Source organism: Xiphophorus hellerii, chromosome 23 (assembly GCF_003331165.1).
Source record: "Xiphophorus hellerii strain 12219 chromosome 23, Xiphophorus_hellerii-4.1, whole genome shotgun sequence".
NCBI lineage: Eukaryota > Metazoa > Chordata > Actinopteri > Cyprinodontiformes > Poeciliidae > Xiphophorus > Xiphophorus hellerii.
In genome coordinates, this window is record NC_045694.1 from 29,222,554 (window position 1) to 29,294,642 (window position 72,089).

At 38.9% G+C, this 72,089-nt stretch overlaps 2 long non-coding RNA genes across 2 annotated transcripts; one reads left to right on the forward strand and one right to left on the reverse strand.

Moving 5' to 3' along the window:
- Positions 1 to 38,838: 38,838 nt before the first annotated feature.
- LOC116714726 (uncharacterized) lies at positions 38,839 to 40,006 on the reverse strand. The gene is made up of 2 exons (XR_004338114.1): positions 39,593 to 40,006; positions 38,839 to 39,386 (listed from the first exon to the last, which is right to left on the reverse strand). It is a non-coding gene; the product is annotated as an uncharacterized LOC116714726 (long non-coding RNA).
- Positions 40,007 to 42,685: 2,679 nt separating this feature from the next.
- On the forward strand, positions 42,686 to 43,646 carry LOC116714732 (uncharacterized). The gene is made up of 2 exons (XR_004338116.1): positions 42,686 to 42,892; positions 43,099 to 43,646. It is a non-coding gene; the product is annotated as an uncharacterized LOC116714732 (long non-coding RNA).
- Positions 43,647 to 72,089: the final 28,443 nt, after the last annotated feature.

Sequence of the window (72,089 nt, forward strand, 5' to 3'; positions counted from 1 at the left end):
CCATCTCTCACCTGGTCTGCCCGTAACTCTGGAGGAGCTGGAAAGACCAACTGCTCAGGTGGGAGAATCTGTAGACAGAATCCTTTGTCGCAGACTCCTCAAATCTGGGCTTTATGGAACAGTGTCCAAAACAATTAAATTGAAAAGTACTTTATTCATCCCAAAGGGAAGCTAAATGTTGATGTAACTCATATCCGTGTATCTTCAGAGTCGTTTTGGATGCTAATGTGGGCAGGAAGGGCATTCTTTAGAAGTCAGTCTCGCAACAAAGAGGCCTCTGACTGAAGACAGTAGTTACGTTTCCATTCACCATAAAATTGCACAAAATGAAATTAGAAAAGTACCGTATTTTCCGGACCGTAGTGCACACCTGACCATAAGCCCCACCTACAATTTTTTTTTTTTTTTAACTGGAAACGTACATATACCAGGCTATAAGCCACTGGTATTAGAGCCGCTCTCGGTTTTCCACAAGGACACAACAGAGGACTACATCCTTAATAAATCTGCTACTAAGGATAGTAAGGCGTCTCCAACGCTGAACCATGGTTTCGTTCACGCCGAGCTTACGTACAGCGGCTCTATTTCCCTCCTGTATTAGCAGATCGATAGCCTTCAACTTAAAAGCGGCATCTTTTTCTTCGTGTTGTTTCCATGATGAGCGGGTATGAGTTTGAAGAAATTTCTCCGTCATAACTGCTGCTAGCATGTCCTTGTTCTAAATGAAAATAAGTTATTTTCTAATTTTATTTCCAATGATTCACTTCCTTCTGAAGAGCCCCCTGGTGGTTGAAGAAAAATTCACAGAAAAGCCGCACCGGGCTCTAAGCCGCATGGTTCAAAGCGTGGAGAAAAAAGTAGCGGCTTATAGTCCGAAAAATATGGTAAATGTACTTAATGGAATCACCACTCTTGGGGGGGGGGGGAAAAATCAAAAAAATCTGGTTCGTTGATAAAAAGTTGTGATGGGATGAGGTGGTTTTTCAAAATCGTATCAAAATCAGCAAAATTGAAATGCAAAAATTTTTTTCATGCCAGCGTTATTTGGAGGTACTGACCTCTATGGACTGCAACAGACTGGCGACCTGTCCAGGGTGTACCCCGCCTCTCGCCCGGAACGTAGCTGGAGATAGACACCGGCAACCCTCCCGACCCCATTAGGGACAAAGGGTGAACAGAAAATGGATGGATGGATGGATGGATGGATGGATGGATGGATGGATGGATGGATGACCTCTAGGGACAAGGTGCCTCTGGCTCCTCCAGAGCTCTCACAGCATCACAATTCATAAAACGTTGTGTGTCATTCCAACATGTTGAATCCATAACTCTTCCGTAAAATCACCGACTACAATTTCCCCAAAACGCTGTATACGTAGCCGCTCCCAAGTAGGCGGGGCTTGTCGCTCCAACACCTGAATAAGATGCCGTCGTCTCCTCTGATTGGCTGATGGATGATGATGGTATATCATTGTCGCTTCCATGATTTTTAATGACTTATTGCTTTGAACAAACTTCTTCACATGTGATTTTAATTGCATTTCCCATTTAATGAAAACTCCACAATTGCAAAATTGTTTGTTTGGCATTAGCAGAACGTCAACAAAAGTTTTGTGTCCGTTTGAAATGAAAGCACAGCTACTGTCATGACATGCTGTGCTGAAACCATACGTTGAAACTGACGTATGGTTTCAAAGTCGGGCAGAGAGACGTTGGATTGTTGCTCATTATGATCCATGCAAGAACTGGTTTGGAGCAAGAGCAACTATTGGGGGAGACATGTGTGGAATAAGATACTCTGGTCAAATAAGAGCAAAATCAACTTTTCTGTGTGTGGTAGTCGCTTCATGCCAGTGGGATGCTTCTTGTGGTCTTTTCAGAAGATGCAGGAAAGCTGATTTAAGATGATGGGAATGCTGTCATGCTACATCTACAACGACACCACCTTTCACTGTTTCTGCAAATAAAACCTGAGGAACAGATTCAGTAACTAGTCAGACCCCAACAGACCTGCAGATGAATATGGTGCAAAAATTGTCAAACTATCAATTCAGTGGAGCTGAAAACACACGTTGACTTGAAACCAAACACCCTGTTGTGTTCACTCCACAATAATGTTCCATTTTGTGTTGGTCTGTCACATTGAATCAATTAAAACATATTACAGTTTGTGCTTCAGTGGGTACGGAAGGGAGCTACAGTCCTTCAGTGTGTGTTTTAGTTGTGTTTCTGCTTCAATTACACCTATGTGTGTAATTATCTCCTCGTCGTTTTCGAAGTTTTGCAGGAGCCTGCTTTATGAGCCAGTCACTTAAATCAGGTGAGCCGGAGCAGTGAAACACTGAATGCAAACAGCAATCTGTCCCTCAGGGGCTGAAATGGCTCCTTCTAGGGTAGAACCTGTCCCAGCTGCCGCATGGTGGGTTACAGACTATTACAGGAAAACACTGAGACCAACATGCAGATATAGATTTTTATTTGTAACACAGAGCAATTAGGATCCCTGAATGAGGAGGAAAAGTGGAGGAATCAGAGAGGAGATGAGGATAACAACTAAACAATTGAGTTTGGTGATGATATCAAAGTGCTAATCGATGCAGTATTGATCCACGCAGCCATGCCGTTTAAAGCTCAAACTGGGCTGTTTGTATCTGTCTGACCAGACGGTCATCTGAATATGAGTGTTGGTGTGATCAGTCTTCTTCAGCTGGAGACTTCCACGTGACTTTCATGTTTTTTTCTGTATTTTTGTTGAAAAGACCGGATCTTCACTTGCCTGGCCATTTCAGAAAATAAACAACATCGTCCACAATTCCTCCTTCTGTTCGCCGATTGACCCGGCTGAAATTCAACAAAAGAAATCCAGCTCACTAGAAGAAATCCCAAACAGAGCATCGGCGAGAGATGAGAATTAAGAGGAATTGCGTAAAAGGCAATGACCAGGCGGGAAACCTCCAGTCTTTGAAACTGCTGAACTTCAATTGTTGGTCAACGGAAACACAGCTGTTGTCCAAGGCCAAGACAGGGAATTATGTCTGGAAATAACTTATTTTTATTCACTTGTTATCTTTTTCCACACATATCCTGAACTAGATAACATCTGAATCACATTACAAACTTTTCCAGAGGATATAGGAGCCTTGTGGGTGGACCAGGGCTTCTTCATCTATTAACCATTGAACCCCCTTTAGCCCTGGAAGGCTTGAGCAGGTAAAACAATGGATGGATGGTTAAACGTCAGAAAAGCACAAGCTCTGTTTTTGAAGGCCATGCAGGTTGCGATGCTCCACAGCTTCCGTCGAAAGAAAACACCCATCAAGGACCATTAAGGCACTAATTGAGATGTGGTTATATCACCGGCTACCGCCCCATACTGTACTGCAGAAGACCACTTCAGCTGGGTTTGCTTTGTTCATCTGCATTATTCATTAGTTGTACTGAAGCTGGCTTTGTCATGTTGGTGTTAGAACGAGCTCTGATTGCAGAGTGCGACGCGGGTCGAGGACATCATCATCCAACTCCAAGAGCTGCTGATCGCTGGGTCGGCTTCGCGTTTAGAACCAGGTCGGTCTTCTGATCCGAGTGCTGTAAGCAGCAAAAACAACTTGAAAACACATTTGCTGCAACAGCTTCTTTACACAAGAGGAAAAGGTTAACTTCTGTCTCTAGTACTGTACAGGTAAAGGTTGAGCTGACAGGAATCATAAGTAATGGATGTATTTTTGGTAAGAGGACCGTAGACAAGAGTTCATATCTTTGGGAAAGGCCTTAAAGTCAATGAGACTCAAAATACTCTGAAATATTCTCTGGTCTTAAAATCTTAGGAGGACTTTGATGTTTCAGATTATCATTTAAATCTGTATTTTGGTCAGTTTTGCTTCTCAAAGTGATGACTTCCACAAAGAGCTTTAAACCTCACTGCGCCTTAGGGATGTAAACAGAAAGCTGAAGTTTAACCCCTGAAAACTGTCAGGTCACACTGAACATTTGAGTTTTTCTGTCCAATGTCTTATTTTTGTTGTTTCTTTATTTGTTTCTGGACAAGAGATGCAGTGCAGAGAAGCAGCACTCAAATCCCCTCCAACTATTCTGCAGGTCAGTAAGTTGTGAAGATATCAAAAAACAGGCTTGTTTTTCTTGACAACAACTTCAGCTTTCAACAACTTTCTGTATTTGACATTTATTCTGGTATTACTGTGAGCTTTCATCTGTACTCTAACAAAAAGAAAACAACTGATAAATCCTGTTTGTCTTAACGGTAATAATGGGTTAAAAGTGATCAAACTTTCAAACGTAGTCTAAATGGATCAGCTTTTGGTCAAACTTTTCTGTTGATAAAATTATTAAAATATGTAAATAAGAGCACCTGGTTTGAATATTTATCCATTATAAAATACAGTTTATGAGAAAAAACACCAGAAGACAATAATATAAAAGAGAATCTACGCACTAATATGTGAATGATTTCATTCTCTCTCTCCCTCTATGTATATATAAGACATATACAGTATATGCTTTGTATTGGACCTGTGATTTCAAAATGTTGGTGAAGTATGAACATGACTCGATTCATTTTACCTGAGTTAAGGATAAACTACAATCAATCAATCAATCAATCAATCAATCAATCAATCAATCAATCAATCAGTTTATCCGTATAGCACATTTCAACAACAAGGCCATTCAAAGTCCATTACATCATAAAAACACAAAAAATACAAAGTCATAGAAACAGTGTTGTTATACATCAGAAAGTTGATTGATATTTCATTTATAATCTTTCATTTTATTATAAATGAAAGATTATAAATCTTTTATTTATTATAAGCAGCTATGAACAGGTGGGTTTTAGTCTAGATTTAAAGGCACTCAGTGTTTCGGCAGTTTAGCAGTTTTCTGGAAGTTTATTCCAGATCTTTGGTGCATCATGCCTTCAGTCATTTTACTTTAGTTTTTATTATAGTAGAACATTTTCATCCAGCTGCTAGATTGTGTAACAGTTTACCATCAAAGTTGTGACTTTGCATTTTTTATGCTTTTCTTGCACCAAACAGCCCAGAAGCTGCACTGACTCCAATTCAAAACCTGCTAATATGGAAGAAAGATGGAAAGTGGAATCAGTTTATCAGATGTTTTATTAGAAGTTCTTCAGTTCAAAAAAATAAATAAAATGAACATTTGGAAACTGTAACTTTAAAGTGCCAAAACTGGACTAGAAACATGAGCAGTTATAAGGAGTAACTGAACCTCTAAGGCTCAGGAAATAGAGGTAATTGCCTTCTTAGTGAATATATATCAAAATAAACAGTCTAAATATTCAATGTAAATTGAATAGTTAAATGTGTGAGTTTCTCTCTTTGGTTAAGGCGTTCCTCAGGCCTCTCCAGGCAGAGTCCAAATTGAATTCAAAGACTTATTAACTGTGAGCAGCTTCTCCATTTCCATTCTGCAGTAAATGTGTACTAATCAAATCAATCATCACGTAGCTGGAGAATTAATGCATATTAAATGCTTGTGTCAGCTCATTCTCAAAACTCATTACTAACAATTATCATTATGGGTTATGAAAATTGGGACACAGTTTAGGCTTAATTGATCCTAAAAGCATTCCATCATTGTTGAGCTTCTCCATGTTTGTACACGTCTCTGCCTATAAAATAAAATATGATATATCAGCAAACATGGCACTGATGTTGAAACATATTTGATGTGAAATGTTCAGAAGTCATTTCTTCTAACCAAAGTCTCAAGCCTTTAATGTCTAAAATAAACAAGTTGTCATCACATCTATGACAGCTAGTTCACCTCTAACCCTGTATGTTGGGACATCCCATGATCTACTGACACAACTAGCTAATAATAAAGCTCATCCTTTCGCAGTAAAACATGTGCAGCAGTTTCAGTCTTTAGTTCACATAAAGACTTCCTTTCAGTCTTCATTCCACGATGAAAACGGTCACTTGAAATCCCAGTGAAGTAAGTTCTGAAAATGGTCTAGAATCACGTGACCGTTACTAATGGAAACCATTAATGACACGTAGAGCCGAGTCGAGCTGAGTCGAGCCATGCTGAGTTGGTCCTAGTGGGAAGGAGGCCACATGACTCGAGTCTCAGACCACAAGTCCAAGTCAAAGTCTCAAGTCTTTAGGGTATAAGTCTTAACTGAGGCTTAAGATTTAAATTTTTGCAACTTAAGTTGCAACTCTAGTCAGAGTTTAAAACCCAAATAGCCATGTCTGGATTTAAATAGAAACGACAACTGATTACTTTGAGACCTTCTTCATAATTGTGAAAATAAATAGACTAAAACAACTCAAAGGAAACATTTTATTAGTTTAAAGGACTGTTTTGACTGGAGATTGACTTCATGGTTGATTGTATCTACCTTGCTACTACAGTGTTAACATGAGTATTCCTCATGTTAAACCATCTGTTTCTGTCAAATGATAAACACAAACTTTGACAAATTTTAGAGAAGTTATAAATGATAGACCAGCACAAAGTGGAGCAAACTCCCCAAAAAGAGGCATCAAAAACCTTTGTCACGTGAGACATGCACATGTGGAAACTTACATGTGCTGAATCCACAGCTCTTCTGTAAAATGGCTTACTGCCATTTTCCCAAAAGCTGCATACAAAGCCTCTCCCAAGTAGGCGGGGCTTATCGCTCCAAGGCCTGAATAAGACGCAGACGTCTCTAAAGATAAGCGCTAGCGCCGTATCTGAAATATGTTTACAGCCATTGCCTCAACGATTTTTAACGTCTTTTTGCGTGAACAAGCTTATTCATATGTGATTTTAAATGCATTTCCTATTTAATGGAAATGCCACAATTTCAAAATTGTGTTGTTTTTTTTAAGCTAGTTCATGATGCACAGTAGAAACTGAGTATTTAGTTTGTAACGTTAAATTTTCACCATGTCTAGCACATTGGTATCATCTTCTAAAAACTCCAAATGGACTTAATGGCTAGCTTTGTGTAGCGCACAACTAATTTTGTAAAAGGGCTAAGTACAAATGACTTTGAGCATTTATAACTGTACAAATATTGAGAAATATCTCCTTGTCTTTCTAATTAATTACTATACAGATTATCATGTTTGTCTGTCAGATCAAACCTCTATAGGATACATTGAGGTTATGTGTGATGTGACAAATGAGTGTGAATACTTTTGCAACGTGTCGCCTCTAATATTTGGAGTCCAGATCTGAAAAAATAAAAAAGACAATAAAAGTTCTAAACAGAGATCAAATACAAATTACAACACTGATTCTTTACTCTAACATCATATGTACTTTGGACATTTCATTGCAGTCTTAACCACCAGGTGGTGTGGAACCTCTACAGAATCACCCCAACTAAACATCCTCAGCTTGAGATGCAGCCACCTTGTTTTGTTTGGACTCTTCATCACCACAGAGACAGAAATCCCACCAGACCTCTGCTTCTACTAATGCAGAATTGAAAATAGTGTTTTCCCCCCCCACCTTCCCTCTGTATTTGTCACCGTTTGTAAGATTTCTGCTCACGTTTCTGTGACTGCGCTCTGCTTTGGCACGGACCAGCGAGGAGGAAGGGAGGGAGAGAATTTATTTTTCTGAATGCAGAAGGCAGCAGCTGATCTCCCTCTCTCTGCACGATGCAGCTACCGGCTGCAGTAAGGGTCACCAGAGCTGCTAACGTTTGTTCGTACAGCAGCCGCACAAATGTCACGTTTCTTTCAAAGAAAACAGGTTGTACACCACAAAGAACTCCAAGGCAACGTCCATTTGGAGGAAAGGACAGCTCTTATTGAGGAGAATAATTGCAGGCAAAAAGCCCCGGCTCCCAATGAGGTCCTCAACAATCTCTTAGGAATCAGAGTCATCAGACCAAATGACAAATATCATCTGGATCCCTCTGGATCTACTGTCATATATATTGCTTTTTTTCAACAACTGAAGGTTGTTACTTAGCTATAGATAGTTGCAAATTTCAAATGAATTGAACTTGATTGTGCTATTAAATGGAGTTATGTGCCTGGAAAATACATCATATCTTGGAATCAGAAGGTTGCAGGGTTGATTTCAGCTTCCTCTTGTCAAATGTTGGCGTGCAAGGCACTTACCTCCGGGTTGCCTGCTGCTCTGTGGCGGTGTACCGATGTGTGCCTGTTTGAGAACAGGAAAGTGGCTCTAGTGTAAAGTGGTTGAGTGGTCAGTATGACTGGAAAAGTGCTAGATAGGTTCAGTGCTTTCACCTTTTGTCCAGATTAAAAAGTGAAACCTCCAACCATCCGTCTCCATCCTAAAGGCTGGACTCTGAAAATCAAAAGTCTCTATCTCAACTCTCAGCTCATTCCATCACAAGGAACTAAAAGTACAAGATTCCAAACTACAACTGGGTCATGGTGGCCACCAGGTGTGAGTGACATCACTAGCCTCTGACTGGGCCCTGGCCCTCTGGAGCGCCACCCAGTGGGGGTCTACGCTTGCTTTTGGATGTTTTTGTTTGTGCCTCAGAGGCATCAAAATGTCAAAATGGTACGTCAGTGTTCAAAGTTTCCCTTTCAAGCAGCTCTTTAGGGTTTGGATGAACAATTACAACTTCATGTGCATAACTGTTTTAATTTCCCTAGGTAGACATAGAAAAGTGGAATATAATTATGTAATGTAATTAGAGAGCAGAGGCACAGGAAATGAGCCTGCTCCTTTCAAATCTTGGGGGCAAAGCTACAGTACATTACCACTTATAGAACCTATAGTGTAGCTTTTTAAGTCCTTATTAGATACAAAATATGAAACCTTTAAAGTTTCAATTTCCTTTTGTAACAACTTTCTAGTTAAAGCTGCAGTGTGTAACTTTTATAATAAATATGTTTCTTACATATTTGTTAAAACTGTCACAATTTCATGACAGTAATAGATAGCAATAAGAGTTACAGATGGACCTCCTCCCTGAGCTACTATTGCTATGTGAAGAAGTGCACATAGCAACATTATGTGCTATGTGCTGTCAATCAGGCTTGTGTACTCTCTCCTAAATGTGCTAACAGCAAAGAAACATCTAGTTGTTATTCGTTGTCATCGGTGGTCATTAGCATTCAGGGCATGATTGACAGCGCTAAGACCCGCCTCCTGGGTCTGATTGGTTGTTTCTTGTTCGCACTGGGAGAAGGCCGAGGCGCTCGATCTTTTTTTCTCGCAAATTGTCAGTCTCATAAAATACTGTCATGACATAGTGACAGTTTCAACAAATATCTGAAAAAATACATATAAAAAGGTAAATATTGCGACTTTAAAGCAAGATAAAATTCAAATAAAAGCTAAATGAAAACACAGAGAAGCTCAGAAATACAAATATACAAACAAAGATGTTGACCAAACTCCAGCAGTCTGTGGAACAAACTCCCTCCGTGCCATCAGAGCTCAGGAGCGGGTCGATACACCGAGGCGGGCTCTCCGGAGCGGACGTGGCATTTTTGGTGTCTGAGAGCCTCCAGACTCACGGCTCCCCTGTCTGCTTCCTTATTGACGAGAGATCAGCATTAACTCAGAGACGATCAGCTCGGCACAAATGTCAGAAGTATCACAGGGTGATCAATTCAAATAATCAGGTCCTGACTTCATAAAAAGCCCTGCTTAGACTCGTAAAAGAAGATATGAGGCGGACGTCGATAATGGGCTGAGGTAGGAAAGTTCAGGAGTAAATCCTGTCTAAACTCAACATTATCTGAGAAAGGAACCGCTGATATAACCTATTGTTTATTTTATTTGTAGTAAACAGTGGCCTGCAAAAAATATTTACACCCATGGAACTGGTTCATATGGTCACATTATGGCCACTCGCTTCAACGTATTTTAGTGTTTCATGTAAAAGACCAAGAAAAAGGAAAATAATTCTTTGGTTTTCAATTGTTTTAGAAATACAAAGAGTAAAAGGAGTGATTTGCTTTTGAATTCAGCCACCTGACTAGAACCACCATTCACTCTAATGACAGCAGGAAGTCTTTGTGGCAAACTATTAGCAGGGCAATGACTTTCTCCTTGATATTCCTCTGTAAAGGCCAGCATAGCAGACTGCACAGCTAGCAACTGTTGCCGTGGATTGATTGATTGGCGATAATGCACTAACTTGAAAACAGTCTGATTGAAGGTATAATATGTCAAGAAAATCCGAGCTCATCCCACTTCCCCATGCTGGAGATTTAAGTTTAACAGTAATAATAAATAAAGTTATCTTTAAAATGAATCACTCAAGTGACATCTAGGCCCAACAGTAGACTTAGGTGTCAATAAAATAAATCTGGTTGTGTGTGTTGTTTTTGTCTAAAGCAAACTTTGCTTTAATTCTACTTTTTTCTATCTAATCATAAGAAATCATAGTCAGTCAGAGAGAGTCATTAAACAGGAAAAGCAGGTTTCCTGGAAAAAGAGGAAGTTTCCAGCCTGCAGATTTATAAAAATAGCTGAGACTATTCCTTATTTTAAAGGTTAAAGTTTTAAAGAATGAAATTTAAACATTTTGAGTAATTGGATAAGATTCAAAGTAAAATACTTATATTAATATTGGTTTACTTGTAATAATACTTACTCTTACATTTGTGGGAACACTTACAAGAAAAACAAGTAACTGTAACTTTAGTATTAAATAATTAGAATCATGTATTATTCTTGGTTTCTTTTCAGAAAACATCTGTAATAACTCACATTAAGATTATAATAAGTATAATTAATAAGTTATGGTTATAAAATCATAAATGAATGATAAATCAGAGAAGCTGAAGAAAATAAATGTGATATAAGTTATGGTTATAAAATCATAAATGAATGCTAAATCAGAGAAGCTGAAAAAAATAAATGTGATATAAGTTATGGTTATAAAATCATAAATGAATGCTAAATCAGAGAAGCTAAAGAAAATAAATGTGATATAAATGTGATTTTGACATTAAACTTGAAATGGTGTAAAAAAGGTGTAACTGCAATTAAACATCACTGATATGTTGGAGGTAGAGAGTAGGTGAAAGGTTGTGCAGGCAAGGGACACAGGAGGTTGAGCAACCCTGAGACATTAGCACAGACATCAGGAAATGTCTGTAAGACAGTGATGGATATGAGATCATCTGTCTAAGCAGACAGCAAACGCACCAGGGGGGTGGATAAACCCTATAAAAGGTGGGTGCAAAAGAGGAACCTTTGGTTGGATCCTCCGGGCAGCTTCGAGCCAAGATCGAGATGGACAAAGAACTCTGCAGCTGAAGAAGAGCCGGGGCCACAGAGCCGGAGACTGTCCTGGTCATGGGGACCAACCCGTCTGGCCCACAACATGTGGCTTCGAATCGCACTTCTCTCATCGGCTGGGTTCAGACCCCAAAGACAAAGATGAAGACAAAGGCAAAGACAAAGAAGAAGAACTGGTGCCTTTTTTCCTGCCAGCACCAAATTCTGTGTGACCTCACCATCCATGCGGAGAAGAAGCTCATCAGACCTACAGAGATTCCTGCCTTCGCCGATCAACATCTTCCTCCTGCTGCAGCACCTTCTTTATCATCAAGCCAGGTCTGGGGTTCGAAACGTCAAACTCCGTCCGTCTCTCTCAAAGGTTCCCTTTTTTAGTTCTCAGTGTCAGCAGTAGGGAAAGATAGACTAGATGATTGATTTTACTTATTTGATTATTTCTGCTACTGAATTAAGCTGTACTGACCCTTGCAAAACTGCCTTACTAATAAAATATTTAGCATAAAGAAAATCTAAAAGATGTTGTGGACATTCAGTTAATGAGTCACCTTAAAGTTCTTTGATGGTTGTAAAATAGCTGTGATGTTTGATTCTGGAGAGGAAGAAGTGGAAAATGTTTTATAGGTTGCTGGTAGCCCAAATGTAAAACAACATCCTTGGGACTCGCCCGAGTTACTAAAACCTACCTGGTTCAATAACAAATGCAAGTTGTAAAATAGAGAACGAGCGACCGTTAACAGGTGTGCTCTGTGAAACTAGTTGGCTGTAGGCTGCTCAGTCTGGCTAATTCACAGGGGGAAGAAGGGTGGGACACCTGGATGTAGGCCGTCAGATAACCAGGCGAATCGTTTCTCGAAACCAGCTTAAACAGAGTTTACTTCAGTTCTGGACAGGGTAAATCCCAGCAGATTTAGGAAACTCAATTAACCCGTTAGAAGGAGAGCTGGTAGCACATCTCCCCTCTCAGAAGAGGAAGTAGAGAGTGAGAGAGTAGAGAAAGAAGGGGGAGGGGGGGGTGTTGCGCAACAACAAATAGAATATCATACCAGGAAATAAGTAGTCTGAGAAGTAAATGATGCAAATGGGAGAAAGGTAACTCTCCTCACACATTGTTTATCTTTTTTTTTCTTTTGCTACTGATCTGATTTATGATGTTCTTTATTCATTGTTTAACTGAAGGTTGCATTGTCGCTGTCAGTGGATCCCCGCTAATTAGGTGACATTGTTTGGACTGGAATTTATTAAGAATATTGTTTGGTTTGTTGTTTGGTATGATGAATACATATTATTAAGTAGCAAACAAATATTAGCAAAGTTAGTCATTTCAATCAAAGTGATCAAAACTGGGGCATCAGCTGCTTAACAGGGATGAATTGCCGAAAACGTTTTAAATCTCTGTCAGTTATTTCTTTATGAAAAGCTGCCTGCTGAGGTGTGGTGCTGCCCCATGTTCGATTTTCTGCCATTTACTGCATGTCCTCCCCTTCTTTCTCTGTCGTTCTTAGTTGATCTACTAATAAGTAAGGACCAGTAATGGCAAAAAAAACAAAAAACCCAAAAACTTAAAAACCCCAGAATAAATCTCCAGTTAAAATACTTCAGTCAAGAAACTTTAAAACAAGGCTAGTGACATTCCACTAAACTACTAAGTGAAACTGAAAATCCAATCTAGTACAAACAAATAGTAAAAATGGAACAAATAAAAATCAGCTGGAACCAATAACTAATAAAACAATGCAGTGACATCACGGCACAGTGTGAGTATGTATGTGTACTCATGTTAAACTAAAGCTTGTTTTGAGGAACTACGTTTGAGGTCAAATTAGCTTAAAAAGCTTTATAAGCACTAGGGCTTCGAACAATCAGTTCACAGCGCTAAGCTGAAAGGAAAATAAAACCTAATTTGAATAAAATAGTGTTCCAAAGATCATTCTTTTAAAATCATAAATAAATAGCGTTTTGGACCATTGAGCCGTAATGTTGTGGTGAAAATAGTTTATGTGCTCAGAAGATGGCTAACAGACAGCAGGTGTGATGATAACACATACAGGATTAGCGGTTCAGCTAACCACGACGAAAATAGTGCCAACTGCGTAATTTATTAACCTCTCTACGTCCCACACAGCCAATAAATACCACTATTACAAATATTAACATGTTTCTGAGTGCTAGTGACATGCTACGGTTAAGCACCGCATGAACAAAACAAGCTATGGTGGCTACCGTCTTAGCATTAGCACAGCTTTAGTATTAGCAATATGGAATTTAGCAAATATATATATATATATACAATGTGAGCATTTTTTATGTCAGTTAGTGTGAGAAGATGTGAAATGGGACAAACTCCAGCTACTGGACCATCGGTGTGTGAACCATTAACTGAAATCAAGTTTATTGTAGCTTTAACACACAACGCAAAATCAATGTGGTAGCATTACTGAATTAAGTATCAGTAGCTTAATTCACTTGAAAAGTTAACCACCAGAAGAATGAAATAAGCAATAGTTAAAGTGTTTCATCCCAGATCAGTTTCCTCTGCCCAAACACACACTCTTACTGGAACTGTTCTGATGCACAGGAGAGCACGTTGAGTTCAGCAGCTCCGACGAATGGAGACGAAGCGGCGTTGGTCTCGGCCTAGCTTCTGCTGGGACCGGCATGTTGGAGGTCCTCGTTGCAGCTTACAGAGGTCACCTAGCGGCACTTGGACTATTTGCCGGAACATCTTCCCCATCTTTGCTCCTTTACCTGCTCAAATTAATCCACTACAGCGCCACAGACATCAATTTTCAGGTTCTGTTGTCGTGTTTTGTACTCTTTGCAAAAACGATTATTGAGTAAACATGATTAAAAAGTTGCGCGTTTGTCAACACTTGATTTCCCCCACTAATTAACAGGACAAATTCTTGTTTTACGTTTAGATTTTTATGCTTAATTATTAGGAAATCCAAAAGCCCTTCTTGCCCAAGGCCCTATCCGACATCGCTCGAAACGCCGAGGGAGATTTATGTCCCCGAGAGCAACATTGATTTGTTCTCTTGGTCCTGACATCATTAGAAACTAAAGGATAAAGCTGTTGCTAGGACGGTTCAGGTTGACAGACCGCCATTAATAGCTCACTAATGACTCATTTGGACTGCTGCAAAGCTAAAGACGTTTGAAGAATGATTGTATTGTAAGAGTGGAACACAGCAAACACACGAGAATGTTCACTGAGAATAATGTTCATGGGTTAAGAGGGTAAAGCGGAGTTGGTACGACTAATCGGGGAGGCATTTACAAATGTTCTCATGTAGTGAGGACAATGTCTGCAGCTGCATAGCGTTATTAATAATAAAACATTTTGGTGAATTCAAACTGAAAAAGAGAGCCTGATCTCCTCCATGCCACGCCACATTGATGCAGAAATTTATGCAAAAGGAGCTCCAACCCAGTATTGAGTGCACTGTTCTTCAAAAGCCTTACATTTCTGTTTGAAATTTCATTTTCATTTCACTTTATTCACTCAATAATAAATATAAGTAGTTCATGTATCAACTAAAAGAAATCATGAATGAAACAGCAGAAAGGAGCTTCTACTCCTTATATTATGTACCGCGCATTCACATAAAAAGAAAATGAGCCATTCAGCTCTGAAGACTATTACAAACATACAGTATTTCAGCTACACAAAAAAATACACAACAAAACATTCAATGCTGTATCATTTCAATTTTAGACCGTCATTTTGCAAAATAGATGATAAGTGTGTATGATTCTCTTTAAGTTTCATAACTATAGAATAATTGGTGTTTTCTATCACCATCTTTGATTTAGATCCTGTTAGCATAATGTGACACTGTGAGATTTCTCACTAGCAAGTTTGTTTTAGGGTGAGTTATTTTTCTGTCTCTAAAAGGCAATTTGTTTATCAGCCAGCAAAGAACAATTGCAGAAAAAAAGTACAAAACACATTAAAATAAGTTTTTGTTTTTATAATCTGCTGTTCAGAATGTAAAAATTTCTATTTGGATTCTGATCAGAACTACGTTTTCAGGAGCAGGATGTATGTTTGCTGTTAGACCGTTTGCCCTTTGGTTCAGGAAGAAGCTGTAGCTGCATCTCCACTGACTGCAAAGTAGTAAAATTTGACCTTTCGAAAATAAATACGCTTAGCGCAAACACTCTGATTTCTAAAACACTCCCATTTTTTGGTAAAAAGCTTTAGAATGAGGTGTTTTTTGGGTTTTTTTGCCGTATCAAAATTCACAAAACTGCAATGAAAACACTTTCCACATCACACAAGTCACATGATCAACAACCAAATGTTGCCGCTGGCGCAAACCACGAAGAAGAATACGACAGGAAGTGGTGTCCGGCTTTTTTAATGGCTTGATTCGTAAACAAACTTACTCACGAATAATTTTAATTGTGTTTCTTATTGAACAGAAACTGCACAATTGTGAAATTATGTTTGTTGGACACATTTCTAATGGAAATGCAGTTGATGATCTATTAACTCTTCCTGACCGAAAGGAGCGCCGACGATCCAGCCAAATTCTCAGTACCGTAATTCCCCCAGCTTTGCGTGTCTGCAAAATTCCAACAGTTTCTGAAAGGGGAGACGTTGCGCTTTCCAGCCAAAATCAGGTTATTACGGTAATGTTACTGCTGCCGTAGCAGCGAGTTTAATCTAAGGGGTTCTCTTTTAATGGATATTGAAAGTTCATGTTGTTATGGGCAAATATATTTACTCACAGGACAGTTAAAAAACTTTGTCCAATTAAAATAAGCAAAAATATCCGGGTGGAGATTCAAAACTTAGCTCATAAAGAGTTTAGGTCACAAAGGTAACATACAACTGAAACTATATACTAGCTATTAATCAGTTAATAGTTTCTGAAAAGAAAAGTTTTGTCTTAAGTCAGCATGTATGGAGTATAGGTGGCGGAAAAGGTGCAAAGGGACTGACGGGACACTGGGTGTTTCTCAAGGACTCCAGAATAATGCCGCTCTCCTGCCTGAACCTCTCCAGACTCGTTTGACACTAACTCCTGATGAGAGCTGATTATTGAGTCTATGAATAGGTCTCATCGCTACAAGGATCAAAACATATGACTCCCCTCTGTCTGCTTTAGCAAATGCCCCAGAAGCACCAAGTAATTTCAGCAAATGAGTCCTTGGCAAATGAGCTCTTTGATCAAGTTACTGTTGGGCGATGAGAATTACAGCAATGACACCTCAGGCGGATTGTGATTTAGTGTACGTTGGTGCTTTCGACTCGATGCGGCACGCACTTGTTGAGTAATGCGATGAGGCCTCTAATGAAACTGTGACCAATCTTCTGATTAAACTACTGTAATTCATCAAAGGGTTTGTGCTTTAGGACACGCGATCCACACAGGTTTAGGGAGGCAGACAGGAGAGCTGTTGTTGCTCCTTTTGTTTCATTTCTCTTTATCTGCGGAGGCAGGTAAAGGCTGGAATCATGCTTTAAACTTAACGCTACTGTCTAAAGGTAAAGGAGGTACAGGTCGCCATGAAACAGAAATGTTTCATAGCTTGAGTTAATTTTTCTGCACCTCATACAGGCACCTGTGGGTTACAGAGAGTAAGCCTTGAGAATTATTAAGTAAGGTGACATAATAATCCATCCATCCATCTTTTACAGTCACTTATGAGGATCATAGAGTTTGTGGCTCTTGATCTCCAGCAGTCAATGGGTTAGAGGTCGGGTACACTCTAAAAAGGCAACACAGATACATGCAAGGCGACCCTTAAAGGAGCGGCATTATATATTTTATAGCCACATAGTGGCATTTTACAGCACAATCAAGAAACTACGTCTCTAGAAAAAATTAGGAGACCACCGCAAAATGTTCAGTCTCTCTGATTTTACTCTTTATAGTTATATGTTTGAGTAAAATGATCATTGCTCTTTTATTCTATAAACTGCTGACAACACGTCTCCGAAACTCCAAGCAAAAAATTGGTATTTATGTGCAGAAAATGAGAAATGGTCAAAATAATGAAAAAGATTCACTGCTTTCAAATAATGCAGAGTAAGGTGCATTATTTGCACCTTACTCTGCTTGGGAGCAACAATACTAATGAAGAAGAGTTGAGAAATCAATATTTGTTTTAATAATCATGAGGTTTTTAATGGGATTCAATGCAGTGGTCTCTTCATTTTTTCCAGAGCTGGACATTAACTCCAGTTGTTATATAAATAATGTACATATCAAACGTCACTTAAAACAAATTTGACTTTGTAATTTTACATCTTAAAATCGGGCGACAACACAACAACAAAAACCCCAACAGAACTTACACAGAACAGAAGCTGTTTTGTTATCACTTGAACATCTTCTTGACCTGTCTGGGCCACCGTACCAGCTTTGTCACTTGTGAGTGACTTTGACTCTCATCTGTTGTTAAAATGATTTTTTTTATTGTTGTTGTTTGAGGTCCTACAGTCTACGTCCTTTTGTCAGTTTCTATTTACCCCCCTGCCTGCTCTTAAGAGACTGGGTCATTTAGAACCTTTTACATTTTTACTGTTTGCGTGGTCCAGGGGCGTTGCACTGACACCGTGTGCGCTTTAACAAGTTTTATCTTTAAGGTCTGGTGGCACATTTTCCGCGCTCCTGCTGAGCATTGTGATAAGACCACAGGATGATTAAGTGCTTTGTGTTGATTTTATGAATCTGGCAGTAATTAAGATCGGATGTTTGGGTGTTTACTTCATCTCAAACAACAAGGGTGGCTAAAATGGCCTTTTTCTTCTGCTTTATACACAAAGTCATCATTTCAAAACTTCATTTTGTACCTACTGACATTATTTCATTTAAAATTTAAGTTTGCCAAAAGGCAAAAACAGTAAAAAATCTCTCCAGACATAATCCTTGTCAACTCCACTGAATAATTTGGGATTTTGGCTGCAACATGCCAAAATGTGAAGACGCTTGAGGCGAATGAATATATTTGCCAGGCACTGTGGCTATGCAGATAAACACTGAGACATTTCCCCAACTGAATGTTACTCTCTTTGCTTTGACTAGTCAGGGTTTTTTTTTTCTATGTAGCCAATAAAGGTCGGCTTAATGAAAAACACAAGACTGACGTGTGGCTGACTCTGAGCCACGAGTTCAGCAGTTTGCCGCTGAAATGAAGCCGTTTTCACTCAAGAGGTAAAGAAACACCTCACTTCACCAGTTCCAGATCTGAAGCATTTTACAGAGTATTACCTGCTGACCTTATTGTTCAGTTGATGTTGACCTTCCCCATAAAACTCCCAATTAACGTCTGTCATTTGGAGGCTGTGAATTCACTGAAGCCTCTGTGGAAATCAAGCATCACTATAGACATATTAGACATATTGAGCTGCATAGTCTAAAACGTTCATCCAATACATTGTATTTGTGTCATATTGACAAAACCCATTAACAAATATTAATAAACAGCTGTGTCTGCAATCCGCACATACTTTTTCAAAGTACTTATCTTAACATCATTTCTGTCTCTACAGGATTTTAAGATTGGTTGTAATTTTTGTTGCAACGGAAATCATGTAAGCAAACTCTGGTCCGCCTAAAAATCCATATCTGGGTTTGGTTGAAGTGAACTCTGGCCTGGTTCGAATGCATTCTTTAACAAGCCACCTGACCAGAGACCGCTCCCAGAGCAGGAAGTGGACTATAGAGCAGGGCATTCTGGGTAAATGCAACCAAAACAAACACACAAGTCTAGCGCTAGTGGGAGAAATGTCTTTTGCCAAAGACAAAACAGAAATCCTACACCGCTAAAATCTGATGCTGCTCCATTTTTGTTTACATCTTGTGGAGGAAGTTGTGCTCAGTGTCTTCTTCAGAGGTTTCTGTGTCGTTTCCTTCAGTGGTTCTTGGTGCAGCGCCCCCACAGGCGAGGAGGTGAGCAGGATTCACAATGCAGTGTGGAAGTGAACCACAGCAGATGAAAATATAACAAATGTTTCAGCTTTGGCCCCCAGTAGAACAGAATCTACCAAACTACCAGGTGTGAAAGCGCCCTAAAAGTAACCATCACAACAGAGTCTTTCAGGCTGTTTTTGTTACTGTTCCCCTTTGTTAATATTACCTCTGATTGAACTTGGAATCAATTTTCTCCAGTACAGCAAATAGCTGAGGCTGGTTTCACCCAAGACAACTCAGAAGTGGTGTGCAGTTGCTCTCATCCGAGTGAGCACAGCGACCGCTGGCTTTAGTTTTAATGAAAAAGAGAGAAAGAACCGGAGATGATCCTGAGTCAAAGTAAGAGTTCGCCTGAGGTAGAGAAACAGACGCACACAAATAGAGAAAGGAGAGCAGTGACAGGAAAGGAGGTGGGAGACGGGCAAAGGCCTGGGGAGGGGCTCAGACACACACACACACACAGGGAGGGGGTTTGATGGATGGACAGATTGCTCGGAGGTGAGGATGGAAGAAGGGCGGGAGCTTTTGGCTGCGAGAGCAGCAGCACAGGAGGTCTGCAATCAGCTGTCAGCCAGAGAGGGATTACATCAGGCCGGGTCAAGGAGAGCATGCACTCCTTTAAACAAGGTGTCACTTAAAACTGCACAACAGCAAGAGCCACAACAAGGAAGGAAGAGCTGCAGGAACTAATTAAACCACGCAATTAGGTGCAACTCAACTGCACCTAATATTATTAATTCTATTATCTTGCATTATAAACTACATCATTTTATCAATGTAATTGACCTAATTTGTCTACTGAATACCTTTAACTCTAAATCAGGGGTCTCAAACTCCAGTCCTCGAGGGCCGCAATCCTGCAACTTGTAGATGTGCCTCTGCTGCACCACAGCTGAATAAAATAATTAGGTCATTAAGGCTCTGGAAAACTGATCTACACAAGGAGGAAATTAAGCCATTTCATTCCAGTGGTTTGTACCTGTGGCACATCTAAAAACTGTAGGTCTGCGGCCCTCGAGGCCTGGAGTTTGAGACCCCTGCTCTAAATGAACTTCTTTTTTTGACAATCTTCTTTTTTTAATAGGATTTTCATACCTTAGTTTGCTCCAGTTTCTATCAAATGTTTTTTTTTAATGTAGACTTTGAAGCGTCTTTTAGAAAAGTTTGATGCAAGCAGCAAAATTCCTAATAATTTTCTCACTTTTGCCCAAATAGTTTTCACACCCGCCGGAGGCCGTTTTCGGTTTTTCCTGAAGAGTTAATGCACATTCACCAGATGAGTTGTGACGTAACCAACATTTGCCTCGCTTGACTGATCAACTGTTTCCACTGTTAGAGCAGAATTTTATTTCTTGTTCTACATTTCCAGACAGCGCTAACAGCTTTTTACTACGAATTGCAACCTGTAGCCAGCAACACGTTCCTGAAAAACTCTCTCCGTTTCCCTGAGATGTGTGTCCCATGCCAGGTCACCACCTCCACTTCCTGTATGTTAAAGCCATACGTAGCATTAACATCAGGAGAAGTGATGCTTTGTGTATTCTGGTTGATTTATTCCAAGCCAGTAGATGGAAACACTACTGGCCTAATTCACATTTTCTTTTTTGTTTAAAAGTTTAAAAGTTTGCTTAAAATTCGCATGGCAATAGAATGGGGAAATAGCATTTGCATAAGTTAATACATTAACTTATTCAAATTATTTATGCTGCACTTCATTTTAAAGCCAACGCGATGCTGTCTGGAGCGATACTGTGGCATTTAAACAGCAGCAGGGCCTCTGAGGTGGATGTGAATCTATCACTTACATTTTTTAATTTGAGCTTTTTACACAGCAGCCGTCTCTCCGTCTGGACTTGGACCACCATCAATAGCTCCCACCCTGAATCTGAGTCCTTCACCTCCATTTAGGGTTTTGTTTTTATCACCTGCAAGTGAAAATAGAATCGTTATTAGTATTTTGTTCAATCAAATAAAGTCACTCACTTTTTTTTGTTGTTGAGGTTTTTGAAGTGTAGTATCAAGAACAAAACTTTTAATTCTTTGTCAAATGACACTCATTTGCTAACTAAAGGAGGGCTTCTGATTGAATCATGTTCAGCTAATTTAGTTGGCCAGTTCTGACACTAGAACTCCTGAGCTGAGCTTATTCAGAGTATTTGCCTTCTATTCAGAATTTGCTGAGCCCACTTTCTATAAAACAGGATGCCGTCGTTTGCTGCATAAAAGCAAAGTTAAGGTGAAAAGTTGAGTACAGGAACATTGAGAAAACCTTGAATACTTCAGTAGGATCGGAGAGGGTCAGTAGCAGCAAGGTGCTGCTTATTGAATACTCTTCAATAATTAATATCAATGTGACAGACATTACAAAAGCAGGAGATTTATCATTTTGCTACTCTGGAGCATAAACGTCTGTGGCAACACAGGATAGACATTGGCAATGACCTGAAAGAAGCAACGTTTGCTGCTCTGAGACCTCAGAGGCCTTGAAGCCGTTTCCGCACACCATCGTCATTCTAACAAGAGAGAGATTATTCACAAGCGGAAAACATTTGAGACATTTGCCAACCAGCTGAGAAGGGAACCTGTCTGGGTATTCACCCATGAGCTAGAGCCAGAGTATGTAATGCAAAAAAAAAAAACCCTGAAGAACATCAGCTCTGACTGGACAGACTTTAATTGGCATGGTAAATGTTAAAGTTCACCATGTACAACGAGAGAAGGACTGAACAGGAGGAAGGGTTTGGAAGGGATGTCAGAGGAAATCTTCTTTTCTTAAACCAGGACACATCAGCTCAAAAAGCTTCTGGAGAAATCTCAAAGGCCATGAAAGGAAGCAAAAACCAAAACAAAAAAAACACCAAACACCTTAACTCTGGTGGAGGTCGGCCAATTTGGGAATATTCCCTACAGGCTGTGAGGAATTTATATGTAAAATATATAAACTTCTCTGTATATGAAATACAGACATAGATGATATGAGGTGACCAGTCCCACGTCTGGAAGGACAATGATCCCATCACAATGACTGAACAAAAACAATTCAATGTTATAAATTATCAGCCTTTTCAAGTATTTTACCATTCTGGGTGCATGGAATTTGACAGGAAGTATTATTTATTTTAATTTGATTGGTTTTCTTTTTGATCTTTATTAACAACTAATAAATCATCTTTAGCTTCTGAGCATTTTTGTTTCTGCACGATTCACATGAAGTAAGCACCCCTCACCTTCTAGTTTATGACTTTGAGTCTTTTGCTGTTTTAATTACAGGATGCTGATGATACATTTGAACTGCTGAGGGGGTCATCTTCATTCCCATGGGAACAATGAAAAAGGTTGCACCTTTCAGCCATCACTTTACCGCCGAGGCTTCACCATGGCAACCAGGTTGTAGTGTGAACATCTGGGGAAATTGACTAACTCTCACACTCTGGCAGAAAATTGTTCGGCGCTGCAGGTCAGTTGGGACGACTCAAAACTGTTTCTATTTGCTCAGTGTCAGAAAAATGAGATTGTTTTTGAATTAATCTCACAATTTTACAAACCGTAAGGCTGCTGTGCCTTTAAGCAGTCTGGGAGAGCCCACCTGATGAAGCCATGGCTTTGGAAACTTCTGATAATGAATTAAGTTTAGTTAAGTTTAAGAATTAATTAAGTTTAGGCAAAGCTGCGGACGCATGCTAACACTGTGCTTCCTCATGTGACATTATGGAAAAACCAAGACAAATGAACGATATCTGGGGAAAACATGCGGTTCCTCCTTGAATAAAATTCATAGTTGCCTGAAAGTGCCACTTACATCTGTCACCATAACGACACACGGGCATGCCTGGAGAACGATTCATTCAGGGAGCAGACAGGTTCAGAGATGGTTTGATGGGAAATAGAAAAAAGTCTTTCTCTGATCGAAGTTTACAGCCATAATAATAATTTTTTGTGTATTGTTACATTTGGAGGACATGCTGCAGCTTTCAAGACTGAACTTCATCCTGACTGTACGGCGGTGGGAGCGTCGTGTGAGTGGCTCTTTTCCTAAAGTAATCTCTGGCCTCATGAGGGACATCAACACATCAGCTAGGATGTTAAAGTTTGGGACTGAATGTGTTTGGATCCAAGCACAAAACCAATGCCAGAGGCTTTTACAAGCTTCACCAGCAAAGTTTAACGTGAATCCACCAACCCCTCGGTGAAAACATGGTGAAGTCAGTATGATGCTCTGGAGATATTTTCCTCAGAGGGGAACTGAGCAGAGTGGCTGGGAGGACATGTGGAGCTGAATGCAGGACAAATAAAACTCATTTTGTTTCAAAAGACTGGAGACTGTGGTGGGGGTTCACCCAGACCCTCAACAGAGCTGAAGTTTATATCAAAGCACACTCATGTGTATGAATGGCCTAGTCAAAGTCTTGAATTGTGTTCTTAACATGACAAAGTAGAGAGAAAAGTGAAACTCTGGACACTTTTTCAAAGCTCGGCTCAATTTCAAGTTCAGTTTTATAAATGACATTTATAAAACTGCAAATGTCTTTTACATTATGAAGTAACTGTATAAAAAGAAGTAATTTACAGAGACTGAATGTTCTACCAAGTCTTTTGTTGGGTTTTTTTTCAACTTTGAAATAAAACGTCTTTCATTGTAATCTTGATAGCCAACAGGAAGGGATAATGAACATTTCTGTGCATTCATAAGGCGTTTTAAAATGTTCGTCAGTCTGACGTCAGCAAACGTCTAATTTAACTAAATCCCAACAAATTACCTACAGCTTCTGTTGGAGACACATCCCCGCTTCCTGCCTTTAACAAAGTCATTAATTAATAACGTCAAACAGTAGCAGCTCTGCCTTGTGAAATTAGCTGGCAGTGATCAAAGGAAGCTTTGCTACTCAAGGCCAAAAAAAAATGTAAAAAAATCTTTCATACAAAACAGCCCCAAGTCTTCACCGCTCTGTGACTGCTATGATTGATGAAGTCACTCTGACCCTCTGTTGGTTCCTCAAAGACCTACTTCCCCTCTAACTGTAGGCAACTTCCCCTCTGCCTTTCTGTGTTTTTGTGAGTCACTCTGTTTCAGCCCTCTCTCTCTCTTCCTGGAACTGTGGTCTGCCTTTCTTTTCCTGCGTGTCGCTTTAGTTTTCTCTCTTACTGCTCCGACTGGGGCGATGCCTCCCCCTAACCCCCCAGTTCTTCTAATCTCCTATCAAATGAATTGAGGTTGCCCCTCTCTCTCCCCTCCAGTGCGACTACGCCGGATGTCTTTTTGTTATTCCGCCATCACTGAGACAGGTCTGCCACATGGTCCGTCAACACCGAGCTCCAACCGATCACAACCTGGAGGATGAAGGAGGGCAGAGGACAAAGCCGTAACCAGGGAACTAATTTTGTTACAGAGTGCAACAAAAGTTTCTGTCAAGATTTGAAATTTACACCCTAATTTAACACTGCAAGAACAAAAACGTGGGTGATGGGTTGTAAAACTTTCTAAGGTTGGCAGAGTAGATGTCTGACTTAAAAGGACTTTTTTTCCTCAGACTTTTTGGGATATTTTGCTCATTAAATCTCACACTAAGAACTATGTGGTTGGTGTGGTTCTGTTGGCTTTATCGGCACTTTGCAGTTGAGTGAAAATCAGCACCTCCAACTCTGAGACTATGGCTTTGACCTGGAAAAGGGTAGAGTGCCCTCTGGATGGGGGAGAAGGTCCTGGCCCAAGTAGAGGAGTTAAAGTATCTCAAAGTCTTTTTCATGAATTAGGGAAAAAGATGGAGCAGTAGATCAACAGATGAATTGGTTTGGCATTTGTAGTGATGTGAGCGCTGTACTGGTCTGTCATGGCGAAGGAAGAAAGAACTGAGCCGGAAAGCAAAGTTCTCTGTTTGTGGGTTGATCCACATTCTTTCCTCCGTCTATGGCGACCAGGTCTGGGTAGCGGCCGAAAGAACAAGATCGCGGATACAAACAGCCAGAGTGAGATTTGTCAGCAGGGTGAGAAGGTCAGTCATCTGGAAGGAGCTGAGAGTCGAGCGAGTTGAGTTAGCTTTGTAATCTGGTTCTGATGCCTCCTAGAGCCTCCCTGGTGAGGTGTTCTGGGCATGACCGACCTGGAGGAGACTCAGAGGAAGACCTAGGATACGCTGGAGGGACTGTGCTTCTTGGCTGTCACAGGAATGCTTTATTAGGCTGTTGCTTCAACGACCTGATGCTGGATTAAGCAAAAGCAACTATGCAGGAATTCACGTTTAATTGTGAGAAGGCACTTGAGGTTAGCTTTCCATTGTGCAGTATCTAGACAGGGTGTCTGTCTTCTGGGGTTTGTTTCACCCACAGGACCACATAGAGAACTCTGTACGCTGGAAACCGAGTACAATACACAGGGGTAGTTGCTTTTTATATGAGAAATGTCTGGCAAAGATTAATCCTACTAGATAAGGATGAGTTTATCCTCAATCCAGTAATTGCTAATCAGCGAAATGGTGCAGTCAAGAGAGGCAAAACAAATCCAAAATTCATGAAGCTGAAGTCATGGTATGGATCCACAAGAGAAGGTACAAAGACAATATCAAGTCACTCATGAAGCAGACAGAGGGAATGGTCAAGAGGCTGAAGACAGCACAGGGACAACGATAAGCAAGGAGCAGGGGTTTTAAATAGGATGAGGCGCAGGTGAGAGCAAAACAATTAGCATGAAAGTGATAAGCAGCAAACATAGGAGCTACATGAATCATTTCAGGAAATGCAAACTCCCCCCCCCCCCCCCCCCCCCAGATGAATCATGGACTTTGCTATTCTAAGTGTTACCCAGATTCCTAATGAAAGAATTAAAAGCCTCTTGCTTGTGATGATACAAGTGGCAACTTCTCGAGTTAGATTATCTATAGGTTAATAAAAAAAACACAAGTTTACCTGTAACCAAGAAAAATTGAAAAATGAGAGAAAATTTGATGAACATCAGGCTGTCTATTTAGTTAGATGTTAAACATATGTCTCTATATCTGTGGAAGATAAACAGCCTGTTATGGTGTTAAACAGCCACAGAAACACAACATAGTGTTAGCTAAAATGATAATGTGCTTCAATCTTTAATAAAAACTCCTTTGTGCTCACTTTATGGCCGTTATGGTCCAACGAGTAACGCTAATGTAGTTAGCATTCAGCAAAACCCAAGAGGAAACAAAGTGTTTACCCTTTTTACTTTCTTCTGTCGGTTTTCAGAACTCCTGAAGTGCCGCGCTGCAGCCTTGTCACTCACAGAGTGTACACAGTCGCTCAGCAGCCTTCGCTGCTCCCTGTTTTGCCTTGGCAAGTCCATAACTGCATTTATAATATGTCGATTTGACTGCCTCAAAACATTTATAATAAATTAGACGGTTCTCGTTTTCAAATCTACTCGCTTTACGTCGTAAAGTTTTAGGGCTTCTAGTCACAGTTCGCCAGGTTCTTGATGGATGCATCATGGCCATTTACATCTTGCAAATTGTTGTTTGATGTAAAACACAAATCATCAGAAGCGTATGCAAAACATCAAGCAGTTGAGATTTGGCACAGCAGGAATATTTGCAGCAATTTGACAAAAATAAAAAGCATTGCTTTAAACAATTAAACATTGTGATAAATATAACTTCAGCAGACTTGATTAAGGCTGAATACAGTTTTGTACTAATACACTTTTATTAGAAGTTATCCTTATACCTTGGTCACTCATAGTAGAAGCAGTAGTACAGTAGATGTAATTTTTCACACTAAAACTTGGATTTCAGCTTCAACGTCCCAAAAAAAGAAGATGAACAAAACTTCTTATATCCATAAATCTATTATCTTATAACTTGGTGGGCGGGACTGTCCATCAGAACCTCTCTCATGGCAGAACAAAAGTGGACAGTCGATGTTTGTGACTTTGTAGGTAGGTAAGGTTGGTGGATGGGATCGGTTCCACGCGCCAACCGATCCGATCTATAGATATATATAGATATTTATGTGCATGTTAATGTGCACCTGTATAACCATGATTAAGTAGGGCCCACGCCCTCCTAAGCTACAGCGACTCACTAAGTTCACAAAGAAACTTCTCAAAGCTGGAAAAATTAAATCTGTCATGACGGCGATGTAGAGATTCTCATGAGAATCCTCCTGCCTGGTTAAGTTAACAGTATGCTCTCACATCACTTTCAGCACAGTGAAGGTTTTAAATGGCTTTAAATCTGCTCCTCATTTTTCTGCGCTCAGGTCGTTAAGAGTCACCGATGTGGGAATCCAACTCATTCAGTCTATATTTCCACGATATCGTCTCTGTCTGCGTGATATTTGTCTCCTCCACGCTTATGGGGGAATTTTTCTGCCATAATCCAAAATCACACATTTTCAGTCTGAAAGCAGGACTTTATGTCTTTCTTCTCAAAACTTGTAATGATTGAACTCAAAACCTTTCCTCGTGCTCATAACTTGTCTCTGCTTGGAGCAAATCGCCACTTGAAAACTCTCTGCTCACTTAAGAAACATTCTCTGCTTGTTTATGGAACAAAAATGCACTGTCGCCTGGCAACCTCTCAACCAATACAGTAGAATGAAAGTGTTGTACTGGGTGAGTTTGTTTCCTTCTTACTGGCCGTGAATAAACAAAGACCAGAAGAGAAAAGTTGTGAATTCGGACAGGTCTGGCCCCCAGCCAGTATCCCCTCCCCCACCTTAGCGTAACTTATGTTCCCTAGCAACCTTGACAGTGTAAAGCAGAGAGAAAAAAACAGCGGAGCCAGTTTGTTTTTTTAGCTGTTCCATAGTAAAGAAAAAAAAGAAAGGAAATCTGTTAGTTTGATTCTAAAATGTTCAAACGTGTGTAACCCCCATAAACTATGGGGGTTACACCATAGCTTTAAACAATTAAAGCTATGGGGTTTGTTCTGTCCCGGTATACCGAACCTGGAGCGCCTGGCCAGCTGACAGCTGGTGAAGGGAGCTGGCTGTTAATGCAGCGGGAGCAGAAATGTCCAAAACCGTTGGAGCAATATTGCAATTAGGTGATGTATTGATGAACCGAGCAGATATCGGAGACTTTCACCACTACATTATCGCCTAAAAACATTGTAATCATGTTGTGTCACTTAAAGTGTAATAATTTGGCGCTCTTCTCCGCCATTAAAGCTTTGCCTGAACGCTCGCTTTAGACCCGCAATGAATTGTGGGGTATTGTGGTTCGTGAAGGACACACCGGACCCATCCTTTCAAATCTGGGGAAAAGAAGGACGCATTTGTAGGTGTCTTTGAATTTGGACAGGTCTTGTCGCCACGCTATGACGTAATCGGCCTGCAGATCCATCCTTCAAAGGATGTAGACCAGGGGTGTCCAAAGTCGGTCCTGGAGGGCCGGCATCCTGGACCTCCAGGATTTTAGTTCTCTCCCTGGTAGTACCAAAAACCTTTTTAGCATGTCAGTGTTCTTCTTAGGCCTTCTAATGAGCCATCATTGGATCCAGGCACGTTAAACCAGGGAGAAAACTAAAACATGCAGGATGCCGGCCCTCCAGGACCCACTTTGGGCACCCCTGATGTCGACCCTGAATTCGGACACAGCTTACATTTCAGGTTGACTGAAGAACCAAAGTAGTAAAGATAAGTACAGTTATTTTATTCTGGCATTTCTGAAAAACGGTTGGTTGAATTGAAAAAATGACTGACAGTAGTTGTAATCAATGTATGCCTGATGATCTGGCTAGCCTTCTGACAGACAGAACTTCTCTTGACACAACGCGTGAAAAATTGAAGAAGGAAAACAAAGAACTGCACCAGATAGTTGAAAATCTCCATAGGACAATCGAGTGCTCCAAAACTGGCAGGAGCTCCAGGCAACAAGACCTGCAAGCAAAATATGACATGCTTGTGAGTGAAAATGACGCACTCCATGCACAGCCCCTGTCTCTTCGTGTAGAGCAAAATAAGACAGAGCTTAAACACGAGGACATGAGAGCTGAAGTGCGTTGCCTGGAAATGGCCCGACAGTCTGAAACGAAGACTCCAGAAGCTTCAGATGACCTTGAGAAAGGCAGAGCTGTGTATGGAGAAGCAATCTGAAGAGCTGGAGAATCTTTCAGAGGAATTGGAGGATCTCCTAAGCCAGTAGGAGAGAGACTGAAGAAATTAAGTCCCTTAGCCAACCAAACATGGCTATAAAGTATGAAAATGCTTGGCTAAGGAAAAGGTTGGCTAAACAGGAGAATGAGGAGCAGAAGGAGACGAAGAACCAGGAAAGCCGGGGACCAACTTCAACTCTCTGAAACTTCGGTAAAAGGGTAGGTACAGTTTTCCAGAAAATGTACCAAACAGGAACACTGAGGTACTGGATACCAGGATGGATTTTTTAATCCCTCTGGTTGTTCTGGTAAAACTTCTCACCTTGCTGAAACTGGTTCCAAAGAAACTAGTCGTTTGCTGACACTGGTTCCTGCGCCACCCACTGGATGTGGGGAGAAACAGCGACGTTACACTTAACATCCACCAGCAGTCTGCTACTGCTCGCTAACAGCTACTGATCTTAGGCAGGATTTTGTTCAGGAAACCAAAGAAAATGGATCCACAGAGTATGTTACAACATACTCTGTTGTATGTTGTATATAGGTATAGATAGATACCATCTATCTATAAGACCCTTCTTTGTTTGTCTCAGATCCAATAGACCGACTCTATGACAGACACATTCAGGTTCATTGTGTTTCATTGTATGCAATGTTCCACCAGGGGTAAATTATAAAAAATACATAATTTAAAAGTGTCTCATCCCTGTTTGCCAAAACAGTGGAATAGTTAACTAAGTGTTAGTATCTGGAAATGTGGATCTATGTTTTATTTTATCATCATTATTCATCTTTCTTGTACTACTGGGTTTTTCCATTTGCTGTTGACATGAATATTTTTTATATTGAGGGAACAATACTGTATCATTCTAGACTAAAAATTTAGTTTTTCAAAACAAGCATGAATCTAAAATATTGTCACCTTCCTAAAATAATAGATTAAGTAATTTTGACCAAAAATGCACTTCTATTTGTAAATCAGGTGTTGTGTGGCATAGTGCTAATCTGAAAACAAGATGAAAAAAATTCAGACAATGGGAATAAATGTAGTCATTATACATTTCTTATGAAATAATGATAAATGGCTTATCGCATGATATCAGTGTGCGCACATCTTATGTTCCCCAGTCTGATTCAGGCTCCTCTGGGTTTTTGACTCTCTCACTGCTTCTGCATTGGGAAGTTTTGACCATTTGTCTCATCTCTGAGGTCAGACACTGATGGTGGATGACAAGGCCTGGTTTGCACTCTTCTCTCTAATTCACTCCAAATGTTTTTGATCAAGTTTATGCCAGAAATCTGTGCAGGACAGTAAAGGTATTCCATGCTAAAGTTTCTCATTCCTGTTTTGCTTTTGTTTCTCGCTTTATCCACTGGTGATGTTGAAACAATAATGGTCCATACTCATCCATAACCCCGTTTTTGATTATACATTATCTACCACTTCCTAATCACCACTTTGTCATATTACCAGTAACATTGGCTGAAAGATTTAGTAGTGAACTTAAATTATTGCACCGATGTCCTATGACCACATGATTTGTCTCATCCTTTGAGACAAATGTTTGTAGAAGTGATTTTGGGTGCCTAGAACATGGGTTTTATAGACCTGTGGACATAGAACTGATCTGAACACTTGAATTTACAGATTTAGAGCAGGGAGTGAACACTTTACTTTTTTCAAACACAAAACTTTTAAGGATAATAATGACAGAAAAAAAACAGTTAAGAAGCAAAAAAAAACAAAAAACCCATTTACTGCCAAAGTTGAATTAATGTTGATGACTCAACATTTCTATAATGGCAGTAGATAAAAAAAGGCATTAGTTATTGTTCGCTGCCTATTTTCAGGTAAACATAATTTCTAAGAGTAGCAAAGATGGTCAGCACTGTCATTCCTTGTGATATTTATCTCCCTCTGCCTTCTTCACAATTGAATTATCCGTCCAAAGTCATTTGAACGTACCGTCTGATTTATCTTGTTTCAGAGTTGTCTTGAATGCAGCACACCATGCTGGAGGACAACCAGGAAGCATCGCGACAGGCCGGGTAGTTTCTCTTTACAACCATGTTTGCTTTTCAATTACCTGAACACAAAATGGAAGCAGAGAGTGAAGGTTAATGTAGAGAGTTTTATTATATTAATAAAGTGGACTTTGAATGCGCTTGTTAATCAAAGCTGCTGATAGAAAGAAGGATGTTGTCCTCAGTGGATTGTGAGGTTGGAAACATAATGCCAAAGCGTGCATCGGGGAATTTTTCTGCCATAATTTGAGAGCACACATTTTTGGTCTGAAAGCAGGACTTCATGTCTTTCTTCTCAAAACTTGTAATGATTGAACTCAAAACTTTTCCTCGTGCTCAGAACTTGTCTCTGCTTGGAGCAAATCACCACTTGAAAACTCTGCTCACTTACGAAACATTCTCTGCTTGTTTTTAAACTAAAATGCACCGTCGCCTGGCAACCTCTCAGCCAATGAAAGTGTTGCACTGGGTGCATTTGTTTCCTTTTCCTTTTGTTCTGGGGTTAATACACACATTAAGCACCAAAACACATCCATCTCCTTCCTGAACGGGAAGATGACCGGGCGTTCCCATCCTCCTTATTCCTTCATATTCCTCTATCTGCTTTTAGTCCAAAACCCTTCTCCTGGGTGCAGTCTATGTTTGTGTGTGCATGTAAAACCCCATTTGTCCTTTTCCGTTTCCCTTTGCCAGCTAAAAACAGAACTTTTGCTTTCGCGCATTCACCCCCACAAACAAACCGATAAGGACACTGAACACACAAGCCCCCCATCTTTGTGTTATCTTATTGGTTCCTAATTCAGTCCAAAATGAGCTGAGAAAAAACAGAAGGCAGACATGTACAGAAATGCATGTTGGCATCGATAAACCTAATTGTGAAAATAATGATTCTTTCCACAGATTCTGTGCTGGAGGTTTGCTGCTCAACCACCAGGTCAACTGTTGAGATAAGAAGTAATGAGTTGAGATTTAAGGTTATCTACTTGCGCTGGGTTGTGAGGTGATGGTAATGGTTGTTTGTCTTTGATTTATTGTTTGCAGCCCATCCAAGTTACCTCACCTCCATTTAGGGGCCGACTCTTAGAGAAAGTTTGGACCTTTAGAGAAAACCCTGATGTGGATTAAAAACTATTTACCCTGTTAAGTTTTTAAAAGCGGGTTCTTTTAGTGTTTACCAGCCTCTTGTATGACACAGCTTTATTCTTCGTTACCACCATGGTCACACAGAAAACATTCTCACATGGATAAGAAATAGTGGTTGTGATCAACTGCTTGATGAACCATATAAACTGATTTTAATTGACCAAAAAACAGAGTATTTAGGTGATTGTGTGTCCATGTAGCTGTCATGCAAATTTTGAGCAAAATCTTAAAAGAAAAATAAATAAATTGAAAATGTAATAGGCATACTTCAATCTAGTGGTTTGGAGAATCCTTGATCAATATTGGTGGGGACTGTCCCCGTCAGGCCAAAGATGGTGGGGACATGTCCACCCCATTCCTTCAGGAAGTTACGCCTATGGCGCTCAGTGATCTAGTGGATTGGACATCACGTGACTTACTGTGCGCGCCGTGGCAGTGCGCCACATGCGCTGCTGCTTTGCATTGAGTCAGGAATATCGGTGGTCGGGGAAATGACACAATCAAGCAAGGAATCTGAGAAGGGGACGCAAAGTTTAGATATTAATTGTCAACACTATGATAGCAAGATAACAAGGTCCAAAGGGATCACATTTCACAGGTCAGTAAAAAGCGTTAATTAAAACAATATATAAAGAAAGTGGAGAGCAGGGTAGTTATGCTAGCTTAACTTAGCATGTACTCCTGCTGTGCAGTTTGGAGTATTTTGGTTCAATTAACACAAAAATGACCCACATACATTTTCTGACAGATAATCAGAAGTGCAGGTGTTTAAGATGGCTAATCAACTGTTAGAATAATTATGCATTGTTATCATTCTTACATTAGTAATTTTACTAGTTTGTTTTTCATTCATAGGTTTAGTATTCACACCCCAGAGAGGAAGATTCTGTTCAACTGTAGACCTTGAAGCTGCAGCTGTTTCTAATCTAGGGATCCTCCTTAAAGGGCTTGTGTGTGTTAGTTACTGTGTTCTCTCTTCTTGTTACTTTAGAATAGGCCGCCTTGATTTATTACCTCCACATTCCATTTTTTGTATTAAACGACTTGTTCTAATGCAGAGAGTCAGAAAGCATGGTAGACTCCTTGGAGAAGTGGTTTGCTATGTTTTCTCCTTTTGCAAAAGACTTGATTGAACACTAAAACGTTGTTTGTGGTTGTCTTTTTATAAAGGTTTGAAAAATACCTATCATCAACCACCGTTAGTGTTCAGGTGATCACTTCCTAATGATCGCAAATGGAAATTCAGAAACATAAATCTGCAACAGACAGAATGTTCTGTTTGGTGTTTGTATGTCCTTTTTTGTGTGGTAAATGGTTTTGTGTTTTATTTTTTAGTGTTAATTCTCGATGCATTTGAACAAATTCTTTGCTCTGCGCTACCGGGGCTGTTTATTGGTTGCCATGGCAACGAATCTGCATGCGCCATTAAGCTGACTGTCAGAAAAAACAATGTAACCACCAGTTTTCCATATTTTTCCCCTGGACAAATTGCATCATTTGTTCGTAGAACATGGCAATATTCAGAGCAATCATCAAATAGGATGAAATATTTCATAAAACATAAAGAGCCAAAGTTTGTTCAATTTTAAACCATATTAAGTAAAATTAAATTATGGGCCATTATAAAGAGAAATTTGCTTTGTTCTGTCTTGTTTCTAGAACTGACAGAAACCAAACTATAGATTTATTAGCAGAGGGAATATATATTTATATATTACATATCCAAACATCAGTATCTCAGCTTTAAGCCACATTTTATAGAATCCAGTGATATCGATGGTCACTCTATTCACCAACTGCCCCAACCAGACCCAAAAAAGGTTTTGTGTCTTTATTATTAGCTATATTAAAGACACATCATATCATAATTTATTTAATAAGACTGTCTGGCATTCACATGTAAGTTTTGGCTTTATTCTTAGCACTAGAAAAGAACATTTCTTCCAGTGACTGTGGGTGCATCAGCACCCTAACCCCTTTCCCCTCTCGCTCCTTGCAACACCAAGTTACACCTTTAGCCTAAACACTTCTTTTCCCGAATAGTCAAAAAAATCGGGGCACCCAGAGAAAAGCTTTGCATCCAATTCAATCATCAATCCATCTATCCAATTATCCAGTTAATAATTGTTACCGTTCGTCATCCTGAGCAGTCAAGTAGAGAGAAACAACTCCCTTTTAACAGGAAGACACTCCAGCTTAGAGAGACTGGTCATATTCTATGACCTGTTAAAAATGAAGACAACTAAGAAGACAGAAAATACAGAAACATTAGCCATTGTATGAGGCCATGTAAGGAGTGTGTGCTAAAAAGAAACGCATTAAGAATCTGAACTAGATAAGTTCCTATTCTTTGTATCTCTAACAGTCAGTGAGTGAGACACAGAGGTCAAATTAAAAGACACCAATTAATCTAATCACTTTTTTACCTGAAGGTAGGAAAAACCGGAGCACCCGGAGAAAACCTATGTATTCAGTTTGGAGACACTCCATTTAAAGAGTGTCTCCAACAGTTAGTGAGCGAGAGACAAAGGTAAATTTAAAAGAGACCAATTAGCCAAATCACTTCTTTTTTGCTACCATTAGGGATTTTCCTCCTGAATGGTAGAGAAAATCTGGTTCCAACTTGTCTTCACCCAGACGCAAAGTTCTCTGATTACAGTCTAGTGTTGGGTTCATGTGTGAATGGGTGGAAGAAATTTGTTTTGTTTAGTTTTGGTATGTGTTTTAATGTTGCTGTCATCTTTCGATCTCTCATTGATGGACATTTTTCTAACCATGAACATTTGGTCTGGGACTTTAAAATACTCTCGATCCTTCTGGTTGTTCTTTATCTGCGAACTAAAAGATGTATTTGCTCTCTCCATCTGTCTCCAATCAGCTCTGGGTTCAAATGTTTTTTTCTCAGCCTCAGCCTCTCTCTGTGGCTGTGAGAGCTGGGAGAGGTTCCTACATTTTAGTAATGTCCTGCTTCGCTTTTTTTCCTCAGCTAATATGCCTGAACTTAAATTGTTATTTCTCTCTATGTCTTCCTGCATTGGAGTTTTTGAAACATTTCTCACCAGATTATTCTCTGCCACCATCAACTTCTTTTCCAGAGATTTTATTTTGGCCTCAAGAAATCCAGACTTTTCTTTTTCTCTCATAATTTCGTTATTCTTTGTGTCAATGTCGTCAATCTTTCTGGACAATTCAACCTCCAGTTTCTTCATTTCATTTTGTTGCTTTTCAACCTTTATTTTATACGCTGTGAGATGAGACATAACTTTTCTTTTGTCCGCCAACATTTTCTCAGCCTGCAGTTTTGAGTCCTTCTCTAAGTTTTTGAAAGAGCTTTCAAGCTCTTTGGCGTTATTTTTGTGGTATTTGACCTCAGACAGCAGTTGATTCCTGTGGGAATTCAATGTCTCCATCTCTTGTTGTAACTTTGGGATTTGCTGACATTCCAGGTATTTGTTTCTCTTGAGAGACACGTTTAGCTCTTTGGTGATTGAATAATTTTTCTCAGTTAGAAGCCGAATTTGTTCATGAGCTTTTTCCAAATCCTTCTGCAGTGTGTTCTCAATCAGTAATGCAGATCCATCTTTTGACCATTTTAACCAATCCAGAAGCAAAGTAACCAATTCATTTCTAGTCATTTGTTTAATTTGAGTCTTTGTTAATGAATAGGCATCTAATGGCGACATTTTGACTGTCCAACTGATCTATCAGAAGAGCTACGAAAAAATGCAAAGTTAAATCCAATATGGAAAAACCAACGTCTGTGCTGCTTGAGATCTGCAGGTTTGATTCAGATGCAGAATATTTAAGGCATCTGTCCCTTATGATGTCATAACACTTTGACATCATCAGATTCCATCAGTCGAATAATCTAATGTATGCAATGTTGCTAGGCAACAGCAAAGCCAGCTCACTTTCCAGCCTCCTGGGGGGCTATATATATATATATATATATATATATATATATATATATATATATATATATATATATATATATATATATAGGCCTATACACAAACGTTTTTATTGCAGAAACAGCCAAATCTTACAAGCACATTTACTTCTTATACAGTATATTAGGGATTTTCCTCCTGAATGGTAAGGAAAACCGGAGCACCCGGAGAAAACCTATGCATCCCATTTAAAGAGTGTATCGTAGAAAGAAACACAATGTTCGGTACAACTAGGGATGCATGTTATTAATTAATGAGTTAATCAAAAGTTGATTAGATTAAAACAGAAAATTATGATATATTGTTGGCATTAACCTCTCCTGAGGGAACTTTACTCTTCTCATCTACGGTGGCATTCCCTCCAGGTTGACCGCCATTTTTTCTTTGCTCAGTTTCCCTGAGAAGAAACTTCCTGACTGCCGGTGTAAATGGTGGTATTACAGGCTTCTTTTGGCAAGGGGGCATTGACTTCAGCTGCTTTCCTTGTGTTGTGAGGTTGTCTTTAAAATCTGGGTCCAACTTGTCTTCACCCAGATGCAAAGTTCTCTGATTACAATCTAATTGTGGGTTGATGTGTGAATGGGTGGAAGAAATTTGTTTTGTTTATTGTTGGTTTCTGTTTTAACGTTGCTGTCATCTTTAGATACTTCCACATTAATATCATCATCTTTTACCTTAGCCGTTTTGCTATTTATGGATTCCTTCAAATCCTCGTGTTTTATCCTCTCATTGATGGACATTTTTCTCACCATAAACATTTGGTCTGGGACTTTAACGTACTCTTGATCATTCTGGTTGTTTTTGGTGACTGCCTTTATCTGAGAACTAAAAGATGGATTTTCTCTCTTCAGTTGTCTCCAATCAGCTCTGGGTTCAAAACTTTTTGTCACAGCCTCAGCCTCTCTCTGTGGCTGTGAGAGCTGGGAGAGGTTCCTACCCTGCTGCTTCAAGACTTTATTCACCTGGCAATCTTTTATCATCTGACATTTTAGTAATGTCCTGTTTCGCTGTTTTTCGTCAGCTAATATGCCTGAAGTTAAATTGGTCCTTGCCTTAAACTCTTGCTTATTTCGCTCTATGTCTTCCTCATTTGGAGTTTTTGAAAAATTCCTCACCAGATTATTCTCTGCCACCATCAACTTCTTTTCCAGAGATTTTATCTTGGCCTCAAGAAATCCGGACTTTTCTTTTTCTCTCATTCGTTATTCTTTATGTCAATGTCGTCGATCTTTCTGGACAATTCAAACTCCAGTTTCTTCACTTCATTTTGTTGCTTTTCAACCTTTATTTTGTACGCTGTGAGTTGAGAAATCACTTTTCTTTTTTCCGCCAACATCTTCTCAGCCTGGGAGGCTTTATATACCGGAGCACCCGGAGAAAACCCATGTATTCAGTTTGGAGACACTCCATTTAAAGAGTGTCTCCAACAGTTAGTGAGCGAGAGACAAAGGTAAATTTATATATTTATTTATATATTTATATAAATTTATATATATATATATATATACACACAGTATATATATATATATATATATATATATATATATATATATATATATATATATATATATATATATATATATTTATAGGCCTATACACAAAAGTTTTTATTGCAGAAACAGCCAAGTCTTACAAGCACATTTACTTCTTATACAGTATCTTAGGTGACTAGGAGTCAGTGATTACACTAATAGAAAGAAACAAAAGGGTAACAGAATGACATGAACGTTATATGTCACGTTATAACATGTCATATATTTTTTTGTTTTGTGAAACAGGTGATTATTAATAGAAAATAAAGAAAGCTAATAAACTGAATAACTGGAATTATTGTATGGGGTCTTAATCATTAAATGGATAAATGTCAAAAATCAAACAGGGAGGTTTTCAAGATGGCGGCTTGAAGGACAGTCGGGACGAGGGGCACTGGCGCTTATTTTATTTATTTCTCCAGTTTATACCCTGCAAACAGCGACAAGGCAGTCTCTCTTCGTTGGCTAAATCTGCAATGAGTATTAGTGATTATTTTTTAAGGCCGTCTGAGAACATGCTACGAAGGGAAAACACCGTGACGGAGACGACAGAGGAATCGAGCGGAGAAGCTAATGAGGCTGTTGGTGGTTTGGCTAGCGAAAAGGTTAGCGACTCTGAGAGAATGGATCCGGCTCTTCAGGAGGTGATTCGTGCGGTAACCGGAAACCTTACGAAAGTTTTCGAAGACAAATTAAGGAGCCAGCTTGATCCGATCTCGAGATGTATGCATGATTACCGTGAGCGGCTTCAAGAACACGAGAAGCGCATCACAGAGACAGAATCCCGTATCTCCACTCTGGAAGACGAAACGGCTCCTATCGTCAACAAGCTCAAGTCACTGGAGAAGCAGGTGAAAGAGCTCACGGATCATATGTGTAACACAGTAGAGAAGGGTATAGTATATATTTTAGGTAAATGGGCCAATAGGTTCGGCTATCGGAGCACGGTGGGGTGTTTAAATGACACACAAAGGCAGTTGGATGGATTTAACGAACAACTGGCTTTAGTGACATAAAACATAACATTGACAGATTTACAAGACACACAATTATAAACATAAAATGACACACAATAAAATACATACACTAATAATAATAATACTTGGCCATGTGCTAACTCTCAATTTCAAATCTGTTGGGTGCACCCTGGCAATCCGTACTCTAAAGTGTATTAGTCAACAGATGAATCAAATTACTTTCCAATTCAGATTTAACTCAACATCATTCACAGGAGAAGAATTTCCACCACAGCAGTTTATGTCTGAAATAAAAACCGGTCCAAAAGGTAATGTCCAAAATTCCAGGATAAAATAATAAGAATGAAAAATGTCAGTCAGTGGTCTCACACATAAGCAACTGTGTGTGAAGATGTGAGTGTTAACATGCCTACCACACCGCAGGGTGCAGCAGGACTCCAAATAGGAAAGACGAAATCCGGTTCTTTCTCTGTGTCCAGGTGGGAAGGCTCGCCATCAAGGTCATCGGAGGAATCCACCTCAGGAACAATCCAGCAAAATAAAAAAACCTGACCTGTCAACAGACAGGACCAGCAGAAATATAGGATTTTTATTAAGCTGTTCTAGCTTTAATCCTTTTTCAAACACAATAATAAAACAAAACATTTTACTCGAACTCATCAAAGGTTTACAATTGAATAACTCAAATAAAGGCTATTTTTAACAACAATGTGAAAAAAAAAGACAAAAACCCAAATGAAAGGTTCAGGATATGCTCACCAATCTCAATGCAAAACGTTTGGGACAACTGTATAGAGGCTCCCAGTCCGGATGCGTGGGGCACTAGATAGTGTAACAAGCATTTTTTTTTTATGTTTTAACCTCAATGATATAAGAAAGTGAAATATATTATAGTTAAATTTTACCTCTAGCTGGACGGAGAATAAGGCAAACCAACTGCCAGAAAGAGCCAACGGCTCTAACGGCTCTAACGGCAGTAACTGAAGTTCAGTCTTTATACTCAAACGTTTCCCAGCTTAGAAGTTGGATGATCAAACAGCAAATCTATTTACAAAAAGAGTTTGTTTGCAGTTCGTATATAATACAGTTCGTATATAATACAGTTTGTATATAATACGTTAACTGTCTCAATACATCCGCAGCTCAGCAGTCTCAGTACGTCGAATCTCTCCCGCAAACCAAGAGTCAAGTAAACCTCGCTGCAGCAAACAGAAAGGGGCGGGGACGGACCACTGTCAGTCTCATACCTTATATGGAAATGGGACTATTTCTTTCCGGAAATGAAGGGGGCGCTAGTGACACTATTTCTTGTACCGACCGTGTTATAATAATTATAGTAATAATAACGTATTTTATTTGACAACGCCTTTTAAATAACCCAAGAACACTTTCAACATTAAAAATACAAATTAAATAGTAAAGAAATGGCTACAAAACGTGATATGTCACGTGGTATGTCTGTCACGTGGTAAGTCACTTTTTTATTTTCAAATCTTTATTAAATCTTTATTTAAAATTATATTAGTAACAAACAATCTAGAATGAGCAACAATAAGGAAACATTATGGAGATGTATTTATCTATCCTTACACCCAATCTATCTCAAACAAAAGTAATAAAACATAAATCAAATCAATATTTTGGAGACAAATGTACATTACATTAAGAGCACATTTATCCATCCATTAATTATCATCAATTATCCCTATAGTTGGGTCATGAGGGCTGCTGACCCTGGACAGATCGCCAGTCCATCGCAGATTAAGAAAACAGATATAAACAAATGAAGTTCAAATAATATATTTTGATGTTGTGAATGGTACTCTTAAAATAAATAAGTTACAATCTAAAATATAATAGCCTCTGGCTTATTAAATAAGAACTAGATGGAAAAGAGGTTTGGTCGGTAAAACATTTAGTCAACAATTTTGGCCAACTTAGTACGTCCATTGTGCACTTTTGTTGTTTATTTGCCCAATTTTTTCTTATTATTCACCTTGTGAATATAATTTACAAACAAACCAAAGGACGTCTGAACTTCTAACAAGTGCCATTCAGAAAACTAGAATATTTTTGGTTGCAGGTGACCTGGCTCAGCTGTTATCATTGTTTATCATAATGTCTCATTGGAAACTTTTGCTATAAGGACTCCAGCTCAACCAGTAAACTGATTGGTGTCCCACTATTCCATTTATAAATTCCATATCAATTCTATCAATTGCAATCGATTCATAAAATGAAGACCTTAAATATCCAATTGTTGTAAAACCCAGAGATTAATTAAAACTTTAAATGTAGCTTCAACCTGGAAAGACTCACACAGAGAGAAAGTAGGTTTTAGAAAGTTTATTTGACAAGAAATAATCTTTGGCCCTTGGACCCCGGCAGTAGACACTGCGCTGGTAACCACCAGAGAGAATAATCTTTTTTCTATATGAAAACCTTTTTGAATAAAGTCAATGGTTACATAAATTAACCCAGTATGTAAATTCTAACTATAACTGTCTTCATCTCACCTGCTCAGCCAATCACCTGATCATGTGTCTCCATCCCAGCCTAACGGCGCCGGGCTCATCTCTCTTCATAAAGTCCGGCTCAGGATACCTTTAGTCTTATGTTTGTATTATGACTTTGTAACTGAACAATATGTTTCTGTATGTGCTTACTTTATTACAAAAAACCCAACAGTTGATTCTGTTAAAACATAAACTTAGCTGTATGTCAGGTTTGTAAAGAAAATTTGTATTGATTCCAGTCATTGTTCAAAAAGTGTAGGAAACATTGTATTTACACATATAAAATATTGCAAGTTATTAGCTTTGCTTGCATTTAAAATTTTTAAAACAAGGTTATCCTATTGTTAAATAATGCTGTTACAATATATTTACAACTACTTTATTGGTTCTACTCTCTCCAACAAATTACAGCCACAATGTAACTTTGTGTGGAAACGGCACCATTTCTATGAAAACTAAATAATGCAAATCAACTGAGCTACAACAAAAGGAACATTCAAAAATGTAAATAATATTGAAAGAACACATTATTAAAAAGGATGACTGGCAATCTGTCCAGGGTCAGCAGCCCTCATGACCCAACTATAGGGATAATTGATGATAATTAATGGATGGATAAATGTGCTCTTAATGTAATGTACATTTGTCTCCAAAATATTGATTTGATTTATGTTTTATTACTTTTGTTTGAGATAGATTGGGTGTAAGGATAGATAAATACATCTCCATAATGTTTCCTTATTGTTGCTTATTCTAGATTGTTTGTTACTAATATAATTTTAAATAAAGATTTAATAAAGATTTGAAAATAAAAAAGTGACTTACCACGTGACAGACATACCACGTGACATATCACGTTTTGTAGCCATTTCTTTACTATTTAATTTGTATTTTTAATGTTGAAAGTGTTCTTGGGTTATTTAAAAGGCGTTGTCAAATAAAATACGTTATTATTACTATAATTATTATAACACGGTCGGTACAGGAAATAGTGTCACTAGCGCCCCCTTCATTTCCGGAAAGAAATAGTCCCATTTCCATATAAGGTATGAGACTGACAGTGGTCCGTCCCCGCCCCTTTCTGTTTGCTGCAGCGAGGTTTACTTGACTCTTGGTTTGCGGGAGAGATTCGACGTACTGAGACTGCTGAGCTGCGGATGTATTGAGACAGTTAACGTATTATATACAAACTGTATTATATACGAACTGTATTATATACGAACTGCAAACAAACTCTTTTTGTAAATAGATTTGCTGTTTGATCATCCAACTTCTAAGCTGGGAAACGTTTGAGTATAAAGACTGAACTTCAGTTACTGCCGTTAGAGCCGTTAGAGCCGTTAGAGCCGTTGGCTCTTTCTGGCAGTTGGTTTGCCTTATTCTCCGTCCAGCTAGAGGTAAAATTTAACTATAATATATTTCACTTTCTTATATCATTGAGGTTAAAACATAAAAAAAAAATGCTTGTTACACTATCTAGTGCCCCACGCATCCGGACTGGGAGCCTCTATACAGTTGTCCCAAACGTTTTGCATTGAGATTGGTGAGCATATCCTGAACCTTTCATTTGGGTTTTTGTCTTTTTTTTTCACATTGTTGTTAAAAATAGCCTTTATTTGAGTTATTCAATTGTAAACCTTTGATGAGTTCGAGTAAAATGTTTTGTTTTATTATTGTGTTTGAAAAAGGATTAAAGCTAGAACAGCTTAATAAAAATCCTATATTTCTGCTGGTCCTGTCTGTTGACAGGTCAGGTTTTTTTATTTTGCTGGATTGTTCCTGAGGTGGATTCCTCCGATGACCTTGATGGCGAGCCTTCCCACCTGGACACAGAGAAAGAACCGGATTTCGTCTTTCCTATTTGGAGTCCTGCTGCACCCTGCGGTGTGGTAGGCATGTTAACACTCACATCTTCACACACAGTTGCTTATGTGTGAGACCACTGACTGACATTTTTCATTCTTATTATTTTATCCTGGAATTTTGGACATTACCTTTTGGACCGGTTTTTATTTCAGACATAAACTGCTGTGGTGGAAATTCTTCTCCTGTGAATGATGTTGAGTTAAATCTGAATTGGAAAGTAATTTGATTCATCTGTTGACTAATACACTTTAGAGTACGGATTGCCAGGGTGCACCCAACAGATTTGAAATTGAGAGTTAGCACATGGCCAAGTATTATTATTATTAGTGTATGTATTTTATTGTGTGTCATTTTATGTTTATAATTGTGTGTCTTGTAAATCTGTCAATGTTATGTTTTATGTCACTAAAGCCAGTTGTTCGTTAAATCCATCCAACTGCCTTTGTGTGTCATTTAAACACCCCACCGTGCTCCGATAGCCGAACCTATTGGCCCATTTACCTAAAATATATACTATACCCTTCTCTACTGTGTTACACATATGATCCGTGAGCTCTTTCACCTGCTTCTCCAGTGACTTGAGCTTGTTGACGATAGGAGCCGTTTCGTCTTCCAGAGTGGAGATACGGGATTCTGTCTCTGTGATGCGCTTCTCGTGTTCTTGAAGCCGCTCACGGTAATCATGCATACATCTCGAGATCGGATCAAGCTGGCTCCTTAATTTGTCTTCGAAAACTTTCGTAAGGTTTCCGGTTACCGCACGAATCACCTCCTGAAGAGCCGGATCCATTCTCTCAGAGTCGCTAACCTTTTCGCTAGCCAAACCACCAACAGCCTCATTAGCTTCTCCGCTCGATTCCTCTGTCGTCTCCGTCACGGTGTTTTCCCTTCGTAGCATGTTCTCAGACGGCCTTAAAAAATAATCACTAATACTCATTGCAGATTTAGCCAACGAAGAGAGACTGCCTTGTCGCTGTTTGCAGGGTATAAACTGGAGAAATAAATAAAATAAGCGCCAGTGCCCCTCGTCCCGACTGTCCTTCAAGCCGCCATCTTGAAAACCTCCCTGTTTGATTTTTGACATTTATCCATTTAATGATTAAGACCCCATACAATAATTCCAGTTATTCAGTTTATTAGCTTTCTTTATTTTCTATTAATAATCACCTGTTTCACAAAACAAAAAAATATATGACATGTTATAACGTGACATATAACGTTCATGTCATTCTGTTACCCTTTTGTTTCTTTCTATTAGTGTAATCACTGACTCCTAGTCACCTAAGATACTGTATAAGAAGTAAATGTGCTTGTAAGACTTGGCTGTTTCTGCAATAAAAACTTTTGTGTATAGGCCTATAAATATATATATATATATATATATATATATATATATATATATATATATATACTGTGTGTATATATATATATATATATAAATTTATATAAATATATAAATAAATATATAAATTTACCTTTGTCTCTCGCTCACTAACTGTTGGAGACACTCTTTAAATGGAGTGTCTCCAAACTGAATACATGGGTTTTCTCCGGGTGCTCCGGTATATAAAGCCTCCCAGGCTGAGAAGATGTTGGCGGAAAAAAGAAAAGTGATTTCTCAACTCACAGCGTACAAAATAAAGGTTGAAAAGCAACAAAATGAAGTGAAGAAACTGGAGTTTGAATTGTCCAGAAAGATCGACGACATTGACATAAAGAATAACGAATGAGAGAAAAAGAAAAGTCCGGATTTCTTGAGGCCAAGATAAAATCTCTGGAAAAGAAGTTGATGGTGGCAGAGAATAATCTGGTGAGGAATTTTTCAAAAACTCCAAATGAGGAAGACATAGAGCGAAATAAGCAAGAGTTTAAGGCAAGGACCAATTTAACTTCAGGCATATTAGCTGACGAAAAACAGCGAAACAGGACATTACTAAAATGTCAGATGATAAAAGATTGCCAGGTGAATAAAGTCTTGAAGCAGCAGGGTAGGAACCTCTCCCAGCTCTCACAGCCACAGAGAGAGGCTGAGGCTGTGACAAAAAGTTTTGAACCCAGAGCTGATTGGAGACAACTGAAGAGAGAAAATCCATCTTTTAGTTCTCAGATAAAGGCAGTCACCAAAAACAACCAGAATGATCAAGAGTACGTTAAAGTCCCAGACCAAATGTTTATGGTGAGAAAAATGTCCATCAATGAGAGGATAAAACACGAGGATTTGAAGGAATCCATAAATAGCAAAACGGCTAAGGTAAAAGATGATGATATTAATGTGGAAGTATCTAAAGATGACAGCAACGTTAAAACAGAAACCAACAATAAACAAAACAAATTTCTTCCACCCATTCACACATCAACCCACAATTAGATTGTAATCAGAGAACTTTGCATCTGGGTGAAGACAAGTTGGACCCAGATTTTAAAGACAACCTCACAACACAAGGAAAGCAGCTGAAGTCAATGCCCCCTTGCCAAAAGAAGCCTGTAATACCACCATTTACACCGGCAGTCAGGAAGTTTCTTCTCAGGGAAACTGAGCAAAGAAAAAATGGCGGTCAACCTGGAGGGAATGCCACCGTAGATGAGAAGGGTAAAGTTCCCTCAGGAGAGGTTAATGCCAACAATATATCATAATTTTCTGTTTTAATCTAATCAACTTTTGATTAACTCATTAATTAATAACATGCATCCCTAGTTGTACCGAACATTGTGTTTCTTTCTACGATACACTCTTTAAATGGGATGCATAGGTTTTCTCCGGGTGCTCCGGTTTTCCTTACCATTCAGGAGGAAAATCCCTAATATACTGTATAAGAAGTAAATGTGCTTGTAAGATTTGGCTGTTTCTGCAATAAAAACGTTTGTGTATAGGCCTATATATATATATATATATATATATATATATATATAGCCCCCCAGGAGGCTGGAAAGTGAGCTGGCTTTGCTGTTGCCTAGCAACATTGCATACATTACATTATTCGACTGATGGAATCTGATGATGTCAAAGTGTTATGACATCATAAGGGACAGATGCCTTAAATATTCTGCATCTGAATCAAACCTGCAGATCTCAAGCAGCACAGACGTTGGTTTTTCCATATTGGATTTAACTTTGCATTTTTTCGTAGCTTTTCTGATAGATCAGTTGGACAGTCAAAATGTCGCCATTAGATGCCTATTCATTAACAAAGACTCAAATTAAACAAATGACTAGAAATGAATTGGTTACTTTGCTTCTGGATTGGTTAAAATGGTCAAAAGATGGATCTGCATTACTGATTGAGAACACACTGCAGAAGGATTTGGAAAAAGCTCATGAACAAATTCGGCTTCTAACTGAGAAAAATTATTCAATCACCAAAGAGCTAAACGTGTCTCTCAAGAGAAACAAATACCTGGAATGTCAGCAAATCCCAAAGTTACAACAAGAGATGGAGACATTGAATTCCCACAGGAATCAACTGCTGTCTGAGGTCAAATACTACAAAAATAACGCCAAAGAGCTTGAAAGCTCTTTCAAAAACTTAGAGAAGGACTCAAAACTGCAGGCTGAGAAAATGTTGGCGGACAAAAGAAAAGTTATGTCTCATCTCACAGCGTATAAAATAAAGGTTGAAAAGCAACAAAATGAAATGAAGAAACTGGAGTTTGAATTGTCCAGAAAGATCGACGACATTGACACAAAGAATAATGAAATAATGAGAGAGAAAGAAAAGTCTGGATTTCTTGAGGCCAAAATAAAATCTCTGGAAAAGAAGTTGATGGTGGCAGAGAATAATCTGGTGAGAAATGTTTCAAAAACTCCAATGCAGGAAGACATAGAGAGAAATAACAATTTAAGTTCAGGCATATTAGCTGAGGAAAAAAAGCGAAGCAGGACATTGCTAAAATGTAGGAAGCTCTCCCAGCCACAGAGAGAGGCTGAGGCTGAGACAAAAGGTTTTGAACCCAGAGCTGATTGGAGACAGATGGAGAGAGCAAATCCATCTTTTAGTTCTCAGATAAAGAACAACCAGAAGGATCGAGAGTATTTTAAAGTCCCAGACCAAATGTTCATGGTTAGAAAAATGTCCATCAATGAGAGATCGAAAGATGACAGCAACATTAAAACACATACCAAAACTAAACAAAACAAATTTCTTCCACCCATTCACACATGAACCCAACACTAGACTGTAATCAGAGAACTTTGCGTCTGGGTGAAGACAAGTTGGAACCAGATTTTCTCTACTATTCAGGAGGAAAATCCCTAATGGTAGCAAAAAAGAAGTGATTTGGCTAATTGGTCTCTTTTAAATTTACCTTTGTCTCTCGCTCACTAACTGTTGGAGACACTCTTTAAATGGAGTGTCTCCAAACTGAATACATAGGTTTTCTCCGGGTGCTCCGGTTTTTCCTACCTTCGGGTAAAAAAGTGATTAGATTAATTGGTGTCTTTTAATTTGACCTCTGTGTCTCACTCACTGACTGTTAGAGATACAAAGAACAGGAACTTATCTAGTTCAGATTCTTAATGCGTTTCTTTTTAGCACACACTCCTTACATGGCCTCATACAATGGCTAATGTTTCTGTATTTTCTGTCTTCTTAGTTGTCTTCATTTTTAACAGGTCATAGAATATGACCAGTCTCTCTAAGCTGGAGTGTCTTCCTGTTAAAAGGGAGTTGTTTCTCTCTACTTGACTGCTCAGGATGACGAACGGTAACAATTATTAACTGGATAATTGGATAGATGGATTGATGATTGAATTGGATGCAAAGCTTTTCTCTGGGTGCCCCGATTTTTTTGACTATTCGGGAAAAGAAGTGTTTAGGCTAAAGGTGTAACTTGGTGTTGCAAGGAGCGAGAGGGGAAGGGGGTTAGGGTGCTGATGCACCCACAGTCACTGGAAGAAATGTTCTTTTCTAGTGCTAAGAATAAAGCCAAAACTTACATGTGAATGCCAGACAGTCTTATTAAATAAATTATGATATGATGTGTCTTTAATATAGCTAATAATAAAGACACAAAACCTTTTTTGGGTCTGGTTGGGGCAGTTGGTGAATAGAGTGACCATCGATATCACTGGATTCTATAAAATGTGGCTTAAAGCTGAGATACTGATGTTTGGATATGTAATATATAAATATATATTCCCTCTGCTAATAAATCTATAGTTTGGTTTCTGTCAGTTCTAGAAACAAGACAGAACAAAGCAAATTTCTCTTTATAATGGCCCATAATTTAATTTTACTTAATATGGTTTAAAATTGAACAAACTTTGACTCTTTATGTTTTATGAAATATTTCATCCTATTTGATGATTGCTCTGAATATTGCCATGTTCTACGAACAAATGATGCAATTTGTCCAGGGGAAAAATATGGAAAACTGGTGGTTACATTGTTTTTTCTGTCAGTCAGCTTAATGGCGCATGCAGATTCGTTGCCATGGCAACCAATAAACAGCCCCGGTAGCGCAGAGCAAAGAATTTGTTCAAATGCATCGAGAATTAACACTAAAAAATAAAACACAAAACCATTTACCACACAAAAAAGGACATACAAACACCAAACAGAACATTCTGTCTGTTGCAGATTTATGTTTCTGAATTTCCATTTGCGATCATTAGGAAGTGATCACCTGAACACTAACGGTGGTTGATGATAGGTATTTTTCAAACCTTTATAAAAAGACAACCACAAACAACGTTTTAGTGTTCAATCAAGTCTTTTGCAAAAGGAGAAAACATAGCAAACCACTTCTCCAAGGAGTCTACCATGCTTTCTGACTCTCTGCATTAGAACAAGTCGTTTAATACGAAAAATGGAATGTGGAGGTAATAAATCAAGGCGGCCTATTCTAAAGTAACAAGAAGAGAGAACACAGTAACTAACACACACAAGCCCTTTAAGGAGGATCCCTAGATTAGAAACAGCTGCAGCTTCAAGGTCTACAGTTGAACAGAATCTTCCTCTCTGGGGTGTGAATACTAAACCTATGAATGAAAAACAAACTAGTAAAATTACTAATGTAAGAATGATAACAATGCATAATTATTCTAACAGTTGATTAGCCATCTTAAACACCTGCACTTCTGATTATCTGTCAGAAAATGTATGTGGGTCATTTTTGTGTTAATTGAACCAAAATACTCCAAACTGCACAGCAGGAGTACATGCTAAGTTAAGCTAGCATAACTACCCTGCTCTCCACTTTCTTTATATATTGTTTTAATTAACGCTTTTTACTGACCTGTGAAATGTGATCCCTTTGGACCTTGTTATCTTGCTGTCACAGTGTTGACAATTAATATCTAAACTTTGCGTCCCCTTCTCAGATTCCTTGCTTGATTGTGTCATTTCCCCGACCACCGATATTCCTGACTCAATGCAAAGCAGCAGCGCATGTGGCGCACTGCCACGGCGCGCACAGTAAGTCACGTGATGTCCAATCCACTAGATCACTGAGCGCCATAGGCGTAACTTCCTGAAGGAATGGGGTGGACATGTCCCCACCATCTTTGGCCTGACGGGGACAGTCCCCACCAATATTTCCTCCTCCTTTCTTTATCTTTATGTTCCTGCATCCATGTACGGACAGTAACTCAGCAGCAGCTGCACGCTGTATTCAAAGCATTAACAGTTAGTTAGTGATTTTTAAAATTACTTTGTAAAACGTAAATGGCGAGTCGCTCAGTGATGTAGTGGATTGGACATCACGTGACTCACTGCACTGTTGCTTTGCATGGAGTCAGGAATATCGGTGGTCAGGAAAATGACACAGTGAAGCAAAGAGTCTGAAAAAGAGACGCAAAGTTTTCATGTTGATTGAAAACGCTATGACAGCAAGATAACAAGGTCCAAAGGGAATCACTTCACAGGTCAGTAAAAAGCTTTAATTATAAATGTCTAGAAGAGAGTAGAGAGTAGATTAGCTATGCTAGCTTAACTTTTATCAACATGTACAGTGCAGCTGTGCAGTTCGGAGTATTTCCTTTCAATTAACACAAAATATGGTGAACTACACACATTTTCTGACAGATAATCAGAAGTGCAGATGTTTAGCTAATCAACCACCGCTAGTCTTCAGGAGATCACTTTGGTGTTTATAGTGTTATTTTAAGTGTTAAAGTAACACTTAATAAGTGTTATTTTAACACATTTTAAGGCACAACATTTAAGTGTTCAAATAAATTCCTGTCTCTTCTTAGTGCAGATCTTAGACCTTGAGTGAAATGCTGCTTCTAGACAGAGATGTTATTATCTAGGGTCTGGTTTCAATTTTGTCTCTAAAATATAAACAAAAAGATTTTAACAACAGGACAATAATTTTTCCTCACAGGAATCTAAGTACAGATGGTAAACCTCTGTGTGCTAAACTTGATGACATCATGATGTCATCAAGTTTAGCATTTCTGTGTGCTGAGTCTGTGTAAAGGAAAAGGAAGAAGTAAGTCATATCTGAAGGATCGACTAGGACAGAAACAGAACCATAAAGGAGGTTTTGTCCAGCCTAAAGCATCAGCCTCATCGCTTTGCTTTAAAATGTACTTTATCTGAATTTACCATAACTTTCACTTATTCATTGGATTTTTATTTTCATAAGTAGGAAAAGCACTTTTACATTGTCACAGTTCAGATCTGAATTACAATGAAACGAACCACAGAACATCCAACAAAATGGACCTGAGCCACATTAAGATCTGATCAATGGTTCAGGTTTCCTGAATTAGCCTTTTGTCACCTGACTTGTTGACACATAGAGTACAGACCAAAAGTTTAGATAAGATAAGATTTATTGTCATTGTCATCAACAGATTACAACGAGATTGAGATTTGCTCGACTCAAGTTAAGATGCAGGTTATGTGTATATACATAATATGCAAAGATAAAGAAATGAATAGTACAAAATGAGAAATAAATAGACATCAGAAGATGGTTGCAGCGCCTGGAGGTGTCGCAACAGAATTTACATTTTTAACAAAGTGGTGTCAAGAGCAGGACACAACTTCTAATTCAATGGGTTTTCTTTATTTTCATGACTATTTATAAGGCAAGAAATCCCACTTATTAACCTGACAGGGCACACCTATGAAGTGAAAACCATTTCAGGTGACGACCTCTTGAAGCTCATCAAGAAAATGCAGAGTGTGTGCAAAGCAGTAATCACAGCAAAAGGGTGCTGCTTTGAAGAAACTAGAATATAAGGGGTATTTTCAGTTGTTTTACACTTTTTTGTTTAGTACATATTTCCACATGTGTTATTCATAGTTTTGATGCCTTCAGTGTGAATCTACAATGTCAATAGTCATAAAAATAAAGGAAACTCATTGAATTAAAAGGTGTGTCCAAACCTTTGGTCTGTACTGTATATTAGCTTGAAGTAACGAAAGAACACCATCCTTCTAGTGAAGGTGGTGGTGGAAGCCTTCACTAGCCTTCTTTTGTTTTTTTTGCAGGTGGCGCTATTCGTCATAAAGACATAAAGTTTTCCATAAACTAGAAGGCCAACGGTGGATTCTACATGGGTCTGCCATCATGCCAATGTCCCAAAATATACCAACAAAATAAAGCAACAAAGCCGTTGTGAGTAACCTTTTCATTCCTAAATGTTTGGTAGAGGCAGTCTGCCAGCATAGGGGACAGATTTTATTCACCTGTTACAATGCCAGTGATTGGGACAGCTGAATTCAGTTATTTGGATGGAAGACTGAATATATTTGGCAGTAGATGTTGGGTAGACTCCATTCTTTGTTTTACATTCAAAGGATACTAGAGCTTTGGCTTATTTTTAGAAACACAAAGATTGGCCCAATCCGGTGAGGCAGCGTTTTCAGGAACGCGACAAAATCACGACTGTAGCTCACAAGTTACACTTTTCCCACTTGTTCACATGCCATCTGCTTCTGCAAATGCACAAATGTTTGAACTTTTTAAAACTTCTTCAACACAAAGGCCTCTGGTGTTTGTTTTTGCTAATTAGCAAAGCTTTTGCCCACTTTAAGGATAAGAACAGCTGTTCTAAATCTCACCTGACATCCAAAAAACCTACTGGATTTGTCCTGATTCACTTCTGCAGCTAGTAGTCTCTCCATACGTCACACAGCAGCATCGACATATTCTCGAATGAAAGCTGACCACAAATTCAGTCACACAAATATTCCTTTAAGAAATGAAATAAGCACATTAAAAGGAAAACATAACTACACTGTGTTACAGTACGTAAATCGATCAATTTTGTTGCAGAAAACAAACAAACAAAAAAAATCATAGGTCGGTATTAGAATTTGCGCGAGTGTGAAAATGATAGAAAAACCAAGCAATGAATGCAAAAAGTTCAAATTCTGAAATTCCTGTGAGTGTTCATTGGAAAGTTCAGCTTTTATTATTTAAAATAATACAAATAAATAATAAAATAACAAGTCAGTGACTTGATTTCACTGAGCCATGAAATCAAGTCCTTCAGATCACAGTTGTCTGCGTCAACTGCTTTTCAATATAAGCTGATTTCTTTGGTTTATTTTCAAAAATCTGTTGAAATTCTGTTAGTGTTGCATGAGTTAGAAATAATGAACTGAACGTGACTTTGGTTGTACCTCTATCATTGGACTGAATGGACAATATGTTTCTGTAAATCAACTGCATTAAAAAAAAAAAAAATAAATCAAGTAATTTGAGATGATGTTGCTTTGAATTGGTGTTATATAAATGAAGTGAACATAACTGATGCCTGGAAATATAAAACCTTCTGCTCATGGCCCTAATAACTAAAAATGATTAAACTATCTGACCAGTCAATCAAACAAATCACATCATTATTATCTAGCTGTCTAAATGCATTGAGTTGCTGTCGTTTGTTTAACTGATTGGCTATTTACATTCAGAAGCCAATGAACAGCTGTACCTGATACAGTATTCAGGGAGTGTCTGAACCAATCATTCCTGTAACTTGGTGTTTCACTTTGAAAGTCAGTGACCTTTAAAAGCCCAAAGTTCAATCTGTTCCCTCAGCTGCAGGAAAAAAAGTGACATCTGACACAAAGTGCACTTTGTCTTTGCAGACGTCTTCTCTGTCCCAACATTTGCTGATGTGCTGAATTTAAGGTTGTTTCTAGACCCGATAGTCCAGTCGACTCAGTTTGATTGGAGATCAAAGTTACAACATTTGATCCATTTTCAGCTGTTGTGGTTCTTTGTCGCACTTCACTGAGTCAAATCAACCAAACCCTTCATAAGAGCTTTTTCCCCTCCTCGCCTGTGGTGGCACTGCATCACAAACCACTGAAGGAAACAACCTGGAAACCTCTGAAGACACCGAGCACAACTTCCTTCTTCAAAAAATGGAAACAAAGATGTAGTGGCATCAGATTTTAGCCGTTGTAGGATTTCTCTTTTGTCGTTGGTAAAAAAAAACCCAACATGAGACATTTCTCCTGCTAGCGCTGGAATTAGAACATTTATTTTGGTTGTATTTACCCAGAAAGCTCTGCACTGTAGTCCACTTCCTGCTTTTGGAGCATCTCTGGTCCACTTGTCACATATGCATTCAAACGGCATCAAAGTTCATGCCAACTGAACTGAGGCCTAGGTTTACAAGTGGACCAGATTTAGCCTTTTTTGCTCTGCATCAGATTTGAGTTGGACTAAAGTGGACTAAACAGGGCTGGTGTGAATGCAGCCTAAGACTAAAAATTATAAAAGCTAAGCAGAAGAGTAGTGAGAGATGAAGAGTTTCAGCGGTTTGGTCTTAGAGGAGTTCAAGGTCATACCTATTGACTATTTTTTGCTTGTGTGACTGCTTTAATACGTGGCTAGACTGAGAGAAACTGGAAGAGAAGTGAAAAAAAAATCAAAGAACATTACCTTCCTGTCCCGCTGCGAAGCAATGAAGAGAGGAAAACACGAGCTTTAGACTGAGCTGCTCTCCATCCATCCATCCGTCTGTCTGTCCGTCCGTCCAGCATTGCAGCAGCAAACAGAGAGAGAGCAGCAGGAAGCCTGTGATGAAATAATCCCCTGCAGAAATGATGTGGGACAGAGAAGGTAGAAGAGTTGTAGATGCAGAAAATGAGGGAAAAAAACAAAAAGAGAGGTTACCACATGTCAAGTGTGAAAAACAAGAGAGGAACTGAAGGAAAGGTAAGCTGAAGGCTGAAGGCTGATTTAAGGGGCGAAGACAAAGAGGAAGTACAGAGAGGAGCACGTCCTTTTCTAAGAGCAGAAATCGCAACCTAATCTGTCAAGATGCCTGAAGATCACATTTTCCTTTCCAAATAAATATATTCTGTCAGTTTTAATCCACCTTGCCCGGTTATAATGTTTTTATAATCCCAATTTGCTATATACAACAATTCCTGCCTAAAGGAAGTAAAGCAGTTTAGTATTTTTTTTTTTGCTTCTTTGGGAAAGTGGCTTATTTATTGAAAGACTGTGAATAAACACAGAGTCTATATGCAAAGCACTGCCAGGTTCCCTCAGCATATACCTCTAATCCTCAAATGGCTGCCTTCCGGAAACTAAAGTTTTGGAAATTAGTTTTTTATTTCCACCCTCACTCACTAGGCAGGAATCAGTCTGAGGTTCAGGTTAACCGGTTTGCATTGTTTGGTAGAAAAACTGAAGGAAAGATGTAACCCTGAACCCCTGAACTGTGAAGTGCGGCTGCTGTATGAACGGACAGTTTGTTTGTTATGCAGAAATATTTAATGAAGAAACTCAATGTGACTCACAATGCAGTTCTGAACGAAAGATGATCATTCAGAACATCAGCAGAGTGATGCAGAGTATGTAAACAACTGGTTTTGTTACCCTGCAGTCAGGAAAATGCATTTTGATGTCACTGTTGACATCAAGTCATTATAATTTAATCATCAGAATTATGTAAAATCAACTCTTTTCTTTAGCTTTACGTCATGTCATAAAGTTATTCTCTACTCCTCAGTGAAACGCTGGTAAAAACGTTGATAAAGGGTTAATAGAGGAGCCATGTTGTGGTGACTTCCTGAAAGTGGAGTTTCAGAAAGAGCAGGAGTTTTTAAAGAGAGGCCCAATTTTAAAATATCACGTTACAAAGTCACATTTAATTTAAATCATATTTGATACCTATATAGTTTTTAGAAAAACTGAATATAACATAGACTGGCGACCTGTTCGCTGTAGATAGGCACCAGCGTCCCTCCCGACCCCACCAGGGACAAGGGTGTACAGAAAATGGATGGATGGATGAATATAACATAGTTACTTGATTGTGCTATAAAATGGCCCTATGTGGCTGGTAAACACACGTCACTGCCCCTTTAATGAACGAAAAGCCCACAACGGTCAGTGAAATAATTGAAAAAGCAAATATAGATAAAAATTTACTGAAAATGAACCAATGAACATTTGACATAATTTGAATTTTGGTTCAGAATAATCACTAAAAAACAAAACAAAAAACAAATGAAACTGACAAACCAAGACGTATCAGGTCTTAACTGATACTGGGCTATTGCAACCAGTAAAAGAAGAGCTTGTCAGAGGATTTTACAAATGGCTTTTTAGTGACCTTGTTGGGGGTTTAGAGAAAACCTGATGCTTGTAGCAGACAGAACTGCTACAGCACCTTCCACAGCCGTTGGGAAGCAGAAGGAAAATCGTCTCAGAACGAGCACGCCTAACCTAGAGGGAGACAAGCTAATGCAGGGGAAAATACTGTCTGGTTTCACTCTCAGACAAGAATAGAACTGCAATTTCCCCACAGTATTACCAGTCACAGTTAGCACTATTACCAGTCCCATTATACCCCCGGGGTTGTAGACTGCTGGCAGCATAATTGAGAAGATTGGAAGTAGTTTAGTAAGCACACTTTGAGCTTTTCACACCTCAATTATGGTCTAAACATCATAGAGATATGGATGATCCCAGCCATCACTGTATGGCTAAAGCTTACAATCCTTTGGGTGTCTAACCTCCAGTATGATTTTGGGTAATGCGAGAAAGCCTTCAGACAAGACGAACACCCTACTATAAAGTCAAAAATCTGTCAGAATATGGATGGCTGTATGCAGGGTCTGTGTAATGGCTTATCCATAACTGAGGACCTTCATGGTTTGGTTGTTATGAGTTTGAAACAAACTTAGCCACTCAGAGTTCATATCTGGCTCAGATACAATGACTGACATGATCCTCTGGTCATGTCAGTCCAGAGGCTGTGGAACATCTGGTTCCTGACAATCTGGGAGAACGCTGAGTTGTTTGGTGCCATTACAGGCACATGTAGCATGATGTAGGAAGGTTCTGTTGAAATATAGAACATGCAGGAGAACTAGAGACAGTGGTGGGCATCGCTGACAAATGAGCTATGCTAACACTGAAGCACTAACTAAACATTAGTTCCTCTAACCCTAAAGCACTACACTGAGACGTATCTAGTTCTGCTAATGCTAAAGAGTTACGCTAACATCATACTTAGTTACACTAATGCTAAAGCACTACAACAACATATCAAGACTTGATATGTTGCTTTATCGTTAGCATCCATGAGTGGAAGCTAATGATAAAACGCTAAGCCAACACTAAATGCTAACTTCAGTTCAAATTGTCCCCTTGAAAGTAAAACCCTCGAGCACTAATTTAACTTTGACATTATACTTTACATGTTCTGTAGGTCTAATGCCCTTAGATATTGTATTTGTGTTAATATCTTGCTCTCCACTGTAAATGTTTGAAATAATAGTAATTATATATTTCATTTGTACAGCGCCTTTACAAACACTCAAAGACACATTACAGGGATCAAGTAAAATTACAAACAGAACACTAAATATTTAACATGTTAAAAATAAATCAATAAAATAAAAACTAAGAATGAAACAGGACAATAGTCATGCATTAAAAGCTGTTTTGAGAAGGTGTGCTTAAACGAGAATGTGAGGAGAGGAAACTGAGCTGCTCTGTAAACAGTCTACACTCACTTCAAAATAAGAGCACGAATGCAAATGTCTCACTACTTGAAGAATTCTTACCAAACGATAACCAAACCGTCAAAACAAATGAACTTTATTCAACTGACATCTTACCAAACAGCCAAGCTTTAAATTTAGGGGAAGCTAAGAGCGCTAAACGTTTTCAAAGTTAGCAAAAAGCGCTAAACAAAATATTAGCTCCACTGCTAGCGGAAGTGAGGCCCACCACTGAGTTAGAGGAGATCACTTTTTGTGATATTACAGCAGGAAAAGTCTATCTGAAGAGAACGCAGGTCATGTCAGGGTCATCATTGCTGTCACATAAAACGTTTTACAAATTCACTGAGCTCAGGTGAGAGTAGTTTAGTTTTTATTGAGAGTCAAGACTTCAACAGTGAAAGATGTCTAAAAGTAACCAGTTCCATCTCTGGAATATCATTAGGTATGGTACAGTGTATAGTCAAAGCACAGTTGATGGAATTCATAGCACAAAGGTTTCTGTTTAGGGCTACTAAATCCACTGGTTACTTTAAAAAGTTTCTGTTATTAAGTCCTTAATGCTGAAAAATCACTGCCTGTTCTTTGTTTGACAGGTTGTACTCAGTACAATGGGTAAAGTAGGACATTGCCTCATTCCACAATAACATCAGCATGTCTCCATCCTGAAGCAAAAACAAAGTCATTTCTTATTAAGTGTTGTCCTGTCAGGCCACAAAGACGAGACAGAATAATGTCAGAATAGCCCTGAGAGAGACGCTGCTGTTATTTATATCACCAGCTTGGTGTTTTCAGATCTGTGACTAAAGCTTTCAGTTAATAGAAACATTAGGAACTGCAGCTAACGCCTGAATTTATTAGTACAATTCCACTTATTGACAATATGTGACTGCTGGGAGCAAAAACTAATAACCACACATCAAGCACCTTTCTGAATCTGTTGTTTCCACATTTACTTTATGCACACATGAACGACAAAAAACAAAATGTGTTCAGAATCCTTTAGAGGTCTTATTAAACCACTTTAGGTTTTCATGTTGTTTTCTTTAGGTTAGAATGTCAAAATGTTTCAAAGAGAAAAGTGTCCAACTTTCCTCAGCTTGCAGATAGTGAATATATTTTATTCTTATTAGACTCCAGTATTTATAACACAAATCATTGGGTGGTTTAAATGAGACAGGAAATGACATAGGCACCCTGTTGAGTAACGTATGATTTCACACTGGATGGCGTCTGTTAGAAAACATTGATCTGTAGATCGAGCCATAAGTTCACAGTTGAATTGGACATTTGTCTTTCTGTTATAGCTGCACATTCTGGGTTTACCATAAATTCTGCATTTGCTTCCACAGACAGAGTCCTGTCTGAATGTGGAGGTGGACTGAAGGAAGTGTTGTCTATTAGTAGCGCCGTCCACCATCCTTTCATTTTTATTTTATTTTTTCCAGTTTTTCATCACTTCTCTCTTCACTGTGGTCAGGATGAAAGCTGTTGATTTTGCTTAAAAGGTTTTTCATGTTCTCGATCGACAAGGCCACGCAAATACTTCTGCAGATGTTTTGAGCAATCGAAGGGGAGATTCACTGATTTAACGTTTCTGCTGTTCATCTTGCTACTTCCTGTTGTATTCCACTTTATATTTCCAGAAGGGTTTTTTTTTTTTTCTTTTTCTTTTATCGTCTTTCTCGACAAACGGTTTGTTGTGCAAAGTTTTTGCCTGACTCTGCCTACAGATAAAATAAAACCCACCCGGGCCAGAGTTGAACCAGCTCTGCACTGAAGGGAATTTTGTTTCTGGAGCTGACTGGAGAGCCGGGTTTGTCCCGAAGGCTTCCTTACTCCAAATGGACCCTTGAAGTTCTCAATCATCCAGAAAATCTTCAGCAGCAAAACTCATAGTAGATGTAAAGTGAGAGTAGCTGCACACTTGGCAGAAGACAAGACATGCAAGGGAAGAAGACAAAAACATGCCCCCTCTTTTATATGATCAACATTATATTGATTCACACGTTGACCTGTGCTTGAAATAGGAATAGACTGTTACAAAATAATCCGCTAACTTCATTTCAGAGTACAAAAAAAGGTGAAAGTGAGTTTTCACTTTTCATTTATTTTTACAACAATATAATCTAAACAGAAAAATGTGTTTGGTGACTGGACTGTTTTCAGCTTTTTCAGTCATGACTAGAGATCATCCGGTTATAAATGTAAAAACAAAAAACAAAAGATGTAAAAAAAAAAAATCCATTAAAAGTTTGTAAAAATGTCAAAATTCCAGCTTTACTAACGTCGACATACTGAATGCAACCATGTTACACTGACAGCAACGGTCTTCAAGGTTTCACAGTCACTGAGCAAGAAAGACTCAAAGTGAGATAGTTTCAGTGTCTGTGAGATGAAAGTGAAGTCAGGAGAAGGCCTGCTGCTGTTTATGTATTTCGGAAATTGTCTCCAACGTTCTGTAAATAATGGGAAATGTCACCACAGACAAAACCAAAGCCCACTGTAACACTCTGACGTTTGCTCAACTCCTTTTCTGGCAGTTCCTGAAATATCTTAACATTTCAGAGAGCATGTTGGAGTCTTACCCAAACTCTCCAAGGTTTTTAAATCAGAATCCAGATTAATATCCTTACTTCACATTCAGGCCTTGATGCGGTAGCCTCCGTTTTCAGGTCCTTTAATGAGATATCTTTGTGGAATATAGCGCATAGAGGGGATGGGCTCTTTTATCAGCACATCTTATGATAAGTTACTATCTCTCTCTCTCTCGTTCATTTTGCTCTTACTTTTTCTCTCCGTTTCTGTTTCTCAAACATATTATTCTCCAAAGGCCCCCCAGCAGAACCTTTTAATAATCCCAAAGCAATTTACTGAGACTTTAGTTCAACTCATCTCCAGACGCAGGTCTTCACTGACCCGGTAATGATAGCAGTAAAGCCCTTATTCCCTCAAGTTCAAGCATTGATTTTAAGGCAGTGCTAACAGGGACGGGAAGGTCACCTCTCTACTGTTTTCTAGTGCGCTGTATGTAATTAAGTCTATGAACAATTTAGCCAACATGCCATGTTGGTGACATCAGTAGGAAATGGAGCCCTAATGGGAAAACGGTTGGTTCAGTTACACACCCCCATTAATTACTGTCTTTTTCTCTAACTAGATGCATTTTAAGTTTGCTTCACTAATGATAAATGGGTTTTTCTCACTTTTAAAAGCTTGATTGCCCAAATAAATGCGAATCTTTCATGTTTTTCTGCCATCAAAAAACCTAAAATCTGCAATTGTGGATTCACTGATGAGAAACTCTGACATAACCAGATCATCACTTTCCTAAACTAGTGACCTAAGTCATTTTTTGCCAGGAGTATTTTTTTTTCATTACACAAAAAAACAGGTGGTGATATTTTTTTCTTGTCAAAATCACTTTTGACGAAAAAAAAAAAGGCAGTAAGACCACAGAGAAGAGACAGAGGAGCTTAAATTTGTCAGATTATCTGGGTCATATTGCACTGTCAGGACAGTTTAAGCAAATATGCTTATGAAAACAAACATTACTACTGCAGCTTTAAGGAGAAAGCACTGTCCTGAAAACACCCAACATCCCAAGAGACTCAGTGACGCCAGGCCAGTGGGCTGTGGGGAACAGAGGCGGTGCTAGAGGCGGTGCTAGAGGCGGTGCTAGAGGCGGGGCTAGAGGCGGGGCCAGAGGCGGGCCAGGAAATTGTTGATAACTGCTGGCAGTTCTAGATTTTGTTGTAGTTACTAAATTACTGCTTAAGACTCTCTGGAAAGACGAATCTCATCTTCAGATCAACTTCTTCAATTCTGAACTAATTTGATTAAATTCATTCATTCATTTAGGAGCTTCAGAATTGTGTCTGAAGCTCCTAAGCAAGTAAAGCCAGAATTTGGTTTAGTTTCATTTGATTATCTAATCTGATTGTCATTATTTTAATGTGTAAGCCCAGTCAGTCAGTGTTGGTAATGGCTGTTTACAATGCTGACCAGCATTTTTAATCTCCAACTAGCATTCATAAGCAACATTAAAAACAAATGTTTCCCATGTATTTTCACTTCTAGCTGCTTTCATAAGGGAGCGGTATTATGAGAATATAATTTTATAGCAAAATCAAGTAATCATGTCACCTCCAGTTGTTTAAAAAAATAAAATATATATATACAGTATATATATAAAATGACAAGAAATTCAACCTCACTGATGTCTTGAAATTGGGCCTCTGTCTCTTTAAGAAGTTTCTGCTCTGAAACTCCGTCGTTAGCATTTCTCAAACGTACATGAAAGAATCAACACAACACTCCCAGTGTGTTTGTGATGAGTGAATAACATCATAATGTGATGTAAAGCTCCAAAAAAGTTGATTTTGTGCGATACTGCCTCTTCACTGACTGCTTCACCACAGCTTTTCATTTTAATGGTTCTTTTAAGCTGATAAACGAACAGTTTGAAACTCTTCCGCTGTTTCAGCTGTCAGTTCAGTCAGGCCCTAAAATAAAGGCGGTGAGTTGAAAATCTGAAGAAGTCAAATATTTCCTGTTCATACGTCTTAATCTCAGGTCAGATGAGATCTGTTAGGTTTTATGGAAATTAGGCAAAATCCTCATAAAAAACCTGATATTAACCAGGATTTTCACTGGGAACCAGTGAAACCTGTAGGAGAAGCGCTCTGACAGCTGCAGATTTGACTGGCAGTCCTGCATCAAACTAACTTCCAGAGCATTAGAGCCGTCTGACATGAGGGAAACTAGCATCAGGCTCTTTATTCGATTAAACAGTAAAAGGTCTTGGCCCTGGAAAGAAACTCTCTGCTTTTATTCTCTAAAATCTTTTTTTTGTTCTTTTCTTGTTTGAGTCATCTTCCAGGCTTCATCCCTTATGGCTAGTTTCACAGAATTATTTGTGACATTTCAAAGGCCGTTAAAGCTGAGTTTATTCATTGTAAAAATAAAAAAATATATTATAATTTAGTCAGAATGGAGCTGTGGGAGATGCTTAGTTTTTATTTTTTTATTTTTATGAAGCCACAATGTCTGAAAGCATAAGAGTCAGTTAAATGACTCTTATGCTCTTATGCTTTCCTGCAGAGGAATGCAGGAAACGTCCATTTTAAACGGCTTTAGGGTCAGACAGGTCTAATGGTGTAGTAAATATAAACTTAATATTTTTTCTTTTCTCTTCTAATAAACGGCCTGTTTTCCTGGAGTGGCCACCGTTTCATCTAAAGTATCAAAGACATCCGGTTGCTTGGCAGAAGGCAGCAAAGATCAGTATGAAATTATAGCATGAGCACAAAGTTTAGAGCCAGGAAGAGGCTGGAGTAATGGGTCATAGTGCTGCGTAATATGAAATATTACGCATCCAAAAATCAATTGTTAGGGAAAAAAAATTATACACTTTGCAAACTCCTTACAGTGGCAGTATAATGTGAAATCTACCTTTCTGTATATAGAAAGGTAGCTGATATATCTATCTATATATATATATATATATATATATATATATATACTGTATATACATATATATAGATATATATATCTTTATATACATCTTATATTTAGATAGATAGATAGATAGATAGATAGATAGATAGATAGATAGATAGATAGATAGATAGATAGATAGATAGATAGATAGATAGATAGATAGATAGATAGATAGATATGTGTGTGTGTTACTGTCCCTTTAACAATAATTTTACAGCTCAGAACATTATTTCAGTCTTAAATGCATCTATTGAAAGAATTTTCATCCACAGAGGAACCTTTTATGTAAGCATTTTCTAGTTGTTGCTGGATATTGTGGGTACTATATCTAGTAGTACTATACTAGGGTACTATATCTAGTAGTACTATACTAGGGTACTATATCTAGTAGTACTATACTAGGGTACTATATCTAGTAGTACTATACTAGGGTACTATATCTAGTAGTACTATACTAGGGTACTATATCTAGTAGTACTATACTAGGGTACTATATCTAGTAGTACTATACTAGGGTACTATATCTAGTAGTACTATACTAGGGTACTATATCTAGTACCCACAATATCCAGGTGATTCAAACAGGCGTTGCTACTTTCATTGTTCAGTCTAGATAAGCTGCAAAAATGTGATAGGTACAAACAAAATGCATACATTATAATGCATTTTATAATGCAAAATAGAAATATTACTGATAAACGCCACAGGAACAAGCTGTGGCATGTCCTATGAATGGTCCACCATTCAACCCAACAGACACATCATGCTGTCCAAACTGTTGCCTCTGACATGGCCGAGGGTCGCCACAGCTTTATATTGAACAAGTGGACTCCTCCTTCAATCCATCTCTTTTATGAATCCACTAAATGCTGGCTTCTGTCCAAGCAGAGACGGGGTAATCCTCTAATAGGTCACCAGTCCGTCACAAACACTGTCCTCTGAAGATATGACGAGAAACATCAGAATCAATTTCCAATCTGCAGTCCAGCCTGGACAGGCCAAGGCATTGGTTTTTCCAAATGAACTTTTAATGATGAGAGCAATTTCACTGATGGAGTCATAACTTAGCGCTCTAATGGAGTAACTTTATAACAGCTTCAATAAAAACTGATCTGCAACCTTAATCAAGGAGATAATCATTAATATCCTAGAGTGACTTCTGCAGCCAGAGAGGCTTTCATTGTGTTCCTGTCAGGGCCATTGAATTCATTAAAAAGTTCTGACACTTACTGTCGCTGTAACTCCCAGTGTTTGCATTCTTGGGTGTGGATGTGTGGACGCCGCGCTGCTCAGGGAAGCCGGATGGCTGGACGCGTTCAAGCCAAGCGCTGCGGCGCCGGCGTGATTTATCGGCAGTAATGCGCGCTTTGTCACCAACGCGGGCAGGACGCGTGATTTATCCAGGATAAATCTGAAATCGCTTCAGTTCTGCAGGTACAAAGCCTTCTGGAAGGTAGGCACACTTCCTCCCTTTTTACATACTGCAGTCACAAACGTCAGTGTACTAAATGCTGGATTGCCGGACGAGACAGGTTAAAACGTACATAAATAAAGTAAGGCATTTTTATTTTTGCACGTAAAACAATTTCCCTTAATTTAGCCATGTAAAATCATAACCCTAGTTGACTCACCATTTGGTCAACATGGCTTAATGCCTCTCTGATATCGTAGCATACGCAGTTTGATCCTCAAGTAAACCAACTTTTTACGGATAGCAAAACATATTTTGGCATGAACGAGGTAACTCTGGGATACCAGATGTAAACATACACTCCACAGCTGTCCCTGAAGTACAACAGCGATGACATCAACCCTACTTAAACTCATGCTGTGCCATGCAGACGTTCTGTCTACATGGATGAAGTTTGACCCAGTTTTACATTTTGAAAGCTTGTAGTGGATTCAAGCAGACCGACCCACTTTCTGATCAATTCAATTAAAAATGACTTGATGGCTTTGGGGCACTCTGATAATGACTGCGAATAGGACGGGGTGTCAAAGTCATTTTTGTTTTGGGCCAAATCAAGATCATGAAGGCTCTTAAAGGGCCAGTTGTGCCAGAATGTGTTGATAAAATCAGTTCACAAACTGTTAAAATATCAATCAATTCTTAAAAATTAAATATTATTACTGAACATCTTTTCAGTCTCTCCAGCATTTTATGATACTTTATGTGATTTTTTTTATTTTTTTGCAACAAAAATCAAAATGCTTATTGCACTAATTTGGAAATATTTGCAATATTTGCGCTTATTTATTTACTCACTGCGGAGATCATGGGCTATAATCTGACATCAGTTAATTCTGAGGCAGCTGTTTGGTACAAGTCAAAGTTTTTGATAACTATTGAGAAAAATCTGCAATAATCTCCCAATTCTATTTTAGCGCAAAAAAGTGTGTTGATTTGTTGATTTTTGTGTGAATTTCCATCATAATTCTCAAGAAACTGGTGGGACCAATTGATATAATTTGGCAGTAAGCAGATAAAACTGCATTGATTTGATTGATAACATAATATTTAAACATAATTAGCTTTTAATCTAAGCCGTGTAAAAAGCTATGGTGGGCTGAATTTGGGCCTTGAGTTTTACACGTGGTATAGGGCATTATTTATGAAAAAATTATTGCAAATTAATAAAACCTACATTGACACAGAACACTGTTCATCCCTACACACACATACTAACACCATACAAAACATAAGGATGTATTAGAAGAGACACGGATACCTGCAGTGGCACTGCAAGTCAGGAAGCAATGCAAATAGAAGATGTGGAATATAACTGCTTAGGTATGATTACGTTCAACAGGTTTAAAGATCAATTCGTTCATTTTCTTTCTATTGAATTTGACCAGCGTTTAGTTTCTTTGCCTTATTGGGCTGAGGTGTTTATATAATATGATTTCCATTGAAGTTGTATGTCTATATTGGGCAGTAAGCTGTTAAACACAAGGCTTTTATTACCAGTCAACACTGTGATGTCTTCCTTTCCTTTGATGGCGGGTTTCAGTGGTTTGTGTGGGTGGTGATCTTCTTTGTGTATGGAACTATCACTGATTGTTCTAACCTCCCTTTTTCCTCTCTTTGTTCCACAAGAACTAGGAACATGAAAGGCGTCGTCTGGTTTGGCAGACACACCATCCAGCAAAAAGTTTCTACTTACTGCTCGTTATAAGTGATAAATGTAAAAGTTTTGACAGCCTGATTTCAAAGGGAAACGTGTTGCTTCCTGGTTCAGGTGGTTCATTCTTATCTTCTCAAAAACCAACTACTACATCCTTTACCCAACCACCATTCAACCCATTAAGCGTAAAATTGCATAATTTCGACATTTGGACATGTGCGAAGCTGCGAGAGTTCTGGTGGAGCCAGATGCACATAGTACGAAAAAAACAAAAACAAACCATCATCCTCCCACCACTTCCTGTTGTCTTCCTCGTCATTTTCACCAGCAGTAACATCTAACTGTTGGTCGTGCGGCTCGTGTGAAGGGAAAAAAGTGTTTCCATTGCAATTTTGCGAAATACATCTATTTCTATACATTTGAAAAAATTACCTCATCCTAGCACAAAAAACTTTTCATCAAAAACGTAACGTTTTATGGAAACTGCCGTGTTTCCACTAAAACAAATGTATTTTCATCATTTCAATTTGCGCAATTTTACGGCGAATGGAAACGCAGCTACTGAGAACGGCACTATGAAAATTCTGACATATGAGGCTACAAACTATTTTTGTTGGATATATTTTAACACTTAACCTGTACGACTTGAATGCCTTTCCTTCAGACCTAAAAATCTGATTCGACAGACTCTCAACCGAAGCAACTTGCTCGTTCTTGATTCACCGGTTATTGAATATTGTAGATGAATATAAATTCAGCCAAAGGTCTAACTTGGTGTTTTCCTCTGACCGTCCATCTATTTAAAGAGCATTATGGAGAAAGCAGGAGCCCGACTGTGGGGAGTTTGTGGGCTTTTAGTGTCAGAAAACATTCTTTATCACTGCGGCGGGTGAAGGTGTCTGGAAGCTCGCCCATCCAACAGTCACAGCATTACAGGCACAGTCAAACTCACAGCTAATTTACAATAACACCTGTTTTTTTTTTTTTTTCCTTATTGAGGTGGAGAATATGCCAACCTGTAATTTCTATAGGTAATTTAGACATTTTAGCTGAGACAGGGCCAGCTGCAAGTGAAAATAGTTTTTATTCATAAGAAAAACTGTTTCTTATGAAGTCCTAAAGCTTTCCATATTTCGTCAACTGACAACCACAAACTTCAGTGTATATTATATGGAAAAAGAAATAGAAGGAAAATTTTATATTAAAAATAGAAAAGCGATTCAGAGGCAACGTAGCCTCGACGCGGCTGTCGCGGGTTCGACTCCCGGACCCAACGACGTTTACCGCATGTCTTCCCCCCTCTCCTTCCCCCTTTCCTGTCAGCTTACTTTGAAAAAGGGACACTAGAGCCCACAAAAAGACCCCTTGCGGGGCGATAAAAATAAAAAAATAAAAAATAAATAAAAAATAGAAAAGCGAATTCTTTACATAGTTCCCAGAAGCCACCTGGCTGCTGTTCTGAATAATCTTGTTCTATGTCTTGGTCAGGTGATGGTTTGAACAGAGCTCTGTGAGATGTTCAAACTTCAGGATACAGATTTAGAAGCCGACTCTGCTTTAAGCTTCTCCACATCTTCCTCCTTGACCCGTCTGGTCCGCTCCTCGGTCTGCATGACGCCGGCTGATCGTCAACGGGTTTTTTAACCCTCCTGTTATGTTCGTTTCTGAGCTACAGCAATAATGTTCGTGGGTCAATTTGACCCGGCGAGTGTTTAATCATGCATTAGTGTCAGAAACCAAAACATTCCTCCAAAACATTTTTGATTCTGATTATTAACTCCAATACTAACCATTTCAATCAATATTTGTGCAATTTGTGAGAAATGTTATTTCTCACAAATAAAGGATCAATGACCACAATTTACTCATTTACTCATTTGGACATAAGAAATGGAATTTACATTTTTTATGTCCACTACAAATAAAACCCAGGCACAAACAATAATTTTCTTGAAATTGGTCTTATGTAAAAAAAAAATTATATTACATTTTGATTTTCTTTTTAATGAAAATCAAAAATCTTTATAATTGAATTTGAGACACATATTCTGTTCAGGGTCAAATTGACCCGGTGATTAAAATCAAGACAAATGAGTCATGCAGAGAGTATTTATGTTTTCCTCCACTTCTGCTGTCACTCAGTGTGGGTGGAGTTTCTCCACGGGAACAGAAAATGTTCCCGTCAAAAGTTGTATGAACACCTGCTTTCTAGCAGTTTCCTAGTGAAGTAAAGAAAATAGTGAGAAAGTGGGCTGGGGTGTGTGTGTGTGTGTGCACACATGCAAGTGGTGTGTTGTGTTTGTGTGTGTGAGGTGAAATATGGTTCATAGCTGCAAGGAAACATATAAAATTGGACATTTTTAAATCCTTTTTACCCTTCAATTTGACTGCTGGGTCAAATTGACCCGAACAGTACCTATGTAAAAAGTAGACCCGGGGGGGGGTAAAATTAATACATTTTCAATTTATATGTAGAGTGCAAATATTAAGACAAATAGAAAAAATTTAATGCAAAAAAAATACTTCCAATTGTTTAAAAAAAAAAACAAAAAAAAAACTTTAAAACGGGTCAATTTGATCCGCAACATAACAGGAGGGTCAAACAGGACTCAAAGAACGGATCTTCGCTGAACAGCTGGACATAAACTGAGATTCAATTCCACAGAGGTATACTTTATTTAGTAGCTAAGTGATTCATAAACTCAATTGTTTAAACTGGATTTAGGATTAAATGTTAATGCACGCCCAAACTGATATTCCCCGATGCTCCGTATCCAATCTGACTGAGCATCAGTTGGTTTGTAGAGAAGAAAAAGCCAGAAGCAAAGTCTTTAAATGTGCAAAGCTGTTAGAGAGAAATGGCTTGTAGTCTTGACTCGGGGTGTGTGTAGCTTTAAACAAATTATCCATATTTTCATGATTTTCATCGTTGCCTTTCCACTTCACTTTTCAAGAAAAGTTGATCCACACACAAAATCAAAATAAAGTCCATTCATGTCTGTAGTTGTAACGTGACAACGTGGGACCATTCGAGGATGATGAATACAGTAGCTAAGCAGTGAAAATGCCCCTTTTACCCCCCAGCCTGTTTCTCATACACAACAACCTGTTCGTTACAGCAGTTTGGATGAAGTGAGGCCCCCTCTGAGATCAGCTACTGGCTGTCATTTAACAAGATCTTGGCTCAGCTCTGGCTTTCACTCTGTCCGAAAAGGCTGACCAGACACACGCACGCACGCACGCACGCACACAGAGGTCAGATGTAACTACAGTTCCAGTAGTCAAGACCAACCAACAACACAAAGGAACCGTCTCCAGGAATTCATTTCCGACCCTTTTACTGTGGTTGAAGTAAACTTCTGTATTCATCTTTGAAGAAACCCACAGAGCGACAGTCTCTTTGGAAGTGATGCTGACATTCCTATCAACAGGAAGATAAAAAAAGAAAGGGGGGGTGAAATATTTAAATGTGAATGGATCTTTATGCGGCTCGGAATGCTCCCTCTCGACATTTCATCCGCAGCCAAGAAAACTGAGAAAGCAAAGAAAAGGGAGGTGGAAGAAAAGAAGCTGCTGCAACCATTTCCCATCATTACCGAGCGTCAAAGCAATTTCCACCGGGTCGGACACCTTTAGTCTCTCACTTAAAGCGTCGTGTCTTCAGCAAAAGCCTTTATTGTTGCTTTATTCTTTCAGGTTCTCTTTCTAAGTGTCCCTAACTGTCCAGAACTGGATGTTCTTGTTGTCGTGTCATTGAATGTCCCCATTTTGAAGACCAAAAGGAGGAATTTCAATGCACGCTGATGTTTTTATACTTCACTGGACACTGACTAACTTTTAAAAAAGCTCTTTTAGCTTAACACAAAACTATCTTTATGTTGACTTTTTCTTTGAGGCCATGCTCATTTTGTGCATGTTTGCTCTGTGAGTACAGGAGAATGTGCCATTTTGAGCGACACCACAGCTCTGCTTGGCTATTCGTGTCGTATTTTCAAGGCCTTTGTAAATCTGAAAGGCCACCAACTTGTAGCAGGAACATTCATGTTCAAAGTGCAAACCCCAGCTACGCCATAAGGTTCAGGAATTTACCGTTTAATCTCGTTCCGGTAACAAGCCGAGGGCGGCTGCCCTCAAAGCACCTTGTTGTCTTCGCCGTTATTTATGTTGCAGTTTCCAATTTCTAAACTTGTTTTTTTCCCCATCGCTCTTTTTCGATATTTACTCCTTCTGTTTGTCGCTCTCCTCTCTCGCTGGCTCTGCGGCGCTCCCTCAATAATTCGTCAAGCTGAAGTGGACCTCAAGTCCGTTCAGCTGCAGCTCCTTTTCAACTCAAGATGACTTTTTTTTTTGAGACAGCCAGCAGCCACTCAAAGCTTTTTCTACGGCTGGATTAAGGCGAGCCTTTCCTTTTTCTCCCCTCTCTTGTTCTTCCTCTCCCTCCATTTTCTCCGCCTGCCTCTTGGTCTTTGAGGACAGCAGCTTTCCAAGGCCCAGTGCTCACCTCCTCTTCAGCTTTCTCGCTCTCTGCCGCTGAATGACAGAGCCACCGTCTTTGGACTTTCTCAGGCGGTGACCTGCTTTTGTAATCCAGGCTTCTGTCAGCTTCACTGCAAATAAAGAAACTGTATTGTGTGTTGCTGAATGTTCAATAGTACTCTAAAAAAAACAAACAACTGAATTTCCTTACAGATTTCTTCTGTTTTCAAATGATGACCATCAAAACCAACCTTCCCATGTGTGAAAAGTATTTGCGTCTCGTCTTATTAAAACATGAGAAAACTACGATTGGGCACATTTTTGGTGTAATTTACATGTCACACGAAAAGCAAAACGTTGTGCAGTGATTGAGAGGAATGTAAAACAAAAAGTCATTCATCTTATCTGCCTGGAAAAGCTAGGTTGACCCAGCATTATGACAGCCCCATCTTTTGACATGGTGCATGCATAGTTAGCATAGTTACCATGGGGACAAACCCAAACAGCAGCGTCTCAGTGTCACTAACTACATACCAGGTTCTCAGTCTGGTGACCTTCACTGTTGGACTCTCTGGAAACGGCCTGAAGTGTCTTTGTTCAGTTGGTAATTTAACCACCCATGTGCGCTCCTGCCCTCTATGGACATGCTGGTGAACTACACATCAGATAACCAAGATTTACATCTTAAAACCAGCCTTTGCTTTGACACATATAAAGTGTTAATGCAATCCTTGGTTTGTCTGTATTCAGTTTGAAGAATGTTTTTCGTTTCTGGTGCAAACCCTACTGCCTCACCAGGAACTTTCTTTACTCCATGTGGGTTTGCCTTTATGTTTCCCTGTGAAGAAGAAGCCCAGTCACTTCTTCTTGTCCCTGAAGAATTCCTCTCTGAGCTAACTGGGTCCAAAGACACTGTGCCTCTCAAGTTCAGTCCCAGCCGGAGTCACCGGGCGACTGAGGGAATGTCCTCCAGGCTTGTACAGCTGGACAGAAGGAAAACAGCAGACAGGCTGAGCCCAGTGCGTTCTCAAAGGAACATGGGGAGAGGTGGGCAGGAACCCTTCCACCCCCAAAAACCACAAACACACCCAGTAGAGCTGCAGCTGAGGATCAGGACAGATAAGATGTTAGATCCTCTCTTCCTCTCTCAGAGGGTCAGGAGATGAAGGGAACACCGGGTGAGTCGAGACTCCTGAAGGTTTGTTTACCAGGAAATGGCCACAACAATGTTTGTCAAGATACTGATGCACAACACAACCGAACAGCCACACAGATTTGGTTGGTGGTTTTTTTAATTTTATTTTTTATTCTTTTACCAGCCAGTGACACATAGGCTGTGTCTTTTTCTCTCTTTGTCTGGAAACGAAATGGTGAACCGTAAATTTAATAATTGAGGCTAATTTTTTTAAAATGATTTTAACAGTAAGGCCATGGCTAGTCTTAAATTTAGTTTAGTGTATGGATGGATGATGGGTAAATAAATTAATTCCTTTCTGTAAAATTTATTTATTTATTTATACAAAGGGATTAATAAAGTTTCTATCTATCTATCTATCTATCTATCTATCTATCTATCTATCTATCTATCTATCTATCTATCTATCTATCTATCTATCTATCTATCTATCTATCTATCTATCTATCTATCTATCTATCTATCTATCTATCTATCTATCTATCTATCTAATTCTTTCATAGCATGTAACTAAAATATTCAATGAATGAATGAAAATGAGCATAAAGAAGAATGAACTTAGTTTATGTGGTAGTACCAAGACAGTTTGCATATGTGCAAACTAAAACGTTTTAAGATAGATTTGGTGATTGAACTATCTAGACAGGTGGA